This window comes from Siphateles boraxobius, unplaced genomic scaffold, assembly GCF_051911475.1.
Source record: "Siphateles boraxobius isolate OS27281-9 unplaced genomic scaffold, OSU_SipBor_1 10, whole genome shotgun sequence".
Classification (NCBI taxonomy): domain Eukaryota; kingdom Metazoa; phylum Chordata; class Actinopteri; order Cypriniformes; family Leuciscidae; genus Siphateles; species Siphateles boraxobius.
The window spans coordinates 1,246,043-1,316,469 of NW_027508700.1; the positions used below are offsets into that span (position 1 = coordinate 1,246,043).

Here is a 70,427-nt window from a genome sequence, read left to right on the forward strand (position 1 = left end):
TGATACAATAAAAGAGATTAAGTTTATTCAACAGAAACTCAAACTATGAAGTTTTCTCAACAACGTTTGTGAACCATGAAAAGTTGTGATAAATCATGAAAATTTGTTTTTTACAGTTGTGGCGGGAGCAGCAAACGACAGATGCAGTGGGAGTGGTGTCAGGCCTCGGAGAGGCATTTTATTAACATGTAACATAAAATGTCCAAAAATGGGGAAATAAAGAGGTAAAACAAAAGGGGATCTGGTGTCTTCGTCGTGCCAGGGAATCGTGAAGGATGGGTAGTGATCAGATGGGATGGGTCCAGGTAAGGGGGCGGTGTCAGGCGGCCACACGCGCTTCTCTCTCTCTTTGGTCTGAGGCGTGTGGGGCGGCGGCTTCCGCATAGCGGCTTGTCCTCTTTAGGCCCCGACAACTGAAGGGAATAGCGGCCCGGCTTCCTAGCCTGTCATCGGAGTCACGCATGATTCTCCATTCCATGCGACTCACATCTTTGACGGCACGGGAATCCCTCCGCGCTCCCTTCCTGGACCCAAGAGGACACAGCGTGCATGCACGGGGAAAAGAGGTTTCTCGAGGAGAGGCACGCTCAGCATTTAACAACGGCGGTGATGAGGCTTTATTCTTGTCAGGTGTGCTTCATCACACGCCGTCAAATTTTCCTCTTCAGCGCCCCTCCTCTCGAATCACACCCACTCCAGTCGGGAACCTGGCGAAGGGCGGCGAGTTAAGGGACGGGGTGTCACTGATTATAATGGAGAGGCAGCCGTTCCGTCACACAGTGCAGTAACAGACAGCACTCAGTCAATGCACTGATTTAAACTGCTATTAAAAGTGAATGACAGAAACAGAGAAACATCATGTAGTTTTTTGTTCTACAAAATAATGACCCAGCATCTGATTGTGACATTTATGGCCTTAAAGGCATTTGTGTTTTTTTATGTCACTTTGAATTATAGAAGTGGTACAAACCAAGCTGAAAAAAATATGTTCTAAGAACGTTTGTAAACGTTCCCATTAAATTATCAAAACATTATTTCTGAATGTTCTCTGAACGTTTTTTAAATTTTTTACATTTTTTAAAAACGTTTTTCTCACGGAACATTCCATTTTATCATTCTTCAAACATCATGGGCACTTTTACTTTTGAGTGTTCTCTGAACTTTCTGAAACAAGATGATAGAGGAATGTCCAACTTTAACGTTTTGTCTCAAACATTGTTACAGTTGGTGAGATTGATTCATTTCTGTGAATCTTTTCAAACTCTGTTTAAAGTGAATTGGTTCAGTAATTTGTTTTTAATAGACACAACACACACAAGTCAGATACATTTCTGCAGACTTTATTTCTTTGATAAACTCTCATTTCCATATAATTTCTTAACAAGTGAATCTAATTTCTGGCGTTTTCTCAATTATCAAAGTAAAACCTTTAAACACGAGTCTCAGGGAACAACAGAATCTGTCTGACATTCACTACAGAGGTAAAGTTGCTAAACCTCTCAGTCAGAGTCTGAAAGGCCCTGAGAACCTCAGTCGAATCCTCCTCTTCACTGAAGACTAGAGACTACGTCTATTCTTTTATTTAAAAAGACCCATCAAACCTTCTCCTCGGACTGAAAGAGAAGTGTGCAGCAGACAAGCTGCGTTACGATTTGTTGTTACAAACGTCTGAAGCTGTCCGAGGCTTGAGTTTGAGCTTGATGGGGTCTTTGGGAGCCAGTAGACCATTAAGGCCGAGCTCTAGAGGAACCTGTGAAGAGCAAGAGAAGGTCAGTGTGAGTGAACGAATGAATGAATGTCCTCCTGTTACCAGACACCAACCCGTCTGCTCACCTGTGTCTCCGCACACACAGAGACATCGAACCTCTGCAGGATCTCCACGATCGCCAGCTTCATGGTCAGCTGAGCAAATCGCATCCCGATGCAGTTCCTGGGACCGAGGCCGAAGGGCATGTACATGTAGGGGTCGATCGTCTCCTTGTTCCCTTTAATGAACCTGTTAATAAGGCAGGGAAGAGTCACGTTGGGTTGAAGTATTTATACAGACAATTACTCTAAAGATCCAACCTTGAGTTTCTAGTGCAACAGTGTTGTTACCTTTTCAGCTGCCTTAACCAATACATTTTTTTAACCAAAACTATTCATTTTTTTAAATGGACGTTAAAAGAGTTCTCCAAGTGCAGTTTGATTGTTTTGATTCCCTGATTGGAGATTTATTTGGGTTTTATGGGTAATGTAGTTTCTCACCAGGATTCCCATAAACAATTGATAAACAATTCTTTGAAAAAGTAATTTAAAATAATGTGGAATGATGGCTTCATCAAAAGCAGATATAATTGATGAACAACTTTGTAGCTCACAGTAAGGTCTGTCTTTAACGTTTAACATTAAAAATCAATTCCCCTATGTGAAGGATTTTCACATCCAGATCCGACTGTTGTGTTCTATTGTAGCTGGTGGAGCTTGACTGTATGATGAGTGAAACAGGAGAAACCCGTCCTGACCTCTCAGGTTTGAAGCTCTCGGGGTCGCTCCAGTAATCCGGGTCTCTGTGGAGGGCGAAGGTCGGGATCATGACGACTGTATCTTTTGGGATGATGACACCGTTGATTTCCACCGTTTTCTTGCAGACCCGTTCGAGTCGAGCTGCGACAGGGAACAGACGGAGGGACTCGTTCAGCGCGGCGTCCAGATAGTCCATGTTCATGACGGCTTCGTAGTCCACCGGGGCCTTCAACACACAATCAATGGTTAAAGTCTCAAACTCATCACACCGATCCCAACGAGTGTTTCAATGGAGTACTACCTTATTTGGGAAGGTCTCGTCGATTTCCTCCTGCAGTTTCTTCATGGCCTCTGGGTTGGTTGCGAGATTGTAGAATAAGAACGACAGAGTGCTGCTGCTGGTCTCGTAACCGGCGAAGATGAAGATCATGGCCTGCGATAAGATCTCGTGGTCGCTCAGACCTACACAGGACACGGTGTCTTCACATATGGAAGACAGCTTTCTTATGGTTAACCATCTGATATGCTTCACCTTTCTCTGTGTGTTCCTCGCCATGCTGAGTTTTCCCTGCCGTCTGAGAATCGACCATCAGCTGCAGGAAGTCAACTCTCTTCTGCAGGAATTGAGAAGAGTGGTTTAAAACATCATGGCTATATAGTTCTTCAGGTTAAGTGTTTTTTGTACCTTCTTGTGGTCGTTGGCCACTCTTTCAGACTTGATCTTCTGTAAGGCAGCGTAGAAGAAATCGGTCACAGATGTTGGGAAAAATGCAAAATCCATTTTTGCCAGGACGGGGGTGATGAAAGGAAACAAAGCTACAGAAGAAATAGTAAAATCTCTTAACAGCGAACATTCTCAGGTTTTTGCTAATGTTCTAACAAGGTTCTCTCAAAGTTATGAACAAATGTTCTTCCATAAAGATTTATGGAATGTTCATTTAAAGTTTTCTGGTCTTTAATAATGTTCTCAAAACGTTAGCACAAAAACATAATTTATATTTATATCGCTCATGGATTGTTTTTTCCTGAAACATTTTTGTTGGACGTTTGTCTAATGTGTTTAAAATGTTACTACTTGTTTCAGAACATTTAAAAGTTACGTTCCATAATGTTTTCAAAATGAGAAAATGAAATGTTCCTTTAACATTTGCATAACCAAGGAAAAAGCTTTTGAAGTGTGTTTAACTGACAGGATTAGTTGAGTTCTTTACCGCTGATCAGGAACACAGGGTTTAGGAAGTCGAACTTCAGCATTTTCTTTATGTTGGTCACAAATGGATCTTTGGGGTTGTTGAGGGAGTCGATGTCCACGCTGAACGCTGTGCTGGTCACCACATCCATACTGTACGCGCCGAAGAACCTGAACACATGCAGTCAAGAGAAAGCCATTATTATTCTCATCTGATAAATATACAGCCTATATTCCCAATATGTAGTGAATGTTTCCTCTGTTCAGGAGGTTATTAAGAGTGATTGGTGAGGAAATCGAACACCTTTGCTCTGTTAATTATAGTGATATTATTGCGGCTCCGTTCTTATCTCTTCAGATATCAAGAAGCGTTTGTGATATGCAATGTCTCACTCTTTAATATCTACGTTTTCTCCTCGTGTTGCTGATTTCCCCAGATTCTGTACTAGAATTTGAGAGTGTGTCTTCATGATGCCAAACATCTAGAGTGAGAATCAGAAGTACATAATCATCATCTTCATCTTCATAACATCTTTAGTGGTAATGTTGATATTTATTATGAAGAGAACAAAACATACACACATCCTCCTCAGCATGAATGATGCAGTAGTTCAGTTAAAATGAGTCATTCATCTCAAACTGAATTCTTGTTTGTTTGTACTGTAGCACGATAGTACTGCCTTCACGTAACGCTTCAGATAAGCGATGTAATAAATACTGCTGTAACCCTTGTTTGCGTGAGAATGATCCAGATAAAGACTCACGGACCTCCTTTAACCTCCCGCTGGTGAAGGAAGGCGAGAGGACACTGCGGATTCTCCTCCAGTCGTCGTCTTCAACGACGGTCAAGGCGTCGTAAAGCGGCCCGTTCAGACGGAAGTCCTGCCAGATCAGAGGACAAATGTGGACACAATGAAGATAAAATGACGATACAAGCACAATTTCTGTCCTGAAAACATTCAAATGATTAATAAAAATAATTCATATTTATTACCTGAAGTACCTTTATATTTTTACAGAGATAAAAGATGGGAGGAAAAACATTGCATTCTCTCAAATCTTTCAAAAACGGAAGAGAGGTGTTTTGTTCCGCGACTACAGCGCCTCACGGTCACCCAGTTGCCCTGCTGCACAGGCTCCACAGCCGGAAGGGTTGAGAGTCAGCTGATGTGAGCTTGACTAACGTGACCTGACAGAACTAACGCGATGCTTGATATCTTTTGCGTTCTCTCACAAATCTTTTGCATTTCCAAGAGAAACTTTGCGTTCCTTCACAAAACCTTTGCATTCACCGAGAAACTTTGCATTCTCAGAAATCTTTTGCGTTCCCTGAGAAACTTTGCGTTCTCTCACAAAACTTTTGCATTCACCGAGAAACTTTGCATTCTCAGAAATCTTTTGCGTTCCCTGATAAAGTTTGTGTTCTCTCACAAAACTTTTGCGTTCACCGAGAAACTTTGCATTCTCAGAAATCTTTTGCGTTCCCTGAGAAACTTTGCGCTTTCTTGCAAATTTTTTGTTCCCAAGAGAAACTTTACTTTCTCTCACAAATCTTTTGCGTTCCCTGAGAAACTTTGCGTTCTCTCACAAAACTTTTGCATTCACCGAGAAACTTTGCATTCTCAGAAATCTTTTGCGTTCCCTGAGAAACTTTGCGCTTTCTTGCAAATTTTTTGTTCCCAAGAGAAACTTTACTTTCTCTCACAAATCTTTTGCGTTCCCTGAGAAACTTTGCGTTCTCTTACAAAACTTTTGCATTCACCGAGAAACTTTGCATTCTCAGAAATCTTTTGCGTTCCCTGAGAAACTTTGCGCTTTCTTGCAAATTTTTTGTTCCCAAGAGAAACTTTACTTTCTCTCACAAATCTTTTGCATTCCCTGAGAAACTTTGCGTTCTCTTCCAAACCTTGGCATGTCAGAGCCCGCCAGTATGGGCATGGCTTATAGCTATATAAGTATGTGCGCAGAGAGTTTGTGTGTGTGTGCTCCGTCTCATTGAGTTTGTGCACGAGTTTTTGTGTGTGTGTCTGTGTGTGTGTGTGCGCGCGCGTGTATCATATGTGCGTGGAGAGTTTGTGTGTGCACGCATCTCGTGTGTGTAGAGTTTGCGTGTATGTGCGTGAGCGACTTTAGGTGTGTCGTTGTGCATTTCATATGTATTTGTTTGAGCATTCAGCAGTATACATGTATGTTTGACTACTTAATATATGTGTATGCAAGTGTTTCATATATGTGTGCGTGAATGAAGTTTGATTTAAGCTCTAGACGGCGCCTCATATGAGGGTGAGAGAGTGTGCGTGCGAGAGAGAGAGAGGGACGCGCTACGGCGCTCTGTAATCAAATATGATTGTGAATAGGCCCAGTAAAAAAAAACAATAATAATTAAAAAAAACATTCGAAAATCAATGTGTGGCGGTCAGCGTTGATATTGTCATCCAGTCTCTTTGGTAGAGAGTGAGAGAGAGAGAGAGAGAGAGAGAGAGAGAGAGAGAGAGAGAGAGAGAGAGAGAGGGATAGACGAGGAAAACAAAACAAGCATGCAAATGGAAATTATCGCGGCCAGAAAAATTATCGAGATTATTTTTTTTATCGTGCGATTAATTGATTTATTGATTATCGCGACAGGCCTACAAACAGGCGAACGGGAAGATCTTGCATCCCCGTCTTGACTTGTGGGCCCTCCATGTATAAGCCCCTCAACGGGTATCCGGGAACCTTCCAGTAAGGGTGCTAAATACCATTACTGAAGCAAGAGCACCTTCAACCAGGCGTCTTTATGCTCTAAAATGGTCAGTGTTCTCCGGCTGGAGCACAGCATGGAGCCTGGACCCCTACTAATGCGGAGTGACAAAGGTTCTTTCCTTTCTACAAGAGCTTTTGGGGTTGCGCTCCCTCCACGCTCAAAGTATATGTGGCGGCCATAGCAGCACTTTGCGCTCACGTGGCCATGCAATCACTGGGAAGAAACAACCTAGTTTTGCTCTTCCTCAAGCGGGCCAGAAGGCTAAACCCGCCTCAAACCCCCTCTATACCCATCTGAGACCTCTCCACGGTCCTGGAAGCCATGAAAGGGGCCCCTTTCGAGCCGCTTCAGCCTGCTGACCTGAAGCCACTTTCACTCAAAACTGATCTCTTGCTAGCACTGGCATCAGTCAAGGGAGTGGGTGATTTGCAAGCACTCTCAGTGAGCACTTCCTGCCTTGAATTCGGGCCTAATGACTCCAAAGTCATCCTTAAGCCAAGGCACGGGTATATTACCAAAGTGCTCTCGACTCCATTCAGAGGAGGTCATTTCGCTGTCAGCTCTTCCCTTGTCAGAAGACGAAAGAGACGCGAACCTACTCTGCCCTGTGAGGGCTCTCAGAGTATATTTAGAGCGTTCTGCCCCCTTCAGGCAGTCAGAACAGCTCTTCGTATGCTTCGGCGGCTGCACCAGAGGTTTCGTGGTCACGAAGCAGAGACTGTTACATTGGATAGTTGATACTATCAATCTTGCTGGCTTATGAATCTAAGGGCCCCCATGGTCCCATAGACATCAAAGCTCATTCCACGAGAACATGGCCTCTACATGGGCATGGTCCAATGAAATACCAATTGAAGATATTTGTGCAGCGGCCGGCTGGGCCTCACCGTCCACATTTATGAGGTTTTATAACCTGGAAGATCCCGCTTTACAAGCAAGGGTTCTTTCCTTAAATAAAGTGTCTAAGCATATTTTCCACAATTATAAGGCCAGACATCTGTCTGGTCCTGGGTGAACGTGAACTACAGTTCTATATACAATATAAAGAAGTAGCTTGGCCCTTTATAAGGCCCATTCCTATATTTCCCTATATGAGGCTCATTACTGATCTGGCCTCTATTAGGACTCATAACTTTACTCTTATATGAGGCACTTGGCCCTAGGCTTTAGTATGGGGTGAAGTTTTGAAAAGGGTTCCCCTAGCTTAAGCTAACTTACGCAATATGAAAGACCTCTCGAAAGGGAACTTCTCTGTTACTAACATAACCTCGGTTCCCTGAGAGTAGGGAACGAGTATTGCGTAACCCTCAATCAGGGGATCGCCTTCAGTTGATTTAACTTGAATCCTATGGCGAAAATGAGGGCTTTTATAGCTATAAGCCACGCCCATACTGCCAGGCTCTGATGCGCTCTGGCGCGAAGAGACCGGATTGGTTTGTGCATCTTAGCCAACTCGCCATAGGTTTGTGCAGTTGCCGGAGCACAGCCAATGGCCGCGCTAGACGCTCAGCTATATGTCTGCTGTGCAGCTGCATTGCATTTTAAAAATTTGGCTTCAATATTATCGAGAAAAGGAGTTTTCCAAAAGCGTAAGCTAACTTAAGCAATACTCTTTCCCTACTCTCAGGGAACCGAGGTTACGTTAGTAACCGAGACGTTCTCTTGCAAATCTTTTGTTCCCACATAAATGTTGCCTTCAGTCACAAATCTTTTGTGTTCCCCAGAGAAACTGTGTTTGCTATCACAAATCTTTTGTGTTCCCCTAAGAATATTTGTGTTCTCCCACAAAACCTTTCCGTTCCCAAAGAAATCTTGCAAATCGTCTGCGTTCCACTGAGAAACTAGCGTCCTCTCTCAAAAGCATTGAGATAAAAATTTTCCTCCCATCTTTTTTATCATCACCATGTCCTTCAAAGGGCCTGTAGTATTTCAAAACTATTTCAGTTCAGAATGATGATGAAGATGACGTGATTTTACCCTTCTGTTTGTGAAGAGAGAGTAACATTCTTTAATCAGGATGGTTTTGATGATGGATTGATCCATGATGCACAGAACGGGCTGCCTCGCATCGTAGATACTGTGAGAAACACAAACAATTCACTACATTCAGAAGAATCATTCAGTTCATTATACAGTAGTTGTACGATTCACTGTCATTATCATGGTCTTTTAATGATCGTCTTTCTCGGTTCTTCATTACAGATCTTACTGATCTCATAATGTTGAACCTTCAAACATGTTTGTCATTTCATCTTAAACTGATGCACACAGCGGAGTCATTTCTTTTTCAGAGGTTCTGTAATTATTCTTTCATATGATTCATTGAGATGGATCAGTGAAGTGTCATACGTTAGTCTCACACTCACCCCCAGACTCGTCCATACTTCTTGAAACACTCAAAATCGAAATTATGAAACCCCTGAAAGCACAACGACAGAGTTCACATTTAGACATGTTCAGAAGAGTTATAAGAAAAACACTGAGAGAAGACTATGGTATCATCTGTGTGTTTGACGCAGACAGGTTCACGTTAGATTTGCATGGATCATTAATGAACATGCGATGGACTGACGGAGAACCAGTAGATCATCAAGATCCAGATGTGATTGCAGAGTCAGTTAAACACAATATCAGACTCAGGGCTCGAACTTCGGTGCGGGATTGCGGGTATTGCGCATCATTTTAATCACTTCTGCAGGTCTTGCGTTTATAATGCGGGAAATTCCCGCAAACATTCATTCAATCTAGCATGTAGGCCTATGAGTAAATTTAATCTAACAGATTATAAGATCAAATCAGTCATTTTAAAACATTCTGCGAGATGCAATTTCACAGGTGATTCTGCCAATGTCGCGTCTTCTCTGTCTCTCAAAATAGGTTGCACAAGGCAAGCCAATCGCGCTGCAGCTGCAGGCGGCGACTCTAGACTCTCGCGGTTCAGGAGTCGGGACATTTGATGGAAAAGTCACTTGCACAATCGGGCCATTGCATCGTCACTATTGTTTATAATTTGTGCGTCTTTTTAAGTCATTAAGAAAATGCATGTGACACTATAATGAAAACAGTATGGGCCGTTCACGTTACGTGTTTTGCGCGTTCATCCTTTGCTGAAACGTCTTCGTCTTCATGGAGAACGTGGCTCATGATTGCTTAGCAACAGGAAGCCCTTTTTAAAAGAAGAGAAAGTGGCGCGGACTGCGCTTTACACGCAACATGTGAACGTGGATCCGTGTACTAGCTCTTAAGGCAGGCATACACTGTGCGAATTTCGTCCGATTTTGAGCCGAATTCTGACTCGTGCGACTCTTTTTCGGGTCGGGCCGATTTTCAGCTTTTTCGTGCGTCGTTTGTCGTGCAGTGTTCGTGCAGTATACAAGCGGAAACGAAAGGCGATTATCCTCTCCCGATCGGCAATCGGATGGTCTGATGAATTTCTGGCATGTCAGAAATTTTGGTCGCTACTCGTGACTATATCGCACAGTTGAAGCAGAGCTACGAACCGATTGCCCTAAACTCAGTGTTTTATCCCTCACTGCGCCTGCGCGAAAACAGATTTGAACCATTTCAATCTGCAGAAAAAAAAAACGCGAACTCTTTAAGTTCTGTAGTTCAAACTAGCTACAAATTACTGCTGCTTACCTCCAGTTTGTCCAGTTATTACCCACGTCTTACAAGCTGCGATGTAGCACCGTGCCTCTTTTATTGATTTGTTAAACAATGTTTTTGAAATAAACCTGTTTTTAATTTTCTTTGATGACTAATTATTGTTAAACTGATGCTTGTTTTGACAATATCTCTGGATACATGATATCGTCTACCAACCCAGCACGGGGGTTTATCGCACATATTTCACACGTATAGTGTGAGCAGTCAAGTCGCAGCTCGACGTTCGGACCGTATAGTGTGAGCACTTAAATCCTGAGCTTTGGCTTTATATCGCATGCGATCTACTCGTTCAGTGTGAGTAGATACCTTGCTGAAATCGCACAGACATCGCACAGTGTATGCCCGCCTTTAAAGGGAGAGTAGCCTAAAATGTGTCTGTCATTATTGTATATAAAACAACAAAAGATAGCATTAATTGTAAGGAATCAGGATTAATAGCCTATGTATTCAAATTATACAGGACTAAAAGACTATTCCTTGTTATTTTTTCCATTTCTAGCATTTCTGAATACTAGTGTTAGACCTAAAACTTTCTCTTTATTTCATGTATTTATTTGTGCTACTTTTTTCAATTTAATTCAAAGATTGAAATCAAGCTTCCTTTTGTTGTGTAAACTAAAAAAAAATGACCTCATTGTAAAAACAAATACAATGAGTGAGCAAACATTTAGCTAAACGTATTTTTTTTTAAATTGTCTAAAAAAACTCCCCCCTCAAGTTAAAAAATCGCCCCCATAAGAATGACCTAAAGGGCGATTTCCCCCCTATTTTCCAAAACGAAATTCAGGCCCTGCAGACTCATGCTGTATTTGCTTTCAAATAAACTCACCTCTCTATATCTCAACATCGTTCCGAAGAACGGAATGGGTTTGGGACCCGCTATTCCCAACTTCTTGAACTGACTGTGAGGCCAGTATCCATATCTGGAAGTGACATCAAAACCATTTAAATCAAAACAATCCCAGCTGACAAAATTATGTTCTGAGAACGTTTTGCTAATCTGGAACATTCCATTTTATCCTTCCGCAAACATTACGGGAACGTTACTTTTGAATGTTCTCTGGACGTTCTGAAAAAGTAGTTAAATTTAAAAAAAGACGTTAGATGAATGTTCAAAAGAAAAATTTCATGAATGATGTACTAAATAATGTTTTTATGCTGACGTTTTGAGAACATTATTAAAGTCCAGATAACTGTGATTAATGGTACTGGAAAAAAGTTCGTTCATAACTTGGAGAGCACCTTGACAGAACGTTTCCTGTAAACTGTGATATAAGACAGATCTTATGACACACACAGCATTAGATTTTTGGAATGGTTAAAGTCAAGTCACCTTTATTTATAGCGCTTTATACAATACAGATTGTTTCAAAGCATATTTACAGTTATAATCAGGAAAATAATGCAACAAACTGTTTAACCTGTTAGAATATCACCTGATACAGTGACTGTAATAATAGCCCTGCATCTTTACATGCACTCAAATGACTTACTTATCTTTTATAAGATTATATGAGTCTAAATGGCTCATTTTTATTGAGATTTCAGAACTAAAGATTTAAAGATTTTAGACAACAAGAGTCATGAATCACTCACATAACCAGAAGCGCCACAAACAGCATGAGCAGAGCCCATGTTTCAGCTGAGAAGAACAGACCGTAGCTCATGGTTCCTGATCAGGGGACGCTCAGACTAGAAACACACGGAGAGGAGCAGGAGCTTTTTCTTCTCTTGGATTACACAACCAATGCGGAACACACGAACAGGAAGAACCTCTGCACACACAGACAAACACACAGCTAACCTCTGATCAGACTATTCATCACACAACTGGAATAATCACATGTTCTGCTCCAGTTACACACGCTTGTGTTTGTTTTCTGTTTCTCCTATTGTTGTGTCTCTTTGCCTCGGATATCACAGGCTCTGTTTGTTGGACGCTTTCTCAGAGTTGAACTCATAAATCCCAGAGGAAAGAGAAATCACATGATCTCCTTGAATTATCGTTTGCTCTGGGAGGCACTGAGATCGAATGGAGAGTAAATAACTCTCAGATGTGTCTCGGTCTGTAGTCTTACTGTACTGACTCTTTACTTTCAGACAGCCAAATGAAACTAAAGCAAACCGAGCTTACCGTGTGCGCACGCACGCACACACACACACCAATAAAAATAGTGATTATCTCTGTAATCTGTACACAGTCCCCTTTAAACCTCATATGGAAATGGTAGCAGGCTTCGGCTCCTCCTCGTCTTTTAGTCAGCGATACTCAGCACGTTCTTCAGCGTCAGAAGCAGAGGGAGAAGGTGTGTTTATCGATAGACTGTCATGATATTACAGTTTGTCATAAATGCCGTTTACATAATGTAGCCTAATGCAGGAGCGATACGAGAGTTTCCCATCCAGTGTAAAGTATTTGCTGCGTTCACCCCTCATCACACTAGTTTTCCTCCAGCGAAAACGTAACGTGAAGACACTTTAGAAAATGTTATTTTCATTTGAACATTTTATTTTTATATTAAAACGTATTATTGTGGATATGTCATTAGATTAACATCATGAACAGAAATTACTAAAAACACAATAACACTTTTATTTGTTGGTTTAACTATATGTGAATATATTGCCAACTTCAATGAACTCCTTGAGTTAAGCACTGACCGCATTTCTTTATATTTGACTCAAATATAGAAATAATATATAATAATTTGAGTCCAAGTTCAAACACTATGAAACGCTCCATTAACGTACGGATCTCTGAAACACTGCCAGCGGGACATTAAACAGGAAGTGTCTGTCTGAGCTCACAAAAGGTTTTGCGTGGGAACGCAAATATTTTTGCGAGGGAACCCAAAGTTTCTCAGGGGAACGCAAATATTTTTGCGAGGGATCCCAAAGTTTCTCAGGGGAACGCAAAAGTTTTGCGAGGGAACGCAAATATTTTTGCGAGGGAACGCAAAGTTTCTCGGGGGAACGCAAAAGTTTTGCGAGGGAACGCAAAGTTTCTCGGGGGAACGCAAAAGTTTTGCGAGGGAACGCAAATTTTCTCGGGGGAACGCAAAAGTTTTGCGAGGGAACGCAAATTTTCTCGGGGGAACGCAAAAGTTTTGCGAGGGAACGCAAAGTTTCTCGGGGGAACGCAAAAGTTTTGCGAGGGAACGCAAAGTTTCTCGGGGGAACGCAAAAGTTTTGCGAGGGAACGCAAAGTTTCTCGGGGGAACGCAAAAGTTTTGCGAGGGAACGCAAATTTTCTCGGGGGAACGCAAAAGTTTTGCGAGGGAACGCAAATTTTCTCGGGGGAACGCAAAAGTTTTGCGAGGGAACGCAAAGTTTCTCGGGGGAACGCAAAAGTTTTGCGAGGGAACGCAAAGTTTCTTGGGGTACGCAAAAGTTTTGCGAGGGAACGCAAATTTTCTCGGGGGAACGCAAAAGTTTTGCGAGGGAACGCAAAACTTTTGGAAAAAAAAATTCTCCCATCCTAACATTTTTTCCACCACCACGTCCCTTTAGGGGCTCCGTAGTTTTTGACCATGTAAAATTAGTGTTTTCTTACAATACTAATGATTATTTTTAATAAAGGTATATTACAAAGTTTTCATTTAGACCCTAAAGATTCATATTAACTTGTACAAAAATGGCACATTTTTGCCAGAATGGCATATATGACCCCTTTAAAGAAATTGCTTTTTAAGGACTACAACAAACGGCTGGTAGGAACTACACGACATTCCTTCCGGTTTGGTGACATCATAAACCTTAAAATTTACATAAACCCCGCCCCCAGAACACGATTTATAGATGATCAAGACAGAATATACTAGTCAATCATAAGAAGAGAACTACACATCAGCTACATAAATTCATCAACTAACCATTCAGAAATGTTTTCTACATGTTGTCACTTCTTCTTGAGTCTCTCCATCTTTGTCTGACTCCGGTTTGAACATAAAAGGCTAAAAGTTTTAGAAATTTTCAGTGCATGTCTGTGTGCTGTAATCGAAGCTGCTGAGAACGAGCTCTTGACGCTCCGTCCTCTGTGCCGGGAGCAGCAGCTCATTTTCCTTTAAAAGGACAGACACAAAAACAGTGCGTTTTTGCTCACCCACAAAAAGTGACAATTTTAACATGATATATAAAAATATCTGTGGGGTATTTTGAGCTAAAACGTCACACTCTGGGGACATCAAAGACTTAGGTTACATCTTGTGAAAAGGGCATTATACCAATCCTTTAAAATTGAGTTCATTTAAACTAACAATTTGAGTTGATACAATAAAAGAGATTAAGTTTATTCAACAGAAACTCAAATTATGAAGTTTTCTCAAAAACGTTTGTGAACCATGAAAAGTTGTGATAAATCATGAAAATTTGTTTTTTACAGTTGTGGCGGGAGCAGCAAACGACAGATGCAGTGGGAGTGGTGTCAGGCCTCGGAGAGGCATTTTATTTACATGAAAAATGTCCAAAAATGGGGAAATAAAGTGGTAAAACAAAAGGGGATCTGGTGTCTTCGTCGTGCCAGGGAATCGTGAAGGATGGGTAGTGATCAGATGGGATGGGTCCAGGTAAGGGGGCGGTGTCAGGCGGCCACACGCGCTTCTCTCTCTCTTTGGTCTGAGGCGCGAGGGGTGGCGGCTTCCGCATAGCGGCTTGTCCTCTTTAGGCCCCGACAACTGAAGGGAATAGCGGCCCGGCTTCCTAGCCTGTCATCGGAGTCACGCATGATTCTCCATTCCATGCGACTCACAGCACGGGAATCCCTCCGCGCTCCCTTCCTGGACCCAAGAGGACAAAGCGTGCATGCACGGGGAAAAGAGGTTTCTCGAGGAGAGGCACGCTCAGCATTTAACAACGGCGGTGATGAGGCTTTATTCTTGTCAGGTGTGCCTCATCACACGCCGTCAAATTTTCCTCTTCAGCGCCCCTCCTCTCGAATCACACCCACTCCAGTCGGGAACCTGGCGAAGGGCGGCGAGTTAAGGGACGGGGTGGCACTGATTATAAGGGAGATGCAGCCGTTCCATCACACAGTGTAGTAACAGACAGCACTCAGTCAATGCACTGATTTAAACTGCTATTAAGGCCACGGAAGGCCATTGTTTACACGGAAACGATCTGAAGAGAAAACGCAAAAGTGGCGTTGCGTTTTCACTTTTTATTCTGCGTTTAGACGAGCGTTATGGTTGGGAAATCTGCGTGTATATGGTGACGCAAAAGTTTATTATTTTTATTATACCTTTATTTAACCAGGAGGTCCCATTGAGATTCAGAATCTCTTTTACAAGAGAGACCTGGCCAAGGTAGCAGCCAAATCACAACAAATACACACACAACAAACACCAAATTACATTTTCATGATAAAAGAAGTACAAAAAGAACACAATGAGACTCCTAAGAAAAACAAGAACATGTCTCCATCACAGTACTCTTTACAGTAGTTTTAAATTCATTAATGGACATAAGGGTGTCTAGCCTTAGCTCTTTTTGTAGATTATTCCACCCCCAAGGTGCTAAATAAGAGAAAGCAGTTCTTCCCAATTCGGTTGTAACTCGTGGCACGTTAAAAAGCAACCACTTTGAAGAGCGTAGCTGATAAGTACCAGAGTAGACAGAGAGGAGGTTACAGAGGTACAGTGGAAGTTTGCTAAGTATAGCTTTATAAATAAAGATATACCAGTGCTGTTGTCTACGAATTTTAAGTGATGTCCAACCAACTAAATCATAAAGAATGCAGTGATGGGTAAGGGACTTTGTATTTGTTATAAATCGTAGTGATGCATGGTAAACTGAATCAACATGACGCAAGATGGAAGATGCAGCATGCATGTACAATATATCTCCATAATCAATTACAGACAGAAAAGTAGCTTCCACAAGTTTCTTCTTAGCACTAAAAGTAAAACAAGATTTGTTTCTAAAATAAAAGCCGAGCTTGACTTTAAGTTTCTTGACTAAAACAATAATGTGTTCATTGAAGGTGAGCTTATCATCTATCCATATCCCCAAGTACTTGTATGAAGACACTCTCTCAATTGATTTCCCATCCAAGGACAAGAGGCCACAGTTGTCAAGTATCTGTGCTCGAGCTTTTGAAAAAACCATAAACTTTGTTTTCTGTGTATTTAAAACCAGTTTTAGACTCAGTAATGTGTTTTGCAATGCCTGAAATGCAGTCTGAAGTTCCTGCACTGCTACAGAAATGGTGGAAGCCTGAGTATAGACCACTGTATCATCAGCGTATAAATGTAATTTGGCTTGAACATCTCTATCCAAATCATTTATAAAAATTGAAAACAGAATGGGTTTTCCTAAGATTGATCCTTGAGGGACACCTTTAGTTATCTCAAGAAAATCAGATTTATAACCTTCAGCATAAACACATTGAGTACGATCTACAAAATAATTTTGAAACCATGCAACAGCCTTCTCACTTAAACCAACTGAACGTAGTTTAGTCAATAACAATCCATGATCAACTGAATCAAATGCCTTAGAAAGATCAATAAATAATGCAGCAGAGTGTTGCTTCTTATCTAAGGCCCCAATAATATCATTTGTCACTAAAGTAGCAGCAGTAATAGTGCTATGGCCACTTCTGAACCCTGACTGAAAATTATTTAAAAAGTGTGTGAAATTCGATGTAGTATGCACTCCAGGCGGCTAGGTGGCAATGTGAAGCACTGCTACACAACAACACCAAGTCTGCGTGCCTGCGTACAACCTTCCTACTACTTCTCTCCCTAGTAGCGCGAAGTCCAAAGATATGGCGAAGCGAACAGCAAAAGGTGACAATTTTGTCTGGACAGACGAGGAGGTGGAGTTATTGCTCCAAACTACTTTAAATTTCAAAGCCACAAAGGCACAACAGGGCGTGGACTGGGAGTCCTGCCAGGCAAAATATACAAACATATGGACTGAATTTCTTCAGCAGTATCCTGTACCTGGAGGGACTTCATATCCACACGAGAAAGATGATATCAGTAAAAATCAGATAACATCCAAGCTGAAAGCCATCCGGATCAAGTATAGGCAGGCTGTGGATACCCAACGGCGGAGTGGCCATGGGCGAGTTATCACTCTATATTTTGATTTATTTAACGAAATATGGGGTGGGTCGCCAGCCACCACAACAATAGAGGCTGATGTTGAAACATCAGAGGTGAACGACACCGTAGACACTAGTAGTGAGTCAAACACGAGCATCATATCGCCGGATCTGTCGAACACAGAAGAATCAATTGTCAGCCCCCTTACCTCAGTCCAGAAACGGAGAAATCTACTTCAGGTATGTTTTTGTTCATATATCCTACATACACCATGCCCAGTGGTGTAGTGGTGTAAGCTACATGATACGCATGTTACCCACTAAGCTCTAGTATTTCACTTAAAAATGTCCAATGACATGTGACAACATACTTTCCATTATAATTTTGTCTTTATTTTATTTTATTATTATTGCATAGGTTAAATAAAAAGATTTTTCCTCCGTAAATAAAGATAAAATTCTGTACAAATAAATAAACATAAGTGTGTCAGAATGCAGAAAATGAAGTCTTTGATGCAGAAAAATCCCCCACTATGATATTTCCCACCCCATATATAGGCCCATACATGTACAGTATACCCACTACAATACATTAGACTACACCACTGACCATGCCATACGATTTATCATGGTCAATATCAAAGATATCATTAGCTAATGAATGTTAATACTTTCCCTCTGTTCTTTTCAAGGCGAGGCTCGATGGCCATAGAGGTGAAAGGCTCCAGAAGAATATTAGAGTGGATCCAATGCAGACTGACCTCGACATTAAGAGGAAGATTGTAGATATCTTGGAGAAGGCTGAAAGGAGCAACAGCAATAGGCTGGACACAATTACAGAGACTCAAATTAGAATAAGCCATAGTTTGGATGTCCTTGTGAGACACTTGACATCCCAGCCACAAGCAAACCGTGCCCCACCTGACCACTACAACACAGCACAGCTCATGGCCCCCGCACATTCGTACACACCACCACCCATGGGCCCTGCACATTAGTACACAGCACAGCCCTTGGCCCCCGCACATTCGTACACACCAGCACCCATGGCCCCTGCACATTCATACACAGCACAGCCCTTGGCCCCCGCACATTCGTACACACCACCACCCATGGGCCCTGCACATTCATACACAGCACAGCCCTTGGCCCCCGCACATTCGTACACACCAGCACCCATGGCCCCTGCACATTCACACACACCAGCACCCATGGCCCCTGCACATTCACACACACCAGCACCCATGGGCCCTGCACATATATACACAGCACAGCCCATGGCCCCCTCACATTCACACACACCAGCACCCATGGGCCCTGCACATTCACACACACCAGCACCCATGGGCCCTGCACATTTGTACAGAACGCCACCAATGGGCCCTGCACCTCCATCCTCATATAGTCAATTACTGCTGGGGGAACACTCCGACGAGGAAGAAATTGAACAATTCATGTTTACAGTATCAGAGGCATTACTTCTGTTAACAATATTTACCAGGCTCTGTTGTGTTGCAAGTATGGAGTAAAAAAAAAGAGACCCCCATGCTTTAGTTACTATGGCACTTTATTATTAATTGCATTGTTGTTTTATTGTCTATTGCAATAAAAACAAAGTAAAGAACAAGTTTGCAGCTTGAACAAGCATATGTTGAAACACACCTGAGATTAAACACTGTTCATGTGGACTAATAACTGAAGGAATACAAGTGGCTTGTTAGTTGAATCAAAAAGTAATTTTAACAAAGCTGTTCTGTAAATACACAATGGGTATACTGATCTGTATAAAATACAGAGTCCTCATGGACCCATTGCTCACCTTGCTGTAGAGAATGAATAGCCAGTGGTAAGCTACCTTAGTCATTGTCCACACGTGCAGAGTCTAGTCCATTAAGGGTCAAGGTATTTGGTGAGGGTTCTCCTCACCCTCTTTCCACTTCCCTCATTACAGTCGGTCAGATAGCTGTTGGTCTGGGTGGGAGGATGCAGATCCCTGTCACGCTCTATGGCTTCCTGCTCAACATGTTGATTCACAGTGTCATTACAGGCCTCACAGTAGTTGTGGAGGACAAAGCAAGCATAAATAACACTTGGCAGGTCAAGGAGATTTATGTCCATGGGCCGCCTCAGGGCTGCAAACCTGGCCTTTAGCCGACCAAATGCACATTCGATCACCATACGGGCCTTACACAAACAAAGTCCAAAGTAATGTTCTGATGGGGTACAGCCTCCATTTGAGTACTCTTTCATAAGGTAAGGGATAAGGGGGTATGCAGGGTCCCCCAAGAGAAAGATAGGGATGGGCTCCTCTCCATCCACTACCTGCCTTTCCAGTGAAGGTATCTTACCAGTCTTGAAGTAGGAGTTCACTTTGGAATTTGCAAAGACACGTGCATCGTGGACACTTCCAGGCCATTTTATGACCACATCCATGAATCTGTAAGGCAAGCAAATAGTACCTTTTAATTCTAAGTGCTTTGCCATTGTATACAATCACAATACAGTGAAACATTCATATAAATTGCATATAAAAGTGCTTAAACACCTTGATTAGGCCTACCTGTATTTGTGGTCGCACACTGCTTGGACATTCAGGAAAAACTTGCATTTCCTGTTTATGTAGTCCATGGCGTTGACGGCTGGCTGTTTAATTTCAATGTGAGTCCCATCTACCGCTCCCAAACATTGTGGCATTCCATGATCCTGCAGAAATCCGGAAACGAGCTCCTCTGCCTCGGGCACAGAACATGGCAACTGTATGTATTTCGGACCGAGGTGGGCAGTTATGGCTCTGCATGTTTGTCTGATGATGACCGACACAGTGGACCGTGATAAGCCGAAGGCGTTCGCGGTTTTTCTTAGCCGTCCCTCGTCGCTTAAATAATACAACGTGCAAGCTACCTTTTTGAAGACTCCAACAGGTGCTCTCATGTTCGTTATTTCACCCGTGATGTAAGGACGAAGTTCTTCACTTAAGGCGACAAGAGAATCTTTGGACATACGGAAGTTTTCACGCCATGCATGGTCATCAACTACTCCTTCCACAAAGTTGTCCCACCATTTACTGGTTCTCCCAGGTCTCGTCCAAATCTGTCTGGTTTGCCTCCGACGATTTGGTGCATCAACAATTTGATGGAGGTAATTAATGCGCCTTCTCTGATCAGTAATACTACCAGAGAATATTTCGTACAACTGCAGAAAAGACTCTTGTATGTTTAGCAGAGCTGCTAGGGCAACTTGAAGGTCCGACGTATGGAAGTGATCCGACATGTTGGTTGTTATTTTCCTGTACTGGTGCATGCCTGTGACGTAAACGCGTACGCGACAAGGGCCGATCGTTTTTAAGATTTCCACTCTGGAGGGTGGTTTCACTTTTTTGCGTTTTTAAGCCCCCAAAACGCCATTGCCGTGTAAACGAAAGGCACATCCGATAAAATATTTTTATGTTTCACCCGGAATCGTTCTCGTGTAAACGGGGCCTAAGAGTGAATGACAGAAACAGAGAAACATCATGTAGTTTTTTGTTCTACAAAATAATGACCCAGCAGCTGATTGTGACATTTATGGCCTTAAAGGCATTTGTGTTTTTTTATGTCACTTTGAATTATAGAAGTGTTACAAACCAAGCTGAAAAAATATGTTCTAAGAAAGTTTTGTAAACGTTCCCATTGTGTAATCAAAACATTATTTCTGAATGTTCTCTGAACGTTTTTTAAATTTTTAACATTTTTTAAAAACGTTTTTTTCACGGAACATTCCATTTTATCATTCTTCAAACATCATGGGCACTTTTACTTTTGAGTGTTCTCTGAACTTTCTGAAACAAGATGATAGAGGAATGTCCAACTTTAACGTTTTGTCTCAAACATTGTTACAGTTGGTGAGATTGATTCATTTCTGTGAATTTTTTCAGACTCTGTTTTAAGTGAATTGGTTCAGTGATTTGTTTTTAATAGACACGACACACACAAATCAGATACATTTCTGCAGACTTTATTTCTTTGATAAACTCTCATTTCCATAGAATTTCTTAACAAGTGAATCTCATTTCTGGCGTTTTCTCAATTATCAAAGTAAATCCCTTAAAGATGAGTCTCAGAATCTGTCTGACATTCACTACTGAAGTAAAGTTGCTAAACCTCTTAGTCCGAGTCCGAGTCAGAGTCAAATCCTCCTCTTCACTGAAGACTAGAGACTACGTCTATTCTTTTATTTTAAAAGACCCATCAAACCTTCTCCTCGGACTGAAAGAGAAGTGTGCAGCAGACGAGCTGCGTTACGATTTGTTGTTACAAACGTCTGAAGCTGTCCGAGGCTTGAGTTTGAGCTTGATGGGGTCTTTGGGAGCCAGTAGACCATTAAGGCCGAGCTCCAGAGGAACCTGTGAAGAGCAAGAGAAGGTCAGTGTGAGTGAACCAATGAACGAATGTCCTCCTGTTACCAGACACCAAACCGTCTGCTCACCTGTGTCTCTGCACACACAGAGACGTCGAACCTCTGCAGGATCTCCGCGATCGCCAGCTTCATGGTCAACTGAGCAAATCGCATCCCGATGCAGTTCCTGGGACCGAGGCCGAAGGGCATGTACATGTAGGGGTCAATCGTCTCCTTGTTCCCTTTAGTGAACCTGTTAATAATGCAGGGAAGAGTCATGTTGGGTTGAAGTATTTATACAGACAATTACTCTAAAGATCCAACCTTGAGTTTCTAGTGCAACAGTGTTGTTACTTTTTCAGCGGCCTTAGTTCCGGAAGTATTTTTTCTATAGTGATTTTACAGATATTTTCTATAGAGAGTTATAATCCATGAACCAAGCCAACCAGTTAACAGAGAATGTTCTCAGATGTTCTTCCAGTAACATTAATGGAACGTTATTTGGTCTTTAATAACGTTCTCAAAATATTAGTACAAAAACATTACTCTATTTTAAATGTAACTACTTCTTTCAGAACTTTCAAAAGTAACGTTCCCATAATGTTAGAAGAATGGAATTTTAGTTTTAAACTATTCTTTTTTTAAATGGACATTAAAAGAGTTCTCTAAGTGCAGTTTGATTGTTTTGATTCCCTGATTGGAGATTTATTTGGGTTTTATGCCTTTGGCTTGCTCAGTTGGGGATATTCAAATTAATTAACCAATCATACCATTGATCAGCTCTACCAAACTTGGATGTCTTTTTTTTTTCCAGTAATAAACAAACATTGTTAAGTTGTTTTGATTGATACTGTGAAGCAGCTTTGATACAATCTGTATTGTGAAAAGCGCTATATAAATATATTTGACTTGACTTGACTTTTATGGGTAATGTAGTTTCTCGCCAATCCCATAAACAATTGATAAACAATTCTTTGAAAAAGTAATTTAAAATAATGTGGAATGATGGCTTCATCAAAAGCAGATATCATCGATGAACAACCTTGTTGCTCCTCAGTAAGGTCTGTCTTTAACGTTTTATAAGTTATCATTAAAAATCAATTCCCCTATGTGAAGAATTTTCACGTCCAGATCCGACTGTTGTGTTCTATTGTAGCTGGTGGAGCTTGACTGTATGATGAGTGAAACAGGAGAAACCCGTCCTGACCTCTCAGGTTTGAAGCTCTCGGGGTCGCTCCAGTAATCCGGGTCTCTGTGGAGGGCGAAGGTCGGGATCATGACGACCATATCTTTAGGGATGATGACACCGTTGATTTCCACCGTTTTCTTGCAGACCCGTTCGAGTCGAGCTGCGACAGGGAACAGACGGAGGGACTCGTTCAGCGCGGCGTCCAGATAGTCCATGTTCATGACGGCTTCGTAGTCCACCGGGGCCTTCAACACACAATCAATGGTTAAAGTCTCAAACTCATCACACCGATCCCAACGAGTGTTTCAATTGAGTACTACCTTATTTGGGAAGGTCTCGTCGATCTCCTCCTGCAGTTTCTTCATGGCCTCTGGGTTGGTTGCGAGATTGTAGAAGAAGAACGACAGAGTGCTGCTGCTGGTCTCGTACCCAGCGAAGATGAAGATCATGGCCTGCGATAAGATCTCGTGGTCACTCAGGCCTGTACAGGACATGGTTTAAAGGTATGTGTATTCACATTTGGAAGAAAGCTCTTTCTTATGGTTAACCATTTGATATGCTTCACCTTTCTCTGTGTGTTCCTCGCCATGCTGAGTTTTCCCTGCCGTCTGAGAATCGACCATCAGCTGCAGGAAGTCAACTCTCTTCTGCAGGAATTGAGAAGAGTGGTTTAAAACATCATGGCTATATAGTTCTTCAGGTTAAGTGTTTGTTGTACCTTCTTGTGGTCGTTGGCCACTCTTTCAGACTTGATCTTCTGTAAGGCAGCGTAGAAGAAATCGGTCACAGATGTTGGGAAAAATGCTAAATCCATTTTTGCCAGGACGGGGGTGATGAAAGGAAACAAAGCTACAGAAGAAATAGTAAAATCTCTTAACAGCGAACATTCTCAGGTTTTTGCTAATGTTCTAACAAGCTTCTCTCAAAGTTATGAACAAATGTTCTTCCATAAAGATTTATGGAATGTCCATTTAAAGTTTTCTGGTCTTTAATAATGTTCTCAAAACGTTAGCACAAAAGCATCATTTATATTTATATCGCTCATGGATTGTTTTTTCCTGAAACATTTTTGTTGGACGTTTGTCTAATGTTTTTAAAATTTTACTACTTGTTTCAGAACATTCAAAAGTTACGTTCCCATAATGTTTTCAAAATGAGAAAATGAAATGTTCCTTTAACATTTGCATAACCAAGGAAAAAGCTTTTGAAGTGTGTTTAACTGACAGGACTAGTTAAGTTCTTTACCGCTGATCAGGAACACAGGGTTTAGGAAGTCGAACTTCAGCATTTTCTTTATGTTGGTCACAAATGGATCTTTGGGGTTGTTGAGGGAGTCGATGTCCACGCTGAACGCTGTGCTGGTCACCACATCCATACTGTACGCACCGAAGAACCTGAACACATGCAGTCAAGAGAGAGCCATTATTATTCTCATCTGATAAATATACAGCCTATATTCCCAATATGTAGTGAATGTTTCCTCTGTTCAGGAGGTTATTAAAGGTGATTGGTGAGAAAATCAAACACCTTTGCTCTGTTAATTATAGTGATATTATTGCGGCTCCGTTCTTATCTCTTCAGATAATGAGAAGCGTTTGTGATATTATGCAATGTGATGTCTCACTCTTTAATATCCACGTTTTCTCCTCGTGTTGCTGATTTCCCCAGATTCTGAACTAGAATTTGAGAGTGTGTCTTCATGATGCCAAACATCTAGAGTGAGAAGCAGAAGTACATCATCATCTTCATCTTCATAACATCTTTACTGGTAATGTTGATATTTATTATGAAGAGAACAAAACACACACACACATCCTCCTCAGCATGAATGATGCTGTAGTTCAGTTAAAATGAGTCATTCATCCCAAACTGAATTCTTGTTTGTTTGTACTGTAGCACGATAGTACTGCCTTCACGTAACGCTTCAGATAAGCGATGTAATAAATACTGCTGTAACCCTTGTTTGCGTGAGAATGATCCAGATAAAGACTCACGGACCTCCTTTAACCTCCCGCTGGTGAAGGAAGGCGAGAGGACACTGCGGATTCTCCTCCAGTCGTCGTCTTCAACGATGGACACGGCGTCGTAAAGCGGCCCGTTCAGACGGAAGTTCTGCCAGATCAGAGGACAAATGTGGACACAATGAAGATAAAATGACGATACAAGCACAATTTCTGTCCTGAAAACATTCAAATGATTAATAAAAATAATTCATATTTATTACCTGAAGTACCTTTATATTTTTACAGAGATAAAAGATGGGAGGAAAAACATTGCATTCTCTCAAATCTTTCAAAAGCGGAAGAGCGGTGTTTTGTCCCGCGACTACAGCGCCTCACGGTCACCCAGTTGCCCTGCTGCACAGGCTCCACAGCCGGAAGGGTTGAGAGTCAGCTGATGTGAGCTTGACTAACGTGACCTGACAGAACTAACGCGATGCTTGATATCTTTTGCGTTCTCTCACAAATCTTTTGCATTTCCAAGAGAAACTTTGTGTTCCTTCACAAAACTTTTGCATTCACCGAGAAACTTTGCATTCTCAGAAATCTTTTGCGTTCCCTGATAAACTTTGTGTTCTCTCACAAATCTTTTGCTTTCCCTGAGAAACTTTGTGTTCTCTCCAAAAACTTTTGCGTTCCCTGAGAGACTTTGCATTCTCTCACAAATCTTTTGCATTCCCTGAGAAACTTTGCGCTTTCTTTAAAATTTTTCTTCCCAAGAGAAACTGCGTTCTCTCCCAAAATTTTGCATTCCCTGAGAAACTTTGCGTTCTCTTACATATCTTTGGCATTCCCTGAGAAACTTTGCGTTCTCTTCCAAACCTTGGCATGTCAGAGCCCGCCAGTATGGGCATGGCTTATAGCTATATAAGTATGTGCGCAGAGAGTTTGTGTGTGTGTGCTCCTTCTCATTGAGTTTGTACGCGAGTTTGTATGTATGTGTGTGTGTGTGTGTGTGTGCACTCACGTCTCATATGAGTATGTGCGTGGAGAGTTTGTGCGCTTGCGCATCATATGAGTGTGCGCGAGTTTGTGTGTGTGCGCGCATATCTCATATGTGCGTGGAGAGTTTGTGTCTGCGCGCATCTCATGTGTGTAGAGTTTGCGTGTATGTGCGTGAGCGACTTTAGGTGTGTCGTTGTGCATTTTATATGTATTTGTTATGTTTGACTACTTAATATATGTGTATGCAAGTGTTTCATATATGTGTGCGTGAATGAAGTTTGATTTAAGCTCTAGACGGCGCCTCATATGAGGGTGAGAGAGCGCGCGTGCGAGAGAGAGAGAGGGACGCGCTACGGCGCTCTGCAATCAAATATGATTGTGAATAGGCCCAGTAAAAAAAAACATTTCAATGTGTGGCGGTCAGCGTTGATATTGTCATCCAGTCTCTTTGGTAGAGAGAGAGAGAGAGAGAGAGAGAGAGAGAGATAGACGAGGAAAACAAAACAAGCATGCAAATGGAAATTATCGCGGCCAGAAAAATGATCGAGCTAATTTTTTTTATCGTGCGATTAATTGATTTATTGATTATCGCGACAGGCCTACCCATGGCCGATTCTGCTGAGGAGAGACCTCCTCACACAGGTGAACGGGAAGATCTGGCATCCCCGTCCTGACTCGTGGGCCCTCCATGTATAAGCCCCTCAAAGGGTGCTAAATACCATTACTGAAGCAAGAGCACCTTTCAACCAGGCTTCTTTATGCTCTAAAATGGTCAGTGTTCTCCGGCTGGAGCACAGCATGGAGCCTGGACCCCTACTAATGCGGAGTGACAAAGGTTCTTTCCTTTCTACAAGAGCTTTTGGATGCAGGTTGCGCTCCCTCCATGCTCAAGGTATATGTGGCGGCCATAGCAGCACTTTGCGCTCACGTGGCCAGGCAATCACTGGGAAGAAACAACCTAGTTGTGCTCTTCCTCAAGGGGGCCAGAAGGCTTAACCCGCCTCGAACCCCCTCTATACCCATCTGAGACCTCTCCACGGTCCTGGAAGCCACGAAAGGGGCCCCTTTCGAGCCGCTTCAGCCTGCTGACCTGAAGCCTCTTTCACTCAAAACTGATCTCTTGCTAGCACTGGCATCAGTCAAGGGAGTGGGTGATTTGCAAGCACTCTCAGTTAGCACTTCCTGCCTTGAATTCGGGCCCAATGACTCCAGAGTCATCCTTAAGCCAACGCACGGGTATGTTACCAAAGTGCTCTCGACTCCATTCAAAGGAGGTCATTTCGCTGTCAGCTCTTCCCCCGTCAAAAGACGAAAGAGACGCGAACCTATTCTGCCCTGTGAGGGCTCTCATAGTATATTTAGAGCGTTCTGCCCCATTCAGGCAGTCAGAACAGCTCTTCGTATGCTTCGGCAGCTGCACCAGAGGTTTCGTGGTCACGAAGCAGAGACTGTTACATTGGATAGTTGATACTATCAATCTCGCTGGGTTATGAGTCTAAGGGCCCCCATGGTCCCATAGACATCAAAGCTCATTCCACGAGAGGCATGGCCTCTTCATGGGCATGGTCCGGTGAAATACCAATTGAAGATATTTGTGCGGCGGCCAGCTGGGCCTCACCGTCCACATTTATGAGGTTTTATAACCTGGAAGTTCCCGCTTTACAAGCAAGGGTTCTTTCCTTAAATAAAGTGTCTAAGCACATTTTCCACATCTATAAGGCTAGACATCTGTCTGGTCCTGGGTGAACCTGAACTACAGTTCTATATACAATATAAAGAAGTAGCTTGGCCCTTTGTAAGGTCCATTCATGTATTTCCCTATATGAGGCTCATTACTGATCTGGCCTCTATTAGGACTCATAACTTTACTCTTCTATGAGCCTCGGGCGCTTGGCCCTAGGCTTTAGTATGGGGCGAAGTTTTGAAAAGGGTTCCCCTAGCTTAAGCTAACTTACGCAATATGAAAGACCTCTTGAAAGGGAACTTCTCTGTTACTAACATAACCTCGGTTCCCTGAGAGTAGGGAACGAGTATTGCGTAACCCTCAATCAGGGGATCGCTTCAGTTGATTTAACCTGAATCCTATGGCGAAAATGAGTGCTTATATATTTATAAGCCACGCCCATACTGCCAGGCTCTGATGCGCTCTGGCGCGAAGAGACCGGATTGGTTTGTGCATCTTAGCCAACTCGCCATAGGTTTGTGCAGTTGCCGGAGCACAGCCAATGGCCGCGCTAGACGCTCAGCTATATGTCTGCTGTGCAGCTGCATTGCGTTTTAAAAATTTGGCTTCAATATTATCGAGAAAATGAGTTTTCCAAAAGCGTAAGCTAACTTAAGCAATACTCTTTCCCTACTCTCAGGGAACCGAGGTTACGTTAGTAACCGAGACGTTCTCTTGCAAATCTTTTGTTCCCACATAAATGTTGCCTTCACTCACAAATCTTTTGTGTTCCCCAGAGAAACTGTGTTTGCTATCACAAATCTTTTGTGTTCCCCTAAGAATATTTGTGTTCTCCCACAAAACCTTTCCGTTCCCAAAGAAACCTTGCAAATCGTCTGCGTTCCACTGAGAAACTTGCGTCCTCTCTCAAAAGCATTGAAATAAAAATTTTCCTCCCATCTTTTTTATCATCACCATGTCCTTCAAGGGTCCTGTAGTATTTCAAAACTATTTCATTTCAGAATGATGATGAAGATGACGTGATTTTACCCTTCTGTTGGTGAAGAGAGAGTAACATTCTTTAATCAGGATGGTTTTAATGATGGATTGATCCATGATGCACAGAACGGGCTGCCTCGCATCGTAGATACTGTGAGAAACACAAACACTTCACTACATTCAGAAGAATCATTCAGTTCATTATACAGTAGTTGTACGATTCACTGTCATTATCATGGTCTTTTAATGATCGTCTTCCTCGGTTCTTCATTACAGATCTTACTGATCTCATAATGTTGAACCTTCAAACATGTTTGTCATTTCATCTTAAACTGATGCACACAGCGGAGTCATTTCTTTTTCAGAGGTTCTGTAATTATTCTTTCATATGATTCATTGAGATGGATCAGTGAAGTGTCATACGTTAGTCTCACACTCACCCCCAGACTCGTCCATACTTCTTGAAACACTCAAAATCGAAATTATGAAACCCCTGAAAGCACAACGACAGTTTACATTTAGACATGTTCAGAAGAGTTATAAGAAAAACACTGAGAGAAGACTATAGTATCATCTGTGTGTTTGACGCAGACAGGTTCACGTTAGATTTGCATGGATCATTAATGAACCTGCGATGGACTGACGGAGAACCAGTAGATCATCAAGATCCAGATGTGACCAAAGGTCAGTTAAACACAATATCAGAGTCATGCTGTATTTGCTTTAAAATAAACTCACCTCTCTATATCTCAGCATCGTTCCGAAGAACGGAATGGGTTTGGGACCCGCTATTCCCAACTTCTTGAACTGACTGTGAGGCCAGTATCCATATCTGGAAGTGACATCAAAACCATTTAAATCAAAACAATCCCAGCTGACAAAATTATGTTCTGAGAACGTTTTGCTAATCTGGAACATTCCATTTTATCCTTCCACAAACATTACGGGAACGTTACTTTTGAATGTTCTCTGGACGTTCTGAAAAAGTAGTTAAATTTAAAAAAAGACGTTAGATGAATGTTCAAAAGAAAAATTTCATGAATGATGTAAATAATGTTTTTATGCTAACGTTTGGAGAACATTATTAAAGTCCAGATAACTGTGATTAATGGTACTGGAAAAAAGTTTGTTCATAACTTGGAGAGCACCTTGACAGAATGTTTCCTGTAAGCTGCGATTTCAGACAGATCTTATGACACACACAGCATTAGATTTTTGAAATGGTTAAAGTCAAGTCACCTTTATTTATAGCGCTTTATACAATACAGATTGTTTCAAAGCATATTTACAGTTATAATCAGGAAAATAATGCAACAAACTGTTTAACCTGTTAGAATATCACCTGATACAGTGACTGTAATAATAGCCCTGCATCTTTACATGTACTCAAATGACTTACTTATTTTTATTAAGATTCTATGAGTCTAAATGACTCATCATTGTTATTGAGATTTTGGAACTAAAGATTTAAAGATTTTAGACAACAAGAGTCATGAATCACTCACATAACCATAAGCGCCACAAACAGCATGAGCAGAGCCCATGTTTCAGCTGAGAAGAACAGACCGTAGCTCATGGTTTCTGATCAGGGGACGCTCAGACTAGAAACACACGGAGAGGAGCAGGAGCTTTATTCTTCTCTTGGATTACACATTAACCAATGCGGAACACGCAAACAGGAAGAACCTCTGCACACACTGACAAACACACAGCTAACCTCTGATCAGACTATTCATCATACGACTGCAATAATCACATGTTCTGCTCCAGTTACACACGCTTGTGTTTGTTTTCTGTTTCTCCTATTGTTGTGTCTCTTTGCCTCGGATATCACAGGCTCTGTTTGTTGGACGCTTTCTCAGAGCTGAACTCATAAATCCCAGAGGAAAGAGAAATCACATGATCTCCTTGAATAATGTTTTGCTCTGCACGGGACTGAGATCGAATGGAGAGTAAATGCCTCTCAGATGTGTCTGGTCTGAAGTCTTACTGTACTGACTCTTCTCTCTTTAGTTCCAGACAGCCAAATTAAACTAAAGCAAACGGAGCTTACCGTGTGTGAGTGTGTGTGTGTGTGTTTGTGTGTGCCCCCCGGCGCACACACACACACACACACACACACACACACACACACACACACACACACACACACACACACACACACACACACACACACGCACACACACACACACACACACACACACACACACACACCAATAAAAATAGTGATTATCTCTGTAATCTGTACACAGTCCCCTTTAAACCTCATATGGAAATGGTGGCAGGCTTCGGCTCCTCCTCGTCTTTTAGGCCCTGTCCACACGGACACGGGTATTTTTATAACCGTGACTTTTTTTACGCGGTTCGGCCGTTCGTCCACACGAAAACGCACTGAAACCGAACATTTTTGAAAACCCCTGCCAGGGTGAGGATTTTCAGAAACGCCGGTTACAGTGTTGTCGTGTAGACAGTGAAACCGGGGTTTTTGCCTTGCGACGTCAGAGTGTGCGCCGTTATCAGCTGTGTTTGACATCAGATTTGCGCTTCTGATTGGCCAACGTGGCTTTAGGGTTAAGGTTTATATCACCGCCTGCTGGCGTGGCATGCTCTTGACCGCGCTTGATTGCGTGTTTTTACGTTTTCATGTAGACGGAGACCGAGCATGTGTGGACGGGATTTTTTTAAAAAACGCTGTAGGAAAAACTCCGGTTATAAAAATACCCGTGTCCGTGTGGACATGGCCTAAGTCAGCAATACTCAGCATGTTCTTCAGGGCTCTCAAGTCTCAGGCATTGGGCGTGAGACACACGCATTTCAACCCGTTCACACGCTCACACGCCACACCTTGTATTTCTCACGCTGAGGAGTAAGGGAACTTGTCCCGCTATACAATTCATGGACGAGGCGCAGGCAAACGGAGGGAAGTTCTCTGCCGAGTTCATCGCATCTGTCTCGAGTTATACAGAGTTAAATGCTAGCTACCAGCCAATCAGAAATTAGAATTAGTTGTTTCCGGGTAAATTATGTGTTCCCGCTGCAAGCACGTTCGTTACTAGACAACACGCGCACACACGGAGTGGAAGTTGAAAGAGCACGATCTGATGAATGCGGTTTGCGGACATCTTCATTTATTTTTTTTTTTTAGCATTTTGATTTTACGATTCCTTGACGATATCTCTTGCCTGTGATCAAAGTCAGTGAGAGCTGATGTTGAGGAGAAGCCTATAGGTCAAATACCTCCGTGAAGTTGGCACCGCATAAAACGAAATAAACTCCAAAACTATATGCCATTGGTTTGTGCTGCGTTTGTGCTGATTTGTGCCGCAAAAACGAACGTTTGTGATGGTTTGGTGTTTGAGATATTGAACATTATTTTTTTGGTTGTGTTACGTCACTCTCCACCCCATGTCGTTCAAATCGCTCAAAACCGGTGTCATTCGTTTGTGCTCGGTTTGTGCTGGTTTGTGCCGTTAAAACAAACATTGTATCTGTTTTCCTTTTGCAGATATAACAAATTTAATTCGGGAACTGTGACGTCACTCTCCACCCCATTTCTTCTAAATCGCACAAAAACTGTGTCGTTCGTTTGTGCTCGGTTTGTGCCGAATTGTGGCGTTAAAATTAACATTGTATCTATATCCCCTCCTTTAGAAATAACAAATATAATTTGTGGCAGTGACGTCACTCTCCACCCCACCCAGGGGTGCCGCTAAGGGGGGAAAAGTTAGGACGATTCTAAGGGCCCACACACTTTTGGGGCCCCCAGAGATCGATTTTATTAATGGAATGGGTGGGGTAGGGGGCCCAACCTCATATTCTTTCATAGGGCCCAACATTTCTAGCCGCGGCCCTGACACCTCATCTAAATCGCACCAAACCGGTGTCGTTTGTTTGTGCTCGATTTGTGCCGGTTTGTGCCGTTGAAAGAAACATTGCAACTGCGATCCCCTCTTAAACATAAAAAATAAACGTTTTAAGTACAGTTCCATAACTGTCCACCCCATATGGTCTAAATCGTTCCAAACCTGTGCCGTTCGTTTGTGCTGGATTTGTGCCGGTTTGTGCTGTTACGATGAACATCATATCTTTTCCCCCTCCTTAGAAATTACACATTGGATTCGGGACAGTGACGTCACTCTCCACCACATGCCGTCCAAATCGCCCCAAAACAGTGCCTTTTGTTTGTGCTCGATTTGTGCTGTTTTGTGCCGTAGAAAAAAACATCATAAATTATTCCATTCTTCAGACAGCACAAAATCTTTGGAGGAGTAGTGACGTCACGCAAGCAAGCCGCGCTCTCCGTCCATCTCGTCTACAAACCTGTCTGGTGCGTTTGTGCTAGGCAAATATTAATATTATAAATTTTACAATAGGCAAAATTGAACTGCTAGCAAAAATTGAAGCGAATTTGGTTGGGTCGAGGGACCGCTGCTGCAAATATTTGGGTGGCTCCTCCCCTAAATCTCACTCTAAACTTTTGATAAAACTTGAGAGCCCTGGAAGCAGAGGGACAATGTGTGTGTCTATCGATAGACTGTCATGATATTACAGTTTGTCATAAATGCCATTTACATAATGTGATGCAGGAGCGATACGAGAGTTTCCAATCCAGTGTAAAGTATTTGCTGCGTTCACCCCTCATCACACTATTGTTTTCCTCCAGCGAAAACATAACTTGAAGACACTTTAGAAAATTTTATTTTCATTTGAAAATTTTATTTTTATATTAAAACGTATTATTGTGGATATGGCATTAGATTAACATGATGCACAGAAATGACTAAAAACACAATAACACTTTAAAAATTATTTGTTGGTTTTACTTAAAGCTGCAGTCCTTAGGTTTTCCTCTTTGTCGCCATCTCTGTTTGAAATCTGCAATTGCAGTTATTCGCGGAATGATCAGCTTTACGTGGGTTGTGCCTCGGCACGGCACAGTGCGGATGGATCCAATGTTTTGAGGAGAATGTGCGGCTGTCAGTCGCCGCCGGTGTGGAGAATGGCATTCGCAATCACAGATTACACTTTTTGGAAGTATGACCAACATAAAAATTTGCATCGGAAAATGTCATCTGAAAAAGTAACATCCACTTTTGTTCTGACCAACTAAGGGGGGGGGGGGGGAAGCATTGCAGTAAATCGCGCTGATTAAATCTAACCATCGCTTATCATATCACGTCAAACCGTGCAAATTATACTTTATTCTCAAATTGTTAATGTTAACAACATCAGCATTGTGTGACTACATTTATTGTGTATTAGGGCTACCTGAGGTTCAGTACTCCATAACTGTATGAATTAACCCAGTGGGCAATTGATGTTGAAAAGACATCAAATTGATGTCAAAATCAACGTCAAGGAACAGGTCAAATATAAAAAATCAAATTGACGTCAAAACCAATCTATGACATTGATTTGATTTAAACTGAATGTCAAACATATTGACCTGCATATACATAAACCAATTTCAGTGTGGGTATTAACTTTCTCTTTTCATTTAATTACCACTGGAAGACATTTTCTTTTCAAACTGACCTTAAAATGATATACAATAACTTGAACAAGTCTTGACCAACTTTTGACGTCAAATTGATATCATGGTGCCCGCTGGGTGGGAAGCGAACAAGTGCGCTACTGTTACATAATTGAACCATTGAAATGTCTTACCTGTGCTGCAGAAGACAGCTAAAAGACAACAAAAACTGTGTGTTTTTGCTCACCCTCAAAAAGTGTCAATTTTAACATGCTATATAAAAATATCTGTGGGGTATTTTGAGCTAAAACTTCACATACACACTCTGGGGACATCAAAAACGGCATTATACCAACCCTTTAAAATTGAGTTAATTTAAACTAACAATTTGAGTTGATACAATGAAAGAGATTAGTTTAATCAACAGAAACTCAAACTATGAAGTTTTCTCAACAACGTTTGTTTGCGAACCAAGAAAAATTGTGATAAATCATGAAAACATGTTTTTTACAGTTGTGGCGGGAGCAGCAAACGATAGACGCAGTGGGAGTGGTGTCAGGCCTCGGAGAGGTATTTTATTAACATGAAACATAAAATGTCCAAAGATGGGGAAATAAAGTGGCAAAACAAAAGGGGATCTGGTGTGCTCGTCGTGCCAGGGAATCGTGAAGGATGGGTAGTGATCAGATGGGATGGGTCCAGGTAAGGGGGTGGTGTCTGAATGTCGCATGCGCTTCTCTCTCTCTTTGGTCTGAGGCGCAAGGGGCGGCGACTTCGGCATAGCGGCTTGTCCTCTTTAGGCCCCGAAAACTGAGGGGAATAGCGGCCCGGTATCATAGCCTGTCAACGCATGATTCTCCATTCCATGCGACTCGCATCTTTGGTGGTGCTGGAATCCCTGTGTGCTCCCTTCCTAGACCAATGAGGACACAGCATGCATGCACGGGGAAAAGAGGTTTCTCGAGGAGAGGCACACTCAGCATTTAACAACGGCGGTGATGAGGCTTTATTCTTGTCAGGTGTGCTTCATCACACACCGCCTATTCTCCTCTTCAGCGTCCCTCCTCTCGAATCACACCCACTCCGGTCGGGAACCTGGCGAAGGGCGGCGAGTTAAGGGACGGGATGGCGCTGATTATAAGGGAGAGGCAGCAATCAGTCAATGCACTAATTTAAACTGCTCATCTGAGTGAATGACAGAAACAGAGAAACATCATGTAGTTTTTTGTTCTACAAAATAATGACCCAGCAGCTGATTGTGACATTTATGGCCTTAAAGGCATTTGTGTTTTTTATGTCACTTTGAATTATAGAAGTGGTACAAACCAAGCTGAAAAATATGTTCTAAGAACGTTTTGTTAAAGGTGCAGTGTGTGATTTTTAGCGGCATCTAGTGGTGAGGTTACGAATTGCAACCAACAAAAGTTACGTAGGCCGACAGGAAAATATGTCATCGTCTTAGACAGCAGAGTAGCCAGTTCAGCAAAGAGGTTTCTTTACAAGGATAAATTAAAAAATTGTTTACTTAATTATTCAGTAAAACTATATGTTATTGGGAATATTATTGTTACTGATCGATTGCTCCTGTCTGCCTCGCTGCCTGCTGTGAGTTTGTTTGCTTCGAGGCTGTAAGCTCCGTCTAAGCCCCATATTAGCTTCGTATTTCTTTCTGTTTTGAACCATCATTTACTATAATTTCTAGTTGTTTATACTACTAAATACAGCTAACCCAACATCTCAGATTAACCTGACATCGCTAGTTTCCGTAATTGTTAGCACAACACGCTAGTAACTCGTTAGCCTGTTAATGCGCCACCTGTGCGCTCAGTTATTTATTTATTTTTTTCTTGGCGCGCGCCCGCGCCTCTGAGTTCATAAAAAGCCCAGGTGAGTAAGAATCAGTCAACAAACACAGTGAGTAATGTCTTGTCCTGTTATTGTCACCTGCACTTTATGTTACATGTTTAGCATAGCCTTCCCCGACGGCAATATTGGGTCTATATGTGATAAATGCAAGGGGACAGTCAGGCTGACGGAGAAGATTTCAGAATTAGAGACACGCATCCAAACTTTAATTGAGGATAGTAAGTGTGCTAGAGCTTTAGATACTATTTTGGATGCGCCTAGCATAGTGAACTCTACATGATTCGGTTCCGGCTGAATTATTGCCTGTGCAGCCAGGCAGATGGGTGACAGTGAGGGATCGCTCTAGTCGCGGATCAAAAAACACTCTTCCAATTCCGATTACCATAACAAATCGATTTGCCCCGTTCAGTGAGACTGAATTGTGCTCTGGTAATTGGTGATTCGATCACACGGAACGTGAAAATAGAGACACAAGCCGCCATAGTCACATGTTTGCCGGGAGCCAGAGCGCCTGACATCAAAGCAAATTTAAAAGTGCTGGCTAATGCTAATCGTAAATTCTCTTAGATTATTATTCACGTCTGCACTAATGATGTTCGACTCCGCCAGTCGGAGATCACCAAAATTAATATTACAGAGGGTTTGAACTCGCAAGTACGATGTCAGGCACTGTAATTTGCTTTGTCTTCTGTCAACACTGCATTGGCTGCCTATTAAACATCGTATAAATTTTAAAATATTGCTGATTACTTACAAAGTACTAAATGGTTTAGCTGCGCAGTACTTGAGGGTGCTCTTAACGCATTATAGTCCTTCACGTCTATTGCGATCTCAACGTTCCGGCCAGTTGATAATACCTAGAATATCAAAATCAACTGCTGGCGGTAGATCCTTTTCCTATTTAGCACCAAAACTTTGGAAAAATCTTCCTAATATTGTCCGGGAAGCAGACACAGTCTGTCAGTTCAAAGCTAGACTAAAAACACATCTTTTTGACCTAGCATTCACATAATACATTATCAACGACTTCTATAATTCAATATTAGGCTGCTTAGATTAGGTCAGCCGGAACTGGGAACACTTCCCTTAAATCCTGATGTACCCGTTACATCATAAGAAGAATGGCTTCTACACTAATTTTAGTGTCTTTGTTTATCCCGAGGTTTTCCCGCAGCCTGCCGGATCCAGGCCGTTTCCAGATCTGACGAAGGACAGATGCAGTGCTGAAGTGCCAAATAGCCTCTCCCTATGGAGGATCCCTATACCACTCTACAGATAAAGCGTTGTGGAATTTTTTGGTTCGCGTACCTACCCGAAGTGATAAAATAAAATTCTGCATCACAATTTCTAGGGAAGACAAGTAGCTTGTTTAGGCATGGTTTGTAGGGAATTACAAACCTGCGCACATATATTCAAACGCACATAATTATAGAATCAATTCTTAATGCGCATGTGAACACCATCAGCGTCTATCACAGGTTCGCGTTTAAAGTCTGTTTAGAGAGAACGGTGTCGTCTTAGCGGCCCCTAATTTAATAACAAATGATCATTTAGACGGAAGTGAATCAATCAAAACTAACTTTAGCTGGAAAACACATTTTTCAAGAGCCCCTATAAAACCAAACCAATCTCGTTTACCTTAAATTATATGTTTATCTCTGTGAAAAGCTGCTTTGAAACAATCTACATTGTTAAAAGCGCTATATAAATGAGGATGACTTGACTTGACTTACTTGTTCATCATTGTGTCAGTGTTTTATTCGCTGAACTAAGCTTGCTTCCTTGCACTTAGAGCAACATAGTAACAAAACGCATTTGTCTATTTAGGGCTACGGTAGAAACATGACAACACAATATGTCGACCTCCATAGAAGGGGACGCCCGCGGTTATGGAGATATAAATGTCTCATTCTAAGGTAATAAAAACATAACAGTTCATTATGCAAGGTCTTTATACACCACAGAAAACATAATTATGGATCTTATATTGCATTTCTGTCAATAGATCCTCAGAAATATTACACATTGCACCTTTAACGTTCCCATTAAATTATCAAAACATTATTTCTGAATGTTGTGTGAACGTTCAAAGCATTTTTTAAAAACGTTTTTTCAGGGAACATTCCATTTTATCATTCTTCAAACATCATGGGTCCTTTCACTTTTGGATGTTCTCTGAACGTTCTGAAACAGGATATTAGAGGAATGTCCAACTGTAAATAGACTGTTGGACATTTTTAATAGACACGACACACACAAGTCAGATATATTTCTGCAGACTTTATTTCTTTGATAAAGTCTCATTTCCATGTAATTTCTTAACAAGTGAATCTAATTTCTGGCATTTTCTCAATTATCAAAGTAAAACCTTTAAACATGAGTCTCAGGGAACAGCAGAATCTGTCTGACATTCAGTACAGAGGTAAAGTTGCTAAACTTCTCAGTCCGAGTCCGAAAGGCCCTGAGAACCTCAGTCGGGGTTCCTCCGGGGGTCATTCCTGAGATCCTACTCTTCACTGAAGACTAGAGACTACGTCTACTCTTTTATTTTAAAAGACCCATCAAACCTTCTCCTCAGACTGAAAGAGAAGTGTGCAGCAGACGAGCTGCTCAAGCTGTCCGAGGCTTGAGTTTGAGCTTGATGGGGTCTTTGGGAGCCAGTAGACCATTAAGGCCGAGCTCCAGAGGAACCTGTGAAGAGCAAGAGAAGGTCAGTGTGAGTGAACCAATGAACGAATGTCCTCCTGTTACCAGACACCAAACCGTCTGCTCACCTGTGTCTCCGCACACACAGAGACGTCGAACCTCTGCAGGATCTCCACGATCGCCAGCTTCATGGTCAACTGAGCAAATCGCATCCCGATGCAGTTCCTGGGACCGAGGCCGAAGGGCATGTACATGTAGGGGTCAATCGTCTCTTTGTTCCCTTTAGTGAACCTGTTAATAAGGCAGGGAAGAGTCACGTTGGGTTGAAGTATTTATACAGACAATTAATCTAAAGATCCAACCTTAGGTTCCTAGTGCAACAGTGTTGTTACCTTTTCAGCGGCCTTAGTTCCGGAAGTATTTTTTTCAACGTTCGCATAACCAATAAAAAAAGTTTCAACTATTTTTTTTTTTTAAACTGGACGTTAAAAGAGTTCTCTAAGTGCAGTTTGATTTTAAAGATTACCTTATTGGTGGAGATTTTTTTTGGTTTTATAGGTAATGTGGTTTCCTACCAGGTTTCCTGCTGATATAAAAAAAGTTGAAAAAGTAATAATAATGTGGAATGATGACTTCATCAAAGCAGATATCATCAATGAACAACCTTGTTGCTCCTCAGTAAGGTCTATCTTTAACGTTTTATAAGTTATCATTAAAAATCAATTCCCCTATGTGAACAATTTTCACGTCCAGAACCGACTGTTGTGTTCTATTGTAGCTGGTGGAGCTTGACTGTATGATGAGTGAAACAGGAGAAACCCGTCCTGACCTCTCCGGTTTGAAGCTCTCGGGGTCGCTCCAGTAATCCGGGTCTCTGTGGAGGGCGAAGGTCGGGATCATGACGACCGTATCTTTAGGGATGATGACACCGTTGATTTCCACCGTTTTCTTGCAGACCCGTTCGAGTCGAGCTATGACAGGGAACAGCCGGAGGGACTCGTTCAGCGCGGCGTCCAGATAGTCCATGTTCATGACGGCTTCGTAGTCCACCGGGGCCTTCAACACACAATCAATGGTTAAAGTCTCAAACTCATCACACTGATCCCAGCATGTGTTTCAATGGAGTACTACCTTATTTGGGAAGGTCTCGTCGATCTCCTCCTGCAGTTTCTTCATGGCCTCTGGGTTGGTTGCGAGATTGTAGAAGAAGAACGACAGAGTGCTGCTGCTGGTCTCGTACCCAGCGAAGATGAAGATCATGGCCTGCGATAAGATCTCGTGGTCGCTCAGGCCTGTACAGGACATGGTTTAAAGGTATGTGTATTCACATTTGGAAGAAAGCTCTTTCTTATGGTTAACCATTTGATATGCTTCACCTTTCTCTGTGTGTTCCTCGCCATGCTGAGTTTTCCCTGCCGTCTGAGAATCGACCATCAGCTGCAGGAAGTCAACTCTCTTCTGCAGGAATTGAGAAGAGTGGTTTAAAACATCATGACTATATAGTTGTTGTAGCAAATTAGCTCAAAATAAATATTAAAAATCAAACATAACTTGAAATAATTAATTATGAATATTTGGATCAGTTAATATAATTAATTTAATGTAGTAAAATTAATATTACAATCAATCAACCTGTTAGTCCCGTGAACAATTGTTTATTAATTCTAAGAAATTTTCATTGTAGAAATGTTCAACTCCGGGGGAGGGAAATGTCTTTCTTTCTGTACAGTACTACTAAGAGCCTGTAGTCAAAATTTAAATCGTAAAATAAAATTTGTTGTAAGCAGAGAATCAAAACCAAATATGTATTGTGCACAAGTTTTATTAACTAAAATCACAAACAAAACTAATCTAAACACACACATACAATCACACGAAATTGGGGGAAATGGTAAGTGACAGAATGAAACCCGGGAGCAGGAAATGGATCTATGGAAAAGATCCATTTAACTATGAAAAGAACCATCAGCTTATTATTTTTAGCACCTCATTAAATGTATACTTGCATGGCTCCTGAATGAGCACATGGCTGGTTGTGAGTCAAGGCCTGCTGCACTGTGGCCTACCCGCAGAACAGTAACCCGAACGTACAAGAGAAGGCCAAGAGAGGGAAGGGCTTGTGTAGAGGCCAATTAGAGCCTCAGAAAGGTCCCACCTCTCAGGGTTGGCTCGACCAATAAGAAAGGGGGAATTTCCAAGCGGGAAATTCCTCTGTTGGGAGGATTTATGATTCTGTCTCAAGTGTGGGCCTTGCCATTTGTGTCTATTTATACTCAGATAGATATCACAAACACACACTGCATTCTATGAGGCGATGTACATTAAAGTGTGAGTCATTAAATGAGGATTAATTAGACATGTGACACAATATAGGTGGGGTTACTTTAACTAGTGTTTCTCTCATAAAGCAGGCATAAAATAAATATAAATGCAAGAGACACAGTATACAAGAGATAAAATGATCACACACAATGTCCTGGGATACATGTTCTTTTATAGATCAGTTTGTCTATAATTTAATGCAGGAAAGTCTGTTTTAAGAGCTGTAGGTCTTTCCTATGGCCTCTGTCTTATCACATGACCACATTTTTCAGAACAATAAAACCATCTTATCTGATGGTCCCCCTGGCGACTGAGGCCTTTTCTGCTCTTTTGTCTCTTTTGGGGGGATATTTCATTCCTAAGAGTGGGCTTTAAAGCTTATTTGTTAAATGTAACAAATAGTTATGTGTCTGATCGTCTCAGTCGTTACATTGTTCATGTTAAGTGTTTTTTGTACCTTTTTGTGGTCGTTGGCCACTCTTTCAGACTTGATCTTCTGTAAGGCAGCGTAGAAGAAATCAGTCACGGACAACGGGAAAAAGCCGAAATCCATTTTTTCCAGGACGGGGGTGATGAAAGGAAACAAAGCTACAGAATAAATTGGAAAAGGTGTTAACAGGGAATGTTCCGGCCATGTTCTCTCAAAGTTATGATCTTCTTCCAGTAACATTAATAGAATGTTTGCTCAGAGTTATCTGTAGTTCTGTAAAGACTTTGTTCACAGAGTTTCCTATATTTGCTTTTTAAGTGTGTTTAATTGTCAGGACTAGTTGAGTTATTTACCGCTGATCAGGAACACAGGGTTTAGGAAGTCGAACTTCAGCATTTTCTTTATGTTGGTCACAAATGGATCTTTGGGGTTGTTGAGGGAGTCGATGTCCACGCTGAACGCTGTGCTGGTCACCACATCCATACTGTACGCGCCGAAGAACCTAAACACATGCACTCAAGAGAAAGCCATTATTATTCTTATAGAGTATATAGGCTGTATATATGTATTGCATGTTTCCTCTGTCTGGGATGTTATTAAATGTGATTGGTGAGGAAATTGAACACCTATGGTAATTGTAGTGATATTATTGCGGCTCCGTTCTTATCTCTTCAGATATCAAGAAGCGTTTGTGATGCAATGTCTCACTCTTTAATATCTACGTTTTCTCCTTGTGTTGCTGATTTCCCCAGATTCTGTACTAGAATTTGAGAGTGTGTCTTCATGATGCCAAACATCTAGAGTGAGAAGCAGAAGTACATCATCATCATAACATCTTCATCACACACAGGTAATGTTTGTTGACGTAAATATTTATTAGGAAGAGAATCAAAACACACACACATCACCCTCAGCATGAATGATGCTGTAGTTCAGTTAAAATGAGACATTCATCTCAAACTGAATTCTTGTTTGTTTGTACTGTAGCACAATAGTACTCTCTTCACGTGACGCTTCAGATAAGCGATGTAATAAATACTGCTGTAACCCTTGTTTGTGTGAGAATGATCCAGATAAAGACTCACGGACCTCCTTTAACCTCCCGCTGGTGAAGGAAGGCGAGAGGACACTGCGGATTCTCCTCCAGTCGTCGTCTTCAACGATGGTCAAGGCGTCGTAAAGCGGCCCGTTCAGACGGAAGTCCTGCCAGATCAGAGGACAAATGTGGACACAATAAAGATAAAATGACAACACAAGCACAATCTCTGTCCTGAAAAAATTCTCCATCCATCCATCTTCTTCCGCTTATCCGGGCCCGGGTCGTGGGGGCAGCAGTCTAAGCAGAGATGCCCAGACTTCCCTCTCCCTAGTCACTTCCTCCAGCTCTTCCGGGGGGACACCGAGGCGTTCCCAGGCCAGCCGGGAGACATAGTCTCTCCAGCGTGTCCTAGGTCTTCCCCGGGGTCTCCTCCCAGTGGGACGTACCCGGAACATCTCCCCGGGAAGGCGTCCAGGAGCCATCCGGAACAGATGCCCGAGCCACCTCAGCTGACCCCTCTCGATGTGGAGGAGCAGCGGCTCTATTCTGAGCTCCTCCCGAGTGACCGAGCTTCTCACCCTATCTCTAAGGGATCGGCCAGCCACCCTGCGGAGAAAGCTCATTTCGGCCGCCTGTATCCGGGATCTTGTCCTTTCGGTCATGAACCAAAGCTCATGACCATAGGTGAGAGTAGGAACGTAGATTGACCGGTAAATCAAGAGCTTTGCCTTACGGCTCAGCTCCTTCTTCACCACAACAGACCGGTACATCGACCGGTTTACTGCTGAAGCTGCACCGATCCGTCCGTCAATCTCCCGTTCCATCCTTCCCTCACTCGTGAACAAAACCCCAAGATACTTAAACTCCTCCACTTGAGGAAGGATCTCTCCACCAACCTGAAGTGAGCAAGCCACCCTTTTCCGACTGAGGTCCATGGCCTCGGATTTGGATGTGCTGATTTTCATCCCAGTCGCTTCACACTCGGCTCCAAACCGTCCCAGTGCATGCTGAAGGTCCTGGTGTGAAGGGGCCAACACGACAACATCATCCGCAAAAAGCAGAGACGAAATCGCGTGGTCCCCAAACCTGACAGCCTCCGGCCCCTGGCTGCGCCTAGAAATTCTGTCCATAAAAACTATGAACAGAACCGGCGACAAAGGGCAGCCCTGCCGGAGTCCAACATGCACCGGGAAGAAGTCTGACTTACTACCGGCAATGCGAACCAAGCTCCTGCTTCGGTCATACAGGGACCGGACAGCCCTTAGCAAAGGACCCCGGACCCCATACTCCACAGGCCGCCGCGAGGGACACAGTCGAATGCCTTCTCCAAATCCACAAAGCACATGTGGACTGGTTGGGCAAACTCCCATGAACCCTCCAGCACCCTGTAGAGAGTATAGAGCTGGTCCAGTGTTCCACGGCCCAGACGAAAACCGCACTGTTCCTCCTGAATCCGAGGTTCCACTATCGGCCATATTCTCCTCTCCAGTACCCTGGCATAGACTTTCCCACGGAGGATGAGAAGTGTGATCCCCCTGTAGTTAGAACACACCCTCCGGTCCCCCTTCTTAAAAAGAGGGACCACCACCCCGGTCTGCCATCCCAGAGGCACTGTCCCCGTTCGCCACGCGATGCTGCAGAGGCTGACAGCCAAGACAGCCCCACAACATCCAGAGACTTGAGGTACTCAGGGCGGATCTCATCCACCCCCGGTGCCTTGCCACCGCGGAGTTTCTTGACCACCTCGGTGACCTCAGCTAGGGTGATGGGCGAGTCCACCTCTGAGCCCTCAGCCTCTGCTTCCTCAATAGAAGACGTGACGGCGGGATTGAGGAGATCCTCGAAGTATTCCTTCCACCGTCCGACGACATCCCCAGTTGAGGTCAACAGCCGCCCACCTACACTGTAAACAGCGTTGGTAGGGCATTGTTTCCCTCTCCTGAGGCGCCGGACAGTTTGCCAGAATCTCTTCGAGGCCAGCCGATAGTCCTTCTCCATGGCCTCACTGAACTCCTCCCAGGCCCGAGTTTTTGCCTCCACAACCACCCGGGCTGCATTCCGCTTGGCCTGCCTCAGGAGTCCCACAAGCCAACCAGGCCCGATAGGACTCCTTCTTCAGCTTGATGGCATCCTTTACTTCCGGTGTCCACCACCGGGTTCGGGATTGCCGCCTCGACAGGCACCGGAGACCTTACGGCCACAGCTTCGAGCCGCCGCTTCGACAATGGAGGTGGAGAACATGGTCCACTCAGAGTCAATATCTCCAGCCTCCCTCGGAATCCGGTCGTGGCTCCGCCGGAGGTGGGAGTTGAAGATCTCTCTGACAGGAGACTCGGCCAAACGTTCCCAGCAAACCCTTACAGTACGCTTGGGTCTGCCGAGTCTCTCCAGCCTCCTCCCCCGCCATCGGATCCAACTCACCACCAGGTGGTGATCAGTTGACAGCTCCGCCCCTCTCTTCACCCGAGTGTCCAAGACATACGGCCGCAGGTCAGATGAAACGACCACAAAGTCGATCATCAACCTGCAACCTAGGGTGTCCTGGTGCCACGTGCACTGGTGGACACCCTTATGCTTGAACATGGTGTTCGTTATGGACAAACTGTAACTAGCACAGAAGTCCAATAACTGAACACCGCTCGGGTTCAGCTTTCCTCCCAATCACGCCCCTCCAGGTGTCACTGTCGTTGCCAACGTGAGCGTTGAAGTCCCCCAGTAGAAGTCGGATCACTTTCCAGCACTCCTCCCAGAGACCCCAAGAAGGCCGGGTACTCTGCACTGCCGTTTGGCCCGTAGGCACACACGACAGTGAGAGACCTATCCCCGACCCGTAGGCGCAGGGAAGCGACCCTCTCGTTCACCGGGGTAAACTCCAACACATGGCGGCTGAGCTGGGGGGCTATAAGCAAACCCACACCAGCCCGTCGCCTCTCACCATGGGCAACTCCAGAGTGGTGAAGAGTCCATCCTCTCTCAAGGAGTGTGGTTCCAGAGCCCAAGCCATGCGTAGAGGTGATCCTGACTATCTCTAGTCGGAACCTCTCAACCTCACGCACCATCTCAGGCTCCTTCCCCACCAGCGAGGTGATGTTCCACGTCCCTAAGGCCAGTTTCCGTGTCCAGGGATTGGGTCGTGGAGGTCCCCGCCTTCGACTGCTGCCCGATCCTCTCTGCACCGGCCCCTTACGGCTCTTCCTGCAGGTGGTGAGCCCACGGGAAGGCGGTTCCACGTCACTCCTTCGGGCTGAGCCCGGCCGGACCCCATGGGGAGAGGCCCGGCCACCTGGCGCTCGCATACGAGCCCCAACCCCGGGCCTGGCTACAGGGTGAGGAAAAACTATATTCCAATGAATCTGCATTCTCACAAATCTTTTGTGTTCCCAAAGAAACTTTGCGTTCTCTCACAAATCTTTTGCTTTCCCTGAGAAACTTTGCAATCTCTATAACAAATCTTTTTATGTTCCCCAAAAAAACTTTGCATTCTCTCACAAATCTTTTGCGTTCCCAAAGAAACTTTGCGTTCTCTTACAAAATCTTTTGCATTCCCAAAAGAAACTTTTCTTTCTCTCACAAAACTTTTGTGTTCCCAAAAGAAACTTTGTGTTCCCTCAAAAAAAATCTTTTGCATTCCCAGAGAAACTTTTGCATCCTTCTGCAAATCTTTTGCATTCCCAAAGATACTGCATTCTCTTGCAAAACTTTTGCATTCCCGACAAACTTTGTGTTCCCTCACAAATCTTTTGTAATCCCAGAGAAGCTTTTGTGTTCTCTCGCAAATCTTTTGCGTTCCCAGATAAACTTTGCGTTCCCCCACATATCTTTTGCGTTCCTAAGAGAAACTTTGCGTTCTTTTATAAAATCTTTTGCATTCCCAAAAGAAACTTTGTGTTCTCTAACAAATCTTTTGAGTACCCTGAGAAACTTTGCATTCTCTCACAAATCTTTTGCATTCCCAAAAGAAACTTTGTGTTCTCTAACAAATCTTTTGCGTTCCCTGAGAAACTTTGCATTCTCTCACAAAACTTTTGCTTTCCCAAAAGAAACTTTGTAATACCTCACAAAAAGTTAGCATTCCCAGAGAAACTTTGCGTTCCTTCACAAATCTTTTGCATTCCCAAACAAATTTTTTGTTTCCCAAGAAACTTTGTAGTCCCTCACAAATCGTTTTCATTCCCAGAGAAACTTTGCGTTCACTCACACATTTTTTGCGTTCCCAAGAGAAACTTTGTGTTCTCTCGCAAATATTTTGTGTTCCCAGATAAACTTTGCATTCCTTCACAAATCTTTTGCGCTCCCAAACTAATTTTTTGTGTTCCCCCACAAATCTTTTGCGTTCCTAAGAGAAACTTTGCGATCTCTTACTAAATCTTTTGCATTCCCAAAAGAAACGCAAAGTTTCTTTAGGATCTCAAAAGATTTGTGAGAAAATGCAAAGTTTCTCTGGGAACTCAAAAGATTTGTGAGTGAATGTAAAGTTTCTTGGGGAACACAAAAAATTAGTTTGGGAACGCAAAAGATTTGTGAGAGAATGCAAAGTTTCTCTTAGGAATTTTTTTGAGGGAACGCAAAGCTTCTTGGGGAACTCAAAAAATTGCCCTGGATTCTGTTGTGGTTGAGAGAGTCCCCTCTCTCCTGAATGAGCACATGGCTGGTTTGGTCAAGGCTCGGGGCCTTGGGGCCTGCTGAGGCCACACAGGACAGCATAGCACTGCGAGCGTACCGAGAAGTCAAAGAGAGGGAATGGCTGGTGTAGATGCAACTTAAAGCCTGAGAAAGGTCCCACCTCTCAGTGTTTGCGCAGCCAATAACAAAGGTGGAAGTTCCATGTGGGAGAATTTGGTTTATGGCTCTTTGTTTCAAGGGTTCTCATTTGCATGTGCACGCTGGAGGGGTGGAAGGGGCCAATGAGGAAACTATGAAAGATTCTTGTAATACTAATATGTTTGTTGTTATCGACATATCATGTACACAGTCATTTCGATCTTCAAAGTACCAAGTTATAGAGACCAAATATTGTATAGGTGAGGTTACATTGCCCATTGGTTCTTATCAAAATAATCCACAGTATCAAAAATAAAAATGTATAGAATTAAAAGACACTACACAAAACAGTAAATAATTCACCCAATTTTTCTGGGGTGCAGGTTCATTTATAGATCCATTCATCTATGATTAATGCAGCAAAGTTTGTTTTCAAGTCTTTTTCTGTCTGGATCACATGATCAATTTTTTTAACAGCAATAAAACCAACTTATCTGATCGTACATTTATATTTATTCATTTAGCTGACGCTTTTATCCAAAGCGACTTACAATTGCTATATTGTCAGAGGTCGCACGCCTCTGGAGCAACTAGGGGTTAAGTGTCTTGCTCAGGGACACATTGGTGTCTCACAGTGGATTCGAACCCGGGTCTCTCACACCAAAGGCATGTGACTTATCCACTGCGCCATCACCACCCACATCGTAGTCATGGTAGTCATGGTAACCAAAGATCCTTCTTGCCCTTGTTGGGGGATGGGACCACAGATCCCAGAGTGAGTTTTAACTATTATTTGTTACCTAAAACAAATAATTGTGTCTGATTTGTCTCAGTCGTTAGACAAATCTGTTGCGTTTACAGACAAACTTTGCGTTGTCTCACAAATTTTTTGCGTTTCCAAGAGAAACTTTGCGTTCTCTCGCAATAGCATTTTAAATATAATTTTTCCTCCCATCTCTCTGACTTAACGAATAGCTGAAACATTCTAATACTGAACTGAACACACTTACAGACTGTTTCCAATGACTGGAGCAGATTTTAAACACCGACTGAATGCAACTGTCCCTGACTCGGTGCATTTGGGCATGATCAGTCTTAAGTCAAATCAAATTACTGTCATAATCGGCCTTACAGTCGTTAAGTTAGTCCCCGGCTTTAGGGCTCCATAGTATTTCGAAACTATTTCATTTCAGAATGATGATGAAGATGACGTGATTTTACCCTTCTGTTGGTGAAGAGAGAGTAACATTCTTTAATCAGGATGGTTTTGATGATGGATTGATCCATGATGCACAGAACGGGCTGCCTCGCATCGTAGATACTGTGAGAAACACAAACAATTCAGAAAAACACTACATTCAGAAGAATCATTCAGTTCATTATACAGTAGTTGTACGATTCACTGTCATTATCATGCTCTTTTAATGATCGTCTTCCTCGGCTCTTCATTACATGTTGTTCATTACACAACATGTTTGTCATTTCATCTTAAACTGATGCACACAGCGGAGTCATTTCTTTTTCAGAGGTTCTGTAATTATTCTTTCATATGATTCATTGAGATGGATCAGTGAAGTGTCATACGTTAGTCTCACACTCACCCCCAGACTCGTCCATACTTCTTGAAACACTCAAAATCGAATTTATGAAACCCCTGAAAGCACAACGACAGTTTACATTTAGACAGGTTCAGAAGAGTTATAAGAAAAACACTGAGAGAAGACTAAAGTATCATCTGTGTGTTTGACGCAGACAGGTTCACGTTAGATTTGCATGGATCATTAATGAACCTGTGATGGACTGACGGAGAACCAGTAGATCATCAAGATCCAGATGTGACCAAAGGTCAGTTAAACACAATATCAGAGTCATGCTGTATTTGCTTTAAAATAAACTCACCTCTCTGTATCTTAGCATCGTTCCGAAGAACGGAATGGGTTTGGGACCCGCTATTCCCAACTTCTTGAACTGACTGTGAGGCCAGTATCCATATCTGGAAGTGACATCAAAACCATTTAAATCAAAACAATCCCAGCTGACAAAATTATGTTCTGAGAACATTTTGCTAATCTTCTTATTACATTATGAAAATGTTGTTTCTGAATGTTCTCTGAACGTTCAAAACTTTTTTTTTCTCTTGGTTATATGAACCTTATGGAAAAATTCCATTTTTATAATTTGTCAAACATTATGAGAACGTTAATTTTAAATGTTTGTTCATAACTTTGAGAGAACCTTGACTGAACGTTTCCTGTGAGTTGTGATTTTAGACAGATCTTATGACACATACAGCATTGGATTTTTGAAATGGTAAAACTGTTAGACCTTCAGACAGAAGAATATCACCTTATAGATTGTAGAACTAGAACTAATTGTTCAGTTTAGTAGAGTCACGAATCACTCACATAACCAGAAGCGCCACAAACAGCATGAGCAGAGCCCATGTTTCAGCTGAGAAGAACAGACCGTAGCTCATGGTTCCTGATCACGGGACGCTCAGACTAGAAACACACGGAGAGGAGCAGGGGCTTTATTCTTCTCTTGGATTACACATTAACCAATGCAGAACTCGCAAACACAAAAAACCTCTGCACACACTGACAAACACACAGCTAACCTCTGATTAGACTATTCATCAAACAACTGCAATAGCTGATTTAAAATTTGGATGACCCGTAATGGTTACACTTTATTTAGATAGTCACTTTAGACATTCTACTAACTATAAGTAACTTTTCAACTACATGTCAACTAACTGTCATTAGAGTATTAGTAGGCTGTAGTAGACTGTAGTAGACTGTTAGGTTATGGTTGGGTGTTAGGGTTCGGGTTAGGAGAACAAGTTGACTTGTAGTTGCTAAGTTACTTATAGTCAGTAGAATATCTGTTGGGGGACCAGCAAAATAAAGTGTTCGCAGATATTAAGCAGACAGTCTACTACTCTAATGACAGTTAGTTGACATGTAGCTGCAAAGTTGCTTATAGTTAGTTGAATGTCTAAAGTGGACTATCGAAATAAAGTGTTACCCTAGTAATTTCCTACTACTTAATTTAGAAAAAATTGAGTTTCTAATGATTAGACCAAAAACCTCTGCACGTACTAACCTAGAATACTGTCTAACACTTGATGGCCGCTCTGTCAAGTCTTCATCATCAGTTAGGGACCTGTCTGTGTGTGTGTGTGTGTGTGTGTGTCTGTGTGTGAGTGTGTGTGTGTGTGTGTGTGTGTTACAGGGTGTGTGTGAAGCGTCTAGTGCAGTAGTGTGGAGTATGGAGCTGCTTGTAGTTAGTGTATGCTGCTTTGCAACTTTCTGCTTTTTAACTACCGCCGCTGGCTAGCCCCCTCATAGGGGGTGAAAAGAGGAGCAGAGTGCGTAAGTGCGTAAGTCTCCGCCAGTACCTGGCCTCTCCACCACCAAGACTCCTGCAGTGCCTCCTCGCGGCCACACTTGGTAACTGGGTACCTCGCAGTCCCAGGCTAAACTGCAGGGGATCTCGGAGCAGCAGTGGGCCCCAGAGATGTGGTGTGCAGGCCCACCACGGTGGACACGCCCTGACGCCCGTCAACCACTGCCCCAGCTATGGGTAAATAGCCCCACTGCCTTGTGGGTTAGCCTCTTGAGGCAAGGCTAAGGGAGCACACCCCAACAGAAAAGCAATGCGCTGGAGACACGCAATAGACGGGCCTAAACAGAGCTAGGTCCCGGCAGCCTCCTGCAGCCAGTACGAGGAGCTGGTCGCCCTGGGCCCACCCATACCACCAGACCTACCTCGTCATGGTGAAGTTAGTGCTACTGGGGATAGTGCACCCCCTTCAACACTTTAAAAAATTATTTGTGCAGGTTTTCCACCTCTGACCAACGGTGAATATTACCTGGATCTACTTATGGTTGAAGTCTGGCGGCGATGGGGTATCTGATGACGGGGGCAGGTTTGAATAGACTGGGAGCTCTTAGTCAGAGCCCTGCGCATCAGCGGCACAAGGTATATGGTCGCTAACAGCTGGGGCGGAGTGGCAGCTGTTCTCGGCAGACCCTTGTGCGACTGAGCAGGCCTATTCAGGAACTGCACTGCTCACCTCAAGCTGAGGAAGGGCCTAGAAAAGGTGGCCTAAAAAATGCCCACTCAACTTACACCTGGAAAGGATACCGCGCTTGTCAGGTCATTCCACCTCTGCGGTCGAAACAAAATAAATAAATTCTATACCCTTAAACTGGCAACATGGAACATAAGAACCCTCCTGGACTCCTACGACAGGTCTGAAAGACCCCATAGAAGGACAGCCCTGGTTGCAGTGTTAATTTCGTTAACGAAAACTATGACGAAAAATGTTCGTTGACGAGCTTTTTTTCCCTGACTAAGACAAGACGATGAGAGATGACACCCACGCCATTAAATTATAACTGTGACTATATCAACACATGCAATATCGTTGACGGAAAAAGACGAGACTGAAATGTTTTTTTTTATTTTTTATTAAACTTGACCAAAACCAATTGTTTTTGTCAAATAAAAGAGAACGGAGACGACATCACATTGACTGTTTTTACGAGCGTTCAAGCTTACGGTTGCCAGATTTCAATCATTTAAACCCCAGTCAGAGCTTTTCTGATAAAAGAACACGTTTTTTACCCGGTCTTTTCAATAGTATCTGGCAACCATGCGCGCGCTCTCTCTACACTGCTGAAGAAGCGCAGATCTGAAAACACAGACAAGTAAGCTGGAGTTCAGCGATCTTCATTTGAGATGTTCTGTGTTCTGTCACGAGCCGCTTGATCTGCGATCAAAATGTATTGAATGTATCATATTGTCCACTGAACAACCACTGAACTAAGGAAAAGGGATATAGATTTGCACAAGTGCTACTGCTAAAGAGTGCAATGTCAATACAGCCTGTTACCATAATTAAAATTTCTCATAAGCTTAATTGAATTGGCCTAGAGAGAAAAATGATTATGAATTTTTTTGTCTGAAGACTAGGCTACATATAAATAGCTACCAAAATTAATGTAGGTAACTGCAGTTTGACTAAAAGTTGACAAAAAATGCAATGACTTTTCGTCAACTAAAACTAGACTAAAACTATGAAAGACAAAATGACTAAAATGTGACTAAGACCAATAAGCATTTTCGTCTGAAGATGAAGATGAAGACTAAGACTAAATAAAAAATGGCTGCCAAAATTAACACTGCCTGGTTGCAGCCGAACTGAGCCGCTATGATATCGACATTGCTGTCCTGAGTGAAACCAGGCTCCTTGGTGAGGGGTCTCTAACAGAGGAGGGGAATGGGCTACACCTTCTACTGGAAAGGCTACCCCCCAGCTGGACAGCATCTGCATGGTGTGGGACTAGCCATTAAGAACACACTACTGCCAAGACTCACTTAAAACACCAGTGTACATCAGTGAAAGACTGATGACACTCCGTATACACCTGGTGAAGAATATGCCACTCTCCTAAGTGTGTATGCTCCAACTCTACCATCTAATAGTGAGTCTAAAGACTCCTTTTACCAGACATTGGATGAGGCTCTCCACCAGATCCCCAAGAACGATAAGATCCTCCTGCTTGGGGATTTCAACGCTCGTGTTGGGCAGAACAGTGGGATATGGAAAGGAGTTCTTGGCAGGCACGGGATTGGTCAGGTCAACACAAATGGCTTGAGGTTACTTACCCTCTGTTCTGAGCACGACTTGACCATAACCAACACCATCTTCCAGCAAAACACCAAATACAAAACATCATGGATGCACCCACGCTCCAAACATTGGCACCTGATTGATTATGTTATCGTCAGACGTTGTGACATCAGAGACGTTCTCATAACCCGGGCCATGAGAGGTGCGGAATGCTGGACAGAACACCGCATGATCATGACCAAGGTCCTCATGAAAATGCGCCCCCCCATGCGAAAACAAGGACCCAGGAGGAGGTGTTTAGATTGTGCCCGCCTGGAAGTCACAACTGTTAGGAATGAGTTTCGTCGCTCCCTGGCTGAGAAACTAGGGGAGTTAGAACTCCTCCTTAGTGGTGAAAACGCCACAGAACAGCAGTGGACCTCTATTACTACGGCCCTCCATGAAGCAGCAGCCCAAACAATCGGCTATAAGAGCAAGAACCACCAAGACTGGTTTGATAACAACTCAGAGTCCATCCATAATCTATTAAGCAACATGCATAAAGCACATCAGGAAAGCCTAAAAAAACCTTATCCAACCCCGCCAGACAGCAATGGCAAAAATATCGTTCGGGAAGTGCAGAGAACTCTTCGGAACTTACAGAATAAGTGGTGGATGGAGAAGGCTCATGAAATTCAGTCATTCGCTGACAGAAATGATATGCACAACTTTTACAATACAGTCAAATCCATTTATGGCCCAAGAAGTCACTGCATCACCCCCCTGAAAACAGCAGATGGGATCAAAGTCCTGAAAGACCCGAACAGCATCCTGGAGAGGTGGGCTGAACATTTTAACACCCTACTGAATCAGGACTCCTATGCAGACCATACCATCCTGGATGAACTTCCTGAATTTCCCCCTATTGACAACCGTAGCCATCCTCCAACTTTCCTGGAGGTTTTGACAGCTGTCCGCCCCCTGAAGTACAACAAGTCTTCTGGCCCTGACAATATTCCTGCAGAACTGCTAAAACAGGGAGGGTATCTCTGCAGAAGAACACTACACCATTACATCATCATGGTTTGGGCTGATGAATTCATCCCACAGCATTGGAGGGATGCTAGTATTGTCACCATATATAAAAGCAAAGGGCTATTTGTGATAAAAGCATAGGGGTATTTGTGATAACCATAGGGGCATATCACTTCTTGCTGTGGCAGGTAAGGTCCTGGCCAAGGTGATGATACAAAGACTGATCAATGACATCACAGAATCAATGCTACTATACGAGTCACAGTGCGGGTTTAGAAGGAACAGGAGTACAGTCGACATGGTATTCAGGATGGACAGCAACCTCTTTAATATCAGGAGACTGCAGGCAACCACCAAACAGAACAGATTGAGGATACTTGAGCTGCAGTATGCCGATGACTGTGCTCTTGTATCTCACTCTTCACAAGACCTCCAGGCTGTCCTAGATGCAGCAGTGAGGGCATACAGCAGGATGGGGTTGACCATCAACACTGCCAAAACAGTGGTAATCTGCCAGTGGAGTGCAAACATCCCATCTGCACCACCCATCTTTTCTGTTGCAGATGATAAACTGTTGGTTGTTCCATCATTCAAATACCTGGGGAGCATTATCTCTGAAGACAATAGCATTGACAATGAGGTACAGAATAGAATCAAACAAGCATCAGCTGCCTTTGGAAGACTCCGGCGGCGGGTTTTTCAGAATAAGAACCTTAATCTCAACACAATAATCTGCGTCTACCAAGCGGTCTGCATCACCACCCTCCTCTACAGCTGTGAAGCCTGGGTTACTTACAGCCGTCACATCAAGTCCCTGGAACACTTCCACATCTGCTGTCTCCAGCGCATCCTGGGAATCACTTGGCATGACAGAGTGCCCCACACTGAGATTCTCAGAAGAGCAGGTTGCAAGAGTATTGAGGCAACAATCACCCAGCACCAATTGCGCTGGTTGGGGCATGTCATAAGGATGCCCTACAACCGTCTGCCCCGCAGAGTGCTATATGGCCAGCTACAACAAGGCCAGCGCTCTGCTGGAGGACAGAAGAAACGCTTCAAAGACCAATTGAAGAAAGTGCTAAAGAAGTGCAAAATAAAACCTGGGGACCTGGAGAACGTGGCTGCTGACCGCAACAGCTGGCGGCAGTTATGTCTAGATGGGACCCAAGCACTGGAGGAGGAAAGGACAGTCAGGAGAAAACAAAGAAGGCTCAGGAGAAACACTCCCATAAATACCAGTAACACCAATACCATGTATATATGTCCGACCTGTAATAGAATATGTGGATCCAGAATAGGATTATTCAGCCATCAGAAAACTCACCATTAAAAGACGGAAGTGGACGTCATCATCGGATTCGATGGACAACTACAAGCAAGTGTGTGTGTGCACTTTGATACCAATCTTTCATTTGAAAGCCAGGTTTCTAGCATCTGTAAAACTGCATTCTTCCATCTTAAAAATATATCTAAATTACAACATATGCTTTTCAATGAAAAACCTGATGAAGGACCTGAGCCTAGACACGACCCACACACATGACCAGCGTCGGCCAATAGTGAGCCTACGTGTGACGTACAACACAGAAGATTACGCTGTTACACTACGTGAACTCACTCGAGGCCCACAGAGAAGGAAATGAATAGTTGAATAAAGTCGTATTTTTTGTAAATTTTGTTTTCGCACAAAAAGTATTCTCGTCGCTTGATAAACTTAAGATTGAGCCACTGTAGTCACTTGGACTATTTTAACATGTCTTTAATAACTTTTCGGGGAACAAGTGTCAATCCCTGAAGAAGCCTGTGGAGGAGTGATCCAGCTCTCAGATTTAATCAAAAATATCTTAATTCGTGTTCCGAAGATGAACGAAGGTCTTACGGGGTTGAACAACATGAGGGAGAGTAATTACTGACAGAATTTTCATTTTTGGGTGAACTATCCCTTTAAGCTGGACTATGACACTATTTTCTCTAAAAACAAACTTTGTGGCATTATTTTCCTGTTATCTCTGTAAAGCTGCTTTGAAACAATCTGTATTGTAAAAAGTGTTATATAAATAAAGGTGACTTGACTTGACTATTCAGGAAACAACTGCAACAATCATGTTTGTTTTCTATTTCTCTTATTGTGTCTCTTTCCCTCGGATATCACAGGCTCAGTTTCACAGAGCTGAAGTTGAGTATCTGATGATTCTTCGGTTTGGTTCTAGATCCAGATGTTCTAGAGTTCGTTATGTCAGTGTGAATCTCCAGATGAAGACGCACTGCCAGGATGAAATGTTTATTTCATCTCTTTAACCTGAAGTTTGCCATGTGCATGAGCCAGAATGTGGCATATTCAGCGTGTTTTCAGGCTGGTTGAGTCTCTTTAGTTCAAAGTAGTGTGTGTTTTTAATAATACTGGTGATCGCCTCCTGGAAAATCCTCTTTTCAGATTCTATCAGTCAGTCACTGAAGTTACGGTACGCATGACACCACCGTGTTGTAATTACTGTGTGGGTGGATTAGCTCGATGACATCCGCATGTGTACATTAATTACTGTCGCTTCATGGCTCATTTGATTTGGCAGTATGGAGACGTGACATCTGTCAGTCCGTGGATTGGGAATGAGATGGTCAAACTCTGGTTGTGCAGTGATTTCACCAAAACACGGGTGGTTTTTCACACGAAACTGCATATGATTGTGCAACAGGTACCTTGACACCAGTCCACATTTCAAGCTGCTCTTGTGTTTCTTAATCCGAGAACAGAGGAGGAGGAGGACAGGTTGTGTTTTACAGCTCTCGGCTTGCACTGGTGTCGTTCCCGAGGCTGGTCTGGGCATGCTCTCCTGGGATTGTGGGAAACAGGTCACAACTATTAAACCTGTCAGACCTGTAACAGATCTGCCCTTGCTCTGCATACAAAACATAATTTAGGTACAATAATCACACAGAAATACTTGATTTTAGGGTACTTATATGTCTGAATATACAGTAATCAACATTTGAAGTGGATCAAAACCTTTCATCAACGTTATACATGCATTTTGTACAATACCCGTTCTTGTCTTAGGACAACTTTGATGAACTTTTTTGATCCACTTCAAATGTTGTACATGACAGTTTTTGCACATAATTATCAGTGAATCTGTGGACAATAAAAACACTACTGTTTTATACTGTTCCAAAGATTATTACTTATTAATGAACAACATTGAAAGCATTTAAATCATATTATAGCCTATATTTGTTGCATAAAGTGAAAGGTATCAAAGTATTATGTTTTTTTGTTTTTTTATTACTATAATGGAGAAGGGTGTAACTATACGCTTATCTCACGATGCAATATTATAAGACATATGGTACAAGGTTAACAAATGAATAGTCTTGGACTTGGTGCTGGAAACCCAAAGCACAGGACAACAGAGACACCAGAATAACAATATTCAGGATTCTGAAGCTGAATACAGAATTATTTTAGATAATTACGCTTATACTCTTTCACTGACTAGATATATTTAAAATAATGTAGGCCACTTTTTACTGGTAACATCCGACATTTGGCATTATCAGGACCCACAAATATTCCCCCATTGCATTATTATACACTATATTCTACATTATATGTATTTTTGGCACTAAACTCTGTAAACTTAAACAATTTTCTCTCACAGTAGACATTTTGGGTGAACTATACACAATAAATATTGTCAATATCCACGATACGTATTGCTGCATTTTGCGATATATTATGACACGATATATTGTTACACCCCTAATAATGAGATATTCCATCAACGGTGGGAATGTTTATCATGAGATATGGAGGGAGCGACACTAATGATCCCTGATAAGAGGCCGATTGCTTGACTTTTACACACATATACAGCAGATGAATGAGATATGACAAAACATATTTCACAAATCAGCACGTCAGCTTATTTTAATATGAGATACTTTTATTATTTTTCCCATTTTAATTGATATGACCGGTGGGAGATAAACAATAAGAGGGAGAGGGCTGGACAGGGATTCGAACAACATGACCCACAATTAACCCGTGAAAGGGAATATGAGTTCACTGCAGTGAAGAGCAACATGTTGATCACAGATATCTACATCATCTGTGATGTTTATGATCATCATCATAATCGTGTTCATAGGGCAGCAGCCTCAGTAATCCCTTACCAGATTATCTGGGTTTTAGCGCGATTCTCGTCCACAAAGTTGGCTTGACATTGGACTTTGTTAGCATCTCTAAGTTACATATAACATTGGTTACATGTTTCTGACTTCAATAACATTTGAAGGGAATGAATTACAGCCCCACAACCAACTGCAAGTGCATGTCAGGTACGATGCACACCTTTGAGATTCTTTGATATTTAACCCTAGAATGCATGAACCAAAAAACTAGATCAAAATTACCCGTGTTGGAAAATTGTTTTTCTTCAAAAAATTAGATGCTTTTTTAATTAAATAATGAAAAGAACTGATGATATACAAATGTTTTAATATATCAAACATGTTTGTTTGTTTTCTGCGTCTTATATCTGTCATCTGCGGCCACCAGAGAACGATGGAAAAATCTTGTCTCAGCCACGGGAATAAAAAAATGTTAAAAAGATAATTGCAACTTTTTATCTCACAATCCTGACTTTTCTTTCTCAGAATTGTGTGATATAAAGTCGCAATTGCAATATAGGCTATAATGTCTATTGCGAGATACAACTTGCAATTACGTGTTAAAGTGAAAATTGCGGGATATAAACTCACAATTGCGAGAAAAAAAGTCGGAATTATGATTGTATATCACATAAAAAGTCAGAATTGTGAGATAAAATGTCTCAATTAGCTTTTTAAAATTTCTATTCCATGGTCGAAATAGTGAGTTGCCTTGTTGATTTTTTGGTAATTGAGTGTAAATTTTTCTTTGCCTAGTTTGCTGTCAATGTTTGCATATGATTTGGCAGTTTATTTTAATAAATATTAAAAATCTAAAAGGACTGCATCGTACCTACATGAACACGTTTCAGTTGTTTTTATGAATGTAAATAATTCTCTTCAAAAGCTATTGAGCTTTATATTCTGTATGAGCCCATACAACAGAGAAAATAAGTAATTCTCTTTAAATGCTCACTCAAATTGAAGTTAGAAACATGAATGCGACTTTAGAGACGCTCCCTAAATTTGCATAGCGGTCTCCTTCCACAGCCATTGTAGCCTGGTGTATCCGTTTGGAAATATACTGGATATGTATTTATGCAGAATGCCTTTGTCCCGATGGAGATGCAGTGGAAGTCTTGAAGGGATTACAGTGTTTCAAACTCAGTTCTTGGAGGGCCACAGGCCTGCAAAGTTCAGCTCCAACCCTTATTAAACACGCCTGATCTCGTTAGTCAGGATCTTCAGAATTAGGCTACTAGAAACCATAGATATGTATTCATAGATACCACATTCGACCGCTACAGACGCGTCGACACTGCAGAACAGTGGCACTGAGTTTGAGACACTGGATGAGATCAGTGAATCAGGGAATAAACGGTGAATGTTGATTCCTCCAGGGCAGCAGAGGGCGCTGTGACCGCATGATCCCCGCGGAAGACCGAGTCCTCGCGGCTGCAACGCTCCGCTGGTGCGTGTTTACTCTATTTATCTGTTTATTATCTTCTAATATGATTGATGTTTTTGCCACTTTAGTGCTTTAATGGCCGAAGCGCTAAACGAAGCGCTTCTTGCAGCATCCCGCTGTTACTGTACCGGACTGTTTCGTTCACAGTTTCAGGAGAAACGAGCAGAAGTCTGTTTAATTTCAAAAACACATTAACTTATTAAATCAAGCGACTGAACATAAATGTGTTAAATGAATGAGGCAATACAGTAGAAGAGTCCTGGGATAGTTGGCAAAGACAGATATGAGGATTAAGTCAAAATTAACTTTAGTCCAAATGAATTCGCTTTTGTATTTGTGTGTGCAGTGAATTAATCTGTTAATGTTTACAGTTTCATGTGTTGGGTAAGTTAACAAGCGAACTTATAACACACTGACATACATTTAGACAAGACTCATTTATGTAACGGAGGTAAATTTTAACAGAAAGTTTGAACTTTGTTTCTTATGTTAAGGGTATTTCCCCCCTAAAAAGTCACGTGACAACCTCAGCTAACACGCAACGTTTCCAACAACGTGCTGTAAATGTTATGTTAAGATAAAATGTTCTAAAAATAACAACGTTATTACAACATATTGATATTTGTTCTCGTGACGTTAAGAGAAAACATTCTCAGAACAACGTCTGTGTGATGTTTTTACTTGAATACGTTCTCATAACGTTGTGAGAACTATTATGTTATTTGTAGTTGATGAACGTTCTCATAATTTAGACAGAAAATTGCTATTGATATTTGCTGGACGTTAATGTACTTATAATATTTCAAATACATGTTCAAAGAATGTTATATGCAAGTAAAAAATACGTTTATGAGAATGTTGTGTTAACATTATTAATGTAACCTTTTTAATGAATCTTACAATTTTGAAAACATTGCAAATCACTTTTTCCACAATTTTTATTTCTTTCTTTAAGCTGGGATTTAACTTGTAAGTTAATATTCACTAATATTTGACATCTCTTTGCATTTGAAGATGTAATCATGCAAACGTTCTGTAAGACATTATGGTACTTGTATTTATCCCTGCTTTGGACTAGCATAGTTAGCACTAGTTAGGTGGCAGGTTAAGTCCTCTGCGGACTGGGTTGAACTGGTTTTCGTTGTGTCTGTTAAGTGGCACCAGGACCGGGGTCATGTGACGACTCTGAAGACCAGCTGAAGATTAACAGACACAGAGAAGCTGCTCACACAAAGGTCAGACATCTGCGCTATTAATGTAATTGCACAGAAGTAACAGCGCTGCGATTGAAGTCTGCCTGAGTAGGGCTACTCGATTGTGGCACAAATCATAACCGTTATTTTTGGTCAGTATTGTAATCACGATTATTCAACGTGATTATTGGTGGGCGATGTGATCACAGTCTTATTTCACGATGTAAGTCATTTTTAAATATCAGTAGACTGCATTTTACAACACTCAGGTCGGCTGATTTGGATGTTAAGTTTGGCTTAGGAATGCTGTGAAGGAAAAGTGGCACAATAATCGCTTTACCTCCATAATCGTTGGAAGCCGAAATCAAAAATCAGCTACGATTAATCACACAGCCATATGTCTGACTCGAATAAAGTGCCAATCTCACTCTGTAAGGAATTTTTTTTTTTTTTAAGTCCAGTACATTTAATTTTCTAATTTGTTATTAATGTTTATGAAAAATGAGCCGTTTGTTCCTTTTCCAGCACTATCATGGTGAGAACGTATAAAAGGAAGACGAACCGAGCGAGTACGGCGCCGGAGACCATGCTGAAGGCGGTCCGGCAGGTGCTGGTGTTCAAGAAGACCATCCGAGGAGCCGCGGAGGAGTTCGGGATCAACTACCGCACGCTCGCCCGCTACTGCACCAAAATCCCCCGGGAGGAGGTGGAGGGAGGCGCGGAGCATCCCAGCTGCAGCGTGGGCTTCATCGGCGCCAGACAGGTCTTCAGCGCGGCGCTGGAGGCGGAGCTGGTCTCCTACGTGCTAATGGCGTCGGACGTTTATCACACGCTCCCGCCGAAGGCCATCCGGAAACTCTCGTACCAGCTCGCTAAAGGCCAGCAGCTGCAAATGCCTCCGTCGTGGCGGGAGAACAAACAGGCTAGCGCCGACTGGTTCGCCGCGTTTATAAAGCGACACCCGCTGTTGTCCGTCAGGACGCCGGAGCCGGCGAGTCTAGCGAGCGTCTTTAACAAAGAGATGTTTTACGTGAAGCTGAAGGCGCTGATGGAGCGCCACTCTTTCAAGCCCGAGGACATCTGGGTCATGGATGAAACGGGGATCACCACGGCTCAGAGGCCGGATCGAGTGGTGGCCAGGAGGCAGCCGGGATCATCCGTGACGTCTCCCGACCGCGGGCCCCTCGTGAGCGTCGCCGGCACTGTCTCGGCCAGCGGCGCCGTGATCCCGCCCTACTTCGTCTTCCCTCGGGTGCAGTTCCGGGAGCACTTCCTCACAGGCGCGCCCACGGGCAGCTCCGGCGGCGCGCACATCAGCGGATGGATGCGGGAGGAGCAGTTCCTCCACTTCTTGCAGCATTTGGTGCGACAGACCGGATGCTCCCCGGATAAACCCTGCCTCCTGCTCATGGACGTCCACGTGTCGCACCTGTCCATCGACGGCCTCAACTTCGCCAAAGCCAACGGCGTGGTCGTGCTGTCCTTCCCGCCGCACCTGCAACGCTCGGTTTGCGGCCCGTTCCAGAAATGCATCAACGCGGCCATCGACAGCTGGATGCTGGGAAGCCCGGGCAGGAGCGTCACGATCCATCATATTCCGGGAATCGTGGCGACGGCGCTGCCACAGGCCGCCACTGCGGACAACATCACGGCGGGGTTCAAAGCCTGTGGGATTTTCCCACTCAACTCGAGCGCTTCTGAACAACAGGGTTTCGCTACGGACTGTCCGGTCGCTCCGGCGTCCAACGGCTCGGACTCGACCCGGGATGCTCCCGATCCCTCGTGTCCGTCAGCTAAACCCACGCTGGAGCCGGACGGCTGCCGACTCGACTGGCTCGCCTGCGATTAGCCCTCGAATATAAAGACAGAAGCAGGACCTTGATCTCAGACGTTAACTCCACTTGTCTTTTATAGTCACACACACTTTACACAGTTTCCTTTAATCCTTTTTGTTACTTTTTCCTGTTTCATGAATTGCTTTTGTTTCACTGCTGTATTACGGTGTAAATTATTGCTGACAGGAATTAAATATGATACATTTTACATGCGTACATTGTGGAAGATTACTTTTTTGTTACTCTAGATAGTGTATGTCCCACTGTAGGTCAAAAGTTTGGTATGATTAAGATTTGTACATTTTTCTGAAAGAGTCTCTGCTGCTCACCAATGCTGCATTTATTTGATTAAAATACAGTGAAATATTACTACAATGTATATCAGCTGTTTTCTATGTGAATATACAGTAAAGTGTAATTTATTCCTGTGATCAAAGCTGAATTTTCAGCATCATTACTCCAGTCTTCAGTGTCACATGATCCTTCAGAAATCACTATAATATGATGATTTGATGATCAAGAAACATTTATAGAATTTTATTATCAATGTTGAAAACAGTTAATATTTTTGTGATGCATTTTATTTTTCATGATTCTTTATAGAATATAAAGTTTATTTGAAATACAAAGTCATTTTTATTTATTATCAGATAATTTCTGCTCTCATTTTGAGTTCAGATCAGTATATTATAAATGTGTCTTGTAATAATAATGATGATGTTTGTCTTCAGATGTTGACCATGACAGCACAGATGGATGTGATCTGCTGTAAATCAGTAGGAACGGATCTGTCCATGCTGGATATTGAGGATTTCATCACTGAAATCTGTCAGCTGAAGAAAGAGGTGGCGTCACTGGAGGCAAAGCTGAGAGAAAGAGGAGACAAACCCAACAGAGAGGTTTGAGCAGCTCATCATTTCATCCTTCAGCTCAATCAAACCAAAGTTTTGTTAGCTTCTTACTTCTTACGCCTCAGTAATGAGGCTAATATCAACAGGTTGTTGTTTATTTGTGTTGATCTATGATGTGTTTGTCAGGATCTGGAGAAGGTTGCAGTGTGTGTGACTGATGGGACAGAAGCTCAGGATTCAGTCTGGAGATCCAGAGACACACAGGACTCAGAGCTCAGCCTCACTTTACTGTGTTATACTGACGCTCAGGATCATGGATCCGCTGATCAAACCTCTGACTGTAACGCTGGAGAACAGCAGATGAAGATGTGCTCCGTCAAACTGGAGGACTGCAGGAACCTGATAGAGAGACGAGGAGAAGAAACCACAGCAGAAGAACAACAACAGAGACATGAGGAGGAGGAGGAGGATCAGAATAATGAGGAGGATGAGGATGATGAGTTCCCTCCTGCAGGTGTTTCTTCCTTTCTTTCTAGCTTATGTTGTTTTTCTTGACACTTGAATGTCCTTCATTAGACGTGGAGCAGAACCTCTGCGTTAGTGATGGGTCGGTCATGAACGAATCTTTAATATGACTCAGGACTAGCGAGTTGTCTCAGAGAGTGGTTCGTTAGTTTTGTGTTGACCGCGCGTACGCAACATCCTATGGGTTCTGTACTGGAAACCGAATGATTAGTTCATCTCTCGAGTCTTTCGTTCTTCCTGTCAGTCCCATAGAGGCTATGGTGTCGGTACTGGAAAGAGAAACGATCAGTTCATCTCTCGAGTCTTCGGGTCTGAGTCTTCTGAGTCATTCGTTCTTTTGACACGTGACGTGACGTGACAGCGCTGGGCAAATAAATGAGTTAATAATTCACAAATAAACTTTCTCATAAACAAGCGCGTAGTCAGTTTTTTTAAACGGTTACATGCTGCATTTTCAGTCTCAAAATATAGCTTTGAAATGAACGAAATGACTCGAAAAAAGATTCAAAGATCCGAGTCAGTAAAATGATCCGAACTTCCCACTACTACTCTGCATAATCAGATCTTAGAGAGCTCCAGGTTTGTTGTCCTTGTTTTTAGGGCTGCATGATTTGGCCAAAAATTGATAATTAATAAAATGGATTATAGTTTCATATATTATGGGAATGAATATTGGTTACACTTTCCAACAATGACGCGTTTGTTAAGGAATTAACATGAACTAACAAGAAGCAATATATTTTTACAAACTTTATTAACCTTTGTTAATGTAAAAATGTTAATGAATACAATTTTTGATCTTGAAATGAACAAATAAATGCTGTACAAATAGTTATGATTGTTAGTTCATGTTAACTATTGCAGTTAACAAATGCAACCGAAATGGAAAGTGCTGCTGTATTATGTCATGAAATATTTAGCAGTTGTAATAATACTATAAAAGTACATTATAAATGTGAAATAGGTGGCATGTGCCGGCATGAGTTTGTTTAGTTAACTAACAGGCTTTGCGATTAATAATATCACGATCGATACCCATGAATTAAGAATTCGTACCCTCGTTTTAATAAATCATGGCCATTTTGTAATCATGTTTCCATTGTTTTAGACAATGTGTCCAACAATTTAACAAAACAAGGGAACATATTAAATCGTGGGAATGAATTCTTAACTCAAGGACACAATATATCGTTTTTTTAGCCTAAAATATACAGAATTTATGTAATTCCTGGCGGATACACATTTTAAAGTTCGAAATTGTATTACCATTTTATTCCCTTCAGATGAGAATGGAGTTTCATCTTCTGAAACGGCCTCAACATCAAGAGATCAGCTGACGGCCAAGAGTTTCTCCTGCGTCACCTGCGGGAAAACACTGATCTCACAGGGACATTTAGCGAGACACGAGAGAAGACACACCGAGCAGAAGGACTGTAAGAGATGCGGCCGCAGCTTTCCTTCCTCGGAGGAGAAGAGACTCCATGTAAAAGAGCACAAGGAGTTTCGCTGCGAACCGTGCGGGAAGCTGTTTCACGTTCCTTCTAGTCTGAAAGTTCACGTGAAGACGCACACCAGAGACAAGCCGTTCCACTGCGGCGAGTGAGACAAGCGTTTCAGCTCCAAGGGGAATCTTCATGTTCACAAGCGAATCCACACGGGGGAAAAGCCGCACAAGTGCCCTCACTGCGAGAAGAGCTTCAGCCACAAACCCCATATGATGAAGCATGTGCGCGTCCACACCGGAGAGAGGCCGTACCAGTGCAGCGAGTGTGGGAAGACCTTTACAAACTCAAGCTCTCTGAAGGTACACCACAGAACACACACGGAGGAGAAGCCGTATCAGTGCAAACACTGCGAGAAGCGATTCCGACAGCTTTCTAATTTGACCTGCCATGAGAGGATTCACACCGGAGAGAAGCCGTACCTGTGCTCCTCCTGCGGGAAGAGCTTCTCCGACCCGCGCCATTACCGGATTCACCAGCAGCTGCACACGGGAGAAAAGCCTCACGACTGCTGCGTCTGCGGGAAGAGCTTCAGCCAGAGCTCACACTTACTGAAGCACCAGAGGATCCATACGGGAGACAGACCTTACAAGTGCTGTCACTGCGATAAGACATTCGCCCGATCCGACGTGCTGAAGGTCCACGAGCGAGTTCATACGGGAGAGAAACCCTACCAGTGCTCCGTCTGCGGAGAGAGCTTCGCTTATTTAGGGGGTTTTCAGAGCCATCAGAAGAAACACGCTGAAGAACTTCCCTGACATCAGCATCTGTTTTCCATGTCAAAGACGCTGTTTATTCCTGCTGTCCACATCCGGGTTGGTGGAAATCGTGCTTGTTTAGCCATCAGTATTTTAACTTGTTTGATATTTTAATGACTAACTTTATTGTTTTAGTTTTCTGAATGTAACTTTATTAAGCAACATGTAAACAAACAGAAAGGACACTAGTGTGTGAAATGAAAACATACTATCCTAAAAAAAGCAAGACTTTGAAATGAATATTGGCTACTACTGTCAGTCAAGTTGTTCCTTTAAAAACGTTTTTTAAACTGTAAATGTTTAATGTTGGTACATCCTCATGTTAAGGAAAATGTTAAAATATTATTTATTTTTCTCCCAGGGATGATGAATGGACTTTAAATGGACTCGCTAACATTAAAAACATAACATTAAAAAAGTTTTTAATATAAGTTTTTATTAGTTTTATAATGTAGTAATATCACAGTTAATCTCCAAAATGAATGTAGAAAAACCTTAAAGACAGTATATTTTAAATACTTGAAAGAAGGCCAGGATCACTGATACTAAAAGAACTACTGTCTTGATTATCCCCCCCCCCATTTTAAACATTATAGCCATTCAGCATTACAGTGTGATTGAAAGCTATCAATCTTTCAACATTTATTAGGCTTCAACAGTTTAAGTGAACTTAAAACAATCCTCACATAAACTTTAAATAAATTTCATATAACTTACAATTAATTAGCATAGTTAAGACATTAATTGATTTGGATTTGAGTAGTTTGCATAAAATTGTGTTTTCTAATCGGGCACTGAACAGAGTCGCTCATTAAAGGTCCTTCAGCGGCTGCTCTTCAGTTCAACTTTTAGGTGTTTTCTGAAAAGACGCTGAACGTTAAAGAAGAAAGGATAATATATCACGGTGAGTTCAGTCATTCGTTTAATATCGTGTCATGTTATTATATGTTTTCATAAGATCATATGAAACCCATGATTAGACATAATTTATCAATTTGAGGTGATATGTTCACTTTTGTTTACAGTTTGGACTTGAAGACTTGTTTATTTTATCAAGCTTTTGGCATTTGATTTGGTCTGAGAACTGTGAGTGATTTGTTGTATGCTTTTCTTGGTGTCATGTTTTGATGTCATTTTATGTGTCTATGTATTTTAGAGTTATTTACTACTTATGGGCAGCACTTTGGTTCATTCTAATGGTTTTGAAAGTGCTTTTTAAATAAAACTTGAGTTTTCATAAAAGCATGAAAGCCATTGGAAAAACGCCTCATGGCGTTTTATGTTCCGCCATAATCAAATCTCCGAAATCAAACATAACACAGAAAAAATGATGTTTACCCCTAAGTTTTGATGGTCAAGGATTACAATGATATCAGGTATACAAAATCATAGACTGTTCAGGTGAATAGTTAATGGTGAATGGTGACGTGAGAAGAAATCACAATATCTGAGAACCTAGGCCAGACTTTATAATATCATCTCTGTTGCAGGCATGTTGTATAGAGTTTAAAAAGCTTGATCCTTTTCTTCATTAACCTCTGACAATACAGTGGCGGTAAAGAGTGGAATATGACTGTTCGATAGTAGCACTGAAAAGGGTTGGACTGTAATAGTTGTGGTTTATTTCTATCTTTCCTCAATGGGGTGTCGATCAGAACACACTGGATTCGATCAGTTCCATGCAAAGCAGGTTTATTGTTGAAAGTCTTAGCTGTACGCAACACAGCAGTACACAGGATTTATTGCTTAACAGTGTATTTAGATGTGGGTGTGCGTGGTCTACAAAGGGAAAGGAATAATATATTAATAAATGTCCTGAGTATTATTACACAAACATCTCCAAAACGCTACCAATCTCTCAAATAAAGAATTATCAAGTTCAATTCTAGAATAAATCAATCAATATACAAGCAACAAAATTATGCAACACCGCCAACTGGTGGTCAAAAAAGGTAAAACGTTCTAAACAGAAACTAATCCTGAGGTGATTTAAATCAACGGCACGTAGTCAGAAACTTTGGGTTCTTAAACTTGAAATAACAAGAGTTTCAGCTATTAATGTGATGGTCACACATACATACATACATACAAGTCAAACACTGGGTGCAATATAAACACTATAAATTGCGATTAATATTGAACATAATCGGCACATTCACGTGCAATCGACAGTGAGCAATAAATGGCTTCATCTCTATTAAATACGCATCATTTATTAACGGATGACATTGTATCAAGGCTTTACAAATCCTTAACAAGCATTTATCGTAAACATGATAATCAGTCAACTTACATTTGCTTATTGACGCACACAGTGGCGGCCTTATGCACTCGTGGGCCCGTTTCAATAACTAATATGGGGCCATACCCATATTAAACATAATAGAGCAGAAAAAGCAAGGATTTCCTGTTGGTTTGCTTCAATGGTATATTATTTTATTACACACACTTTCAGCTTCATGAACAGGCAGCTCAACATAGAAATCATCCAACCTTATTTGATTAAAACTATATACAATTTATACAGCGTTTTGGAATAAGCCTCGTTCTTTCACGGACGGCAACTTCTCTGCTTAATTGATTAGGGCGATATATTTCCAGCTGTCTGGGCTGACATAAAATAAACAGCACAAACATCCCCTCAACTTAAATTATTACCAAAAGCAAAGAAGAAAACGTGTCTGACTGACACTGAACCGAACTTATAAATACAATGATGGGCGCGTTATTTCAGCACCGTGGACAGCTGAGCTCACCGGGCGGCGGGCGTAGATTCCCCCTCCTTTTTAGAAATCCACCCTTCTGTGTTTAAGTGCTGAGAATGCCCTGATAAGTTCATCTTTGTCCAGCGATTTTGTCACCTCGTGCTCAATTGAAATCTGAGCGAGAGCTGACAGCCGCTCCTGGAGCATTGTTGACCTCAGGTGTGTTTTTATTAGCTTCAAGCGAGAGAAACTCCTCTCTCCGCTTGCTACAGTCACAGGCACTGTCATCATGAGTCATGAGCAATGCTGAGGTTTGGATACAGTTCAACTAAATTGTTTCTGTAAATGTAGCTCAGAATCTGCAGGCCAGTGGTTTCTTTTGCCGGCACAGCAGTGACAGCAGCCAACACCTCGCGCACAAGCTCCGCAGCGTCCACATCGCCGAGGGTTTTTTCTATGTTTGCGCAGCTGTCTTTGAGGGTGTAACTTTCCACGGCCCTTTTCATTTCCTTTCTTCCATAAATGAAACCAAACAGACCATGAAATGTCTCCATCAACTTAAATCGCTCACTAGTGTAATGGCAGAGTCCACTAGTGGGAGGAAAACATCTCTCCTGAACATTTCCTCGGGTGTCACTGTAACGGAGGCCAGCTAGTAGTTGCTGTGCGAGTAAACCTCACTCCTCTGATCTCAATAGACGCTCTGGCGACAGATGCTAGTGGCTGCAGTCTTTAGCCTCCTTGTTAGAGCGCCTGACTCTCATGCCGGAGACCCGGGTTCGAGGCCCGCTCGGAGCGGGTCGAGTGGGACCCGGGTGAAGGGGGTTACATTGGTGCCGTGACCCGGATGGGAGTGAGGTTTAGGGGGGTGAGTGTAACGGAGGCCAGCTAGTAGTTGCTGTGCCAGTAAACCTCACTCCTCTGATCTCAATAGACGCTCTGGCGACAGATGCTAGTGGCTGCAGTCTTTAGCCTCCTTGTTAGAGCTCCTGACTCTCATGCCGGAGACCCGGGTTCGAGGCCCGCTCGGAGCGGGTCGAGTGGGACCCGGGTGAAGGGGGTTACATCACTGTCAAGGATGGATCCGGATTTGGGGGCTCGTACGGAAGCTGGCGTTTGGGTTTTCGGCCTCGTGTAGTGGGGAAGACCATTGGCGATGGTCCATCTCTTCCGCGATGTCTCTAGCATCTGTCTGGGCGGATGAAAGGCCGTTCTCTCTGTATTCCTTTAGGAATTTAAGAACATATCCCACCTCGCACTGTAGCACATCAATCCCAGCTTGTGGGCTCTGGAGCAGCTTGCTGACACGATTCACCTCATGGAGAATGTTGTACCAGATGATGACAGTCAGCAGGAATTTCCAGCTTGTTATATCCTGTTTGAGGCCTCTGGCAGCAGACGCAGTCTCACTGTCACCTGATTATAACAATAATGTTGTTTTTTAAATTTCTTTAATGCTTTAAAATACCATGCATGCGCCGCTGTCCATTTTACTGACAGCTCAATATAATCCTGGCACCGAGTGTGGTTTAAGTTTTTAAATAGATTAAAAGATACGTAGCATAACACACTAAAATCATAGACTGTCTGTCACAAAGTAAAATAACACACACTCGTAGGCTACACACCTTTTTTTGTTGCATGATCGACCAGTGAAAGAATAGCTTCGCCGACAGCAGGAAGCTGATAACGCAGCACTTTCACACTTTCCCCGCGGCATTCCCATCGCGTGTTGGATATGGCCTTCAGTGTCATCTGTGGTACGTTTGTCTTGAAAATCTCCCATCTCTGTGTGGAGGAACTGAAAATGGTGTACAGACGTTGCAGCACCCGAAAGAAGCTCACAGACTCGACTGTTGACTTCGCAGCATCTACAATGACGAGGTTTAGACTGTGGCTGGCGCATGGCATGAACAGTGCTTTTTTGTTGAAAT

At 42.6% G+C, this 70,427-nt stretch overlaps 4 protein-coding genes, 1 long non-coding RNA gene and 1 pseudogene across 10 annotated transcripts; 3 read left to right on the forward strand and 3 right to left on the reverse strand.

Moving 5' to 3' along the window:
- Nucleotides 1-1,324: 1,324 nt before the first annotated feature.
- On the reverse strand, nucleotides 1,325-16,258 carry LOC143746429 (cytochrome P450 3A30-like). 3 transcript variants are annotated; one of them, XM_077238229.1, is made up of 14 exons: nucleotides 11,969-16,258; nucleotides 11,700-11,878; nucleotides 10,933-11,026; nucleotides 8,804-8,856; nucleotides 8,415-8,514; nucleotides 4,463-4,576; nucleotides 4,088-4,176; nucleotides 3,717-3,865; nucleotides 3,191-3,321; nucleotides 3,038-3,119; nucleotides 2,807-2,967; nucleotides 2,505-2,731; nucleotides 1,834-1,996; nucleotides 1,325-1,750 (listed from the first exon to the last, which is right to left on the reverse strand). In XM_077238229.1, the coding sequence occupies exons 2-14, from the start codon at nucleotides 11,768-11,770 to the stop codon at nucleotides 1,646-1,648; spliced, it is 1,539 nt and encodes a 512-aa protein (XP_077094344.1). In that variant the 5' UTR covers nucleotides 11,771-11,878; nucleotides 11,969-16,258; the 3' UTR covers nucleotides 1,325-1,645. The 3 variants fall into 3 exon arrangements, with proteins under 3 accessions (XP_077094344.1, XP_077094349.1, XP_077094353.1); XM_077238234.1 differs by having other exon boundaries at nucleotides 11,700-11,795; nucleotides 11,908-12,039; XM_077238238.1 differs by lacking the exons at nucleotides 8,804-8,856; nucleotides 11,969-16,258 and having other exon boundaries at nucleotides 11,700-11,741.
- Nucleotides 1,325-30,205, reverse strand: LOC143746412 (cytochrome P450 3A30-like). Of its 2 annotated transcripts, XM_077238219.1 has the most exons (14): nucleotides 29,824-30,205; nucleotides 29,057-29,150; nucleotides 28,759-28,811; nucleotides 28,370-28,469; nucleotides 24,710-24,823; nucleotides 24,336-24,424; nucleotides 23,957-24,105; nucleotides 23,430-23,560; nucleotides 23,277-23,358; nucleotides 23,032-23,192; nucleotides 22,730-22,956; nucleotides 21,613-21,775; nucleotides 21,288-21,529; nucleotides 1,325-1,496 (listed from the first exon to the last, which is right to left on the reverse strand). In XM_077238219.1, the coding sequence occupies exons 1-13, from the start codon at nucleotides 29,892-29,894 to the stop codon at nucleotides 21,425-21,427; spliced, it is 1,539 nt and encodes a 512-aa protein (XP_077094334.1). In that variant the 5' UTR covers nucleotides 29,895-30,205; the 3' UTR covers nucleotides 1,325-1,496; nucleotides 21,288-21,424. The 2 variants fall into 2 exon arrangements, with proteins under 2 accessions (XP_077094334.1, XP_077094335.1); XM_077238220.1 differs by lacking the exons at nucleotides 28,759-28,811; nucleotides 29,824-30,205.
- On the forward strand, nucleotides 16,846-18,775 carry LOC143745988 (uncharacterized). The gene is made up of 2 exons (XR_013206375.1): nucleotides 16,846-17,388; nucleotides 17,841-18,775. It is a non-coding gene; the product is annotated as an uncharacterized LOC143745988 (long non-coding RNA).
- Nucleotides 30,206-38,267: 8,062 nt separating the features above from the next.
- LOC143746448 (cytochrome P450 3A30-like) lies at nucleotides 38,268-49,489 on the reverse strand. Of its 2 annotated transcripts, XM_077238253.1 has the most exons (14): nucleotides 49,473-49,489; nucleotides 49,261-49,356; nucleotides 48,755-48,848; nucleotides 48,457-48,509; nucleotides 48,077-48,176; nucleotides 42,145-42,258; nucleotides 41,764-41,852; nucleotides 41,409-41,557; nucleotides 41,083-41,213; nucleotides 39,680-39,761; nucleotides 39,435-39,595; nucleotides 39,133-39,359; nucleotides 38,432-38,594; nucleotides 38,268-38,348 (listed from the first exon to the last, which is right to left on the reverse strand). In XM_077238253.1, the coding sequence occupies exons 2-14, from the start codon at nucleotides 49,329-49,331 to the stop codon at nucleotides 38,268-38,270; spliced, it is 1,515 nt and encodes a 504-aa protein (XP_077094368.1). In that variant the 5' UTR covers nucleotides 49,332-49,356; nucleotides 49,473-49,489. The 2 variants fall into 2 exon arrangements, with proteins under 2 accessions (XP_077094368.1, XP_077094360.1); XM_077238245.1 differs by lacking the exon at nucleotides 49,473-49,489 and having other exon boundaries at nucleotides 49,261-49,432.
- Nucleotides 49,490-58,978: 9,489 nt separating this feature from the next.
- On the forward strand, nucleotides 58,979-62,521 carry LOC143746472 (uncharacterized). The gene is made up of 3 exons (XM_077238276.1): nucleotides 58,979-59,127; nucleotides 60,280-60,359; nucleotides 60,843-62,521. Exon 3 carries the CDS (start codon nucleotides 60,850-60,852, stop codon nucleotides 62,164-62,166), a length of 1,317 nt encoding a protein of 438 aa, XP_077094391.1. The 5' UTR covers nucleotides 58,979-59,127; nucleotides 60,280-60,359; nucleotides 60,843-60,849; the 3' UTR covers nucleotides 62,167-62,521.
- A 366-nt stretch (nucleotides 62,522-62,887) lies between these two features.
- Nucleotides 62,888-66,109, forward strand: LOC143746464 (uncharacterized; annotated as a pseudogene). The gene is made up of 3 exons (XR_013206562.1): nucleotides 62,888-63,051; nucleotides 63,190-63,517; nucleotides 64,812-66,109. The product of XR_013206562.1 is annotated as an uncharacterized LOC143746464 (transcript).
- The last annotated feature ends 4,318 nt before the right edge of the window (nucleotides 66,110-70,427 follow it).

Coding starts and splice junctions, on each gene's coding strand:
- LOC143746429 (XM_077238229.1), bottom strand. CDS start 11,770: ATGAGCTACGGTCTGTTCTTCTCAGCTGAAACATGGGCTCTGCTCATG. Junction 8,857..10,932: donor CGATGTTGAGATATAGAGAG/GTGAGTTTATTT, acceptor TTGTGCTTTCAG/GGGTTTCATAATTTCGATTT. Junction 1,997..2,504: donor GAGAGCTTCAAACCTGAGAG/GTCAGGACGGGT, acceptor CCTTATTAACAG/GTTCATTAAAGGGAACAAGG.
- LOC143746412 (XM_077238219.1), bottom strand. CDS start 29,894: ATGAGCTACGGTCTGTTCTTCTCAGCTGAAACATGGGCTCTGCTCATG. Junction 29,151..29,823: donor TTTGTGGCGCTTATGGTTAT/GTGAGTGATTCA, acceptor TGTCACTTCCAG/ATATGGATACTGGCCTCACA. Junction 23,359..23,429: donor TGGCCAACGACCACAAGAAG/GTACAACAAACA, acceptor CAATTCCTGCAG/AAGAGAGTTGACTTCCTGCA.
- LOC143746448 (XM_077238253.1), bottom strand. CDS start 49,331: ATGAGCTACGGTCTGTTCTTCTCAGCTGAAACATGGGCTCTGCTCATG. Junction 48,177..48,456: donor AAGTATGGACGAGTCTGGGG/GTGAGTGTGAGA, acceptor TGTTTCTCACAG/TATCTACGATGCGAGGCAGC. Junction 41,558..41,763: donor GAAAACGTAGATATTAAAGA/GTGAGACATTGC, acceptor GCATGTGTTTAG/GTTCTTCGGCGCGTACAGTA.
- LOC143746472 (XM_077238276.1), top strand. CDS start 60,850: ATGGTGAGAACGTATAAAAGGAAGACGAACCGAGCGAGTACGGCGCCG.